Raw genomic sequence first — 71,314 nt, forward strand, 5'->3', positions numbered from 1 at the left:
TCTCTCGGAGGACCTGAGCCCTAGGACCATGCCTCAGGACTACCTGGCTTGATGACTCCTTGCTGTCCCCAGTTCACCTGGCCGTGCTGCTGCTCCAGTTCCAACTGTTCTGCCTGCAGCTATGGAACCCTGACCTGTTCGCCAGACGTGCTACCTGTCCCAGACCTGCTGTTTTCAACTCTCTAGAGACAGCAGGAGCGATTGAGATACTCTCAAAGATCGGCTATGAAAAAGCCAACTGACACTTACTCCTGTGTTACTGACTTGTTGCACCCTCGATAAATACTATGATTATTATATATAAATATAAATACATTTGATTTGATTTGATTTGGTCAGGACGTGACAACTATGCAAACAATTTGGAATTCCCAACACATTAATGTTTCTTAAAAACAAGACTCTCAACCAAGAGAGACTGGCATGCATAGTATTAATATTAGTGTTCTGATTACAATAAAGAGGAAGACGTGCTGCTCTGTTCTGGGCCAGCTGCAGCTTAACTATTTCTTTCTTCGCAGCACGGACAAGCAGAATATCTTTTTATTACAGACAGACTTTTCCCAATCTTTTCAACCATTGAATCTACAGTACCAGTCAAAAGTTTGGACACACCTACTCATTCAAGGGTTTTTCTGAATTTTTACTATTTTTGACATTGTACAATAATAGTAAAGACATCAAAACTATGAAATAACACATATGGAATCATGTAGTAGCCAAAAAAGTGTTAAACAAATCTAAATATATTTTAAATTTGAGATTCTTCAAATAGCCACCCTTTGCCTTGATGACAGCTTTGCACACTCTTGGCATTCTCTCAACCAGCTTCATCAGGAATGCTTTACCAACAGTCTTGAAGGAATTCCCACATATGCTGAGCACATGTTGGCTGCTTTTCCTTCACTCTGTGGTCCAACTTATCCCAAACCATCTCAATTGGGTTGAGGTCAGGTGATTGTGGAGGCCAGGTCATTTGAAGCAGCACTCCATCTTGGTCGAATAGCCCTTATACAGCCTGGAGGTGTATTGGGTCATAGTCCTGTTGAAAAACAAATGACTGTCCCACTAAGCGCAAAACAAATGGCGTTTCGCTGCAGAATGCTGTGGTAGCCATGCTGGTTAAGTGTGCCTTGAAATCTAAATAAATAACAGATAGTGTCACCAGCAAAGCACCCCCACACCATCACACCTCCTCCACCATGCTTCATGGTGGGAACCACACATGCGGAGATCATCCGTTCCCCTACTCTGTGTCTCACAAAGACACAGTGGTTGGAACCAAAACTCTCAAATTTAGACTCATCAGAACAAAGGACAGATTTCCACCGGTCTAATGTCCATTGCTCGTGTTTCTTGGCCAAAGCAAGTCTCTTCTTCATATTGGTGTTCTTTAGTAGTGGTTTCCTTGCAGCAATTTGACCATGAAGGCCTGATTCACGCAGTCTCCTCTGAACAGTTGATGTTGAGATGTGTCTGTCCCTTGAACTCTGTGAAGCATTTATTTTGCCTGCAATTTCTGAGGCTGGTAACTCTAATGAATTTTTCCTCTGCAGCAGAGGTAACTCTGGGTCTTCCTTTCCTGTGGGGATCCTCATGAGAGACAGTTTCATCATAGCACTTGATGGTTTTTGCGACTGCACTTGAAGAAACTCTCAAAGTTCTTGAAATGTTCCGCATTGACTGACCTTCATGTCTTAAAGTAGTTATGGACTGTCATTTCTCTTTGCTTATTTGAGCTGTTCTTGCCATAATATGGACCTGGTCTTTTACCAAATAGGGCTGTCTTCTGTATACCAACCCTACCTTGTCACAACACAACTGATTGGCTCAAATGCATTAAGAAGGAAAGAAATTCCACAAATGAACTTTTAACAAGGCACACCTGTTAATTGAAATGCATTCCAGGTGACTACCTCATGAAGCTGGTTGAGAGAATGCCAAGAGTGTGCAAAGCTGTCATCAAGGCAAAGGTTGGCTACTTTGAAGAATTAACATTTAACATTTACATTTAAGTCATTTAGCAGACGCTCTTATCCAGAGCGACTTACAAATTGGTGCATTCACCTTATGATATCCAGTGGAACAACCAATTTACAATAGTGCATCTAAATCTTTTAGGGGGGGGGGGGGGGGTTAGAAGGATTACTTTATCCTATCCCAGGTATTCCTTAAAGAGGTGGGGTTTCAGGTGTCTCCGGAAAGTGGTGATTGACTCCGCTGTCCTGGCGTCGTGAGGGAACTTGTTCCACCATAGGGGTGCCAGAGCAGCGAACAGTTTTGACTGGGCTGAGCGGGAACTGTGCTTCCTCAGAGGTAGGGGGGCCAGCAGGCCAGAGGTGGATGAGCGCAGTGCCCTCGTTTGGGTGTAGGGACTGATCAGAGCCTGAAGGTACGGAGGTGCCGTTCCCCTCACGGCTCCGTAGGCAAGCACCATGGTCTTGTAGCGGATGCAAGCTTCAACTGGAAGCCAGTGGAGAGAGCGGAGGAGCGGGGTGACGTGAGAGAACTTGGGAAGGTTGAACACCAGACGGGCTGCGGCGTTCTGGATGAGTTGTAGGGGTTTAATGGCACAGGCAGGGAGCCCAGCCAACAGCGAGTTGCAGTAATCCAGACGGGAGATGACAAGTGCCTGGATTAGGACCTGCGCCGCATCCTGTGTGAGACAGGGTTGTACTCTGCGAATGTTGTAGAGCATGAACCTACAGGATCGGGTCACCGCCTTGATGTTAGTGGAGAATGACAGGGTGTTGTCCAGGGTCACGCCAAGGTTCTTGGCACTCTGGGAGGAGGACACAATGGAGTTGTCAACCGTGATGGCGAGATCATGGAACGGGCAGTCCTTCTCCGGGAGGAAAAGAAGCTCCGTCTTGCCGAGGTTCAGCTTGAGGTGGTGATCCGTCATCCACACTGATATGTCTGCCAGACATGCAGAGATGCGATTCGCCACCTGGTTATCAGAAGGGGGAAAGGAGAAGATTAATTGAGTGTCGTCTGCATAGCAATGATAGGTGAGACCATGTGAGGATATGACAGAGCCAAGTGACTTGGTGTATAGCGAGAATAGGAGAGGGCCTAGAACAGAGCCCAGGGGGACACCAGTGGTGAGAGCACGTGGTGCGGAGACAGATTCTCGCCACGCCACCTGGTAGGAGCGACCTGTCAGGTAGGACGCAATCCAAGCGTGGGCCGCGCCGGAGATGCCCAACTCGGAGAGGGTGGAGAGGAGGATCTGGTGGTTCACAGTATCAAAGGCAGCAGATAGGTCTAGAAGGATGAGAGCAGAGGAGAGAGAGTTAGCTTTAGCAGTGCGGAGAGCCTCCGTGACACAGAGAAGAGCAGTCTCAGTTGAATGACCAGTCTTGAAACCTGAGTGATTTGGATCAAGAAGGTCATTCTGAGAGAGATAGCAAGAGAGCTGGCCAAGGACAGCACGTTCAAGAGTTTTGGAGAGAAAAGAAAGAAGGGATACTGGTCTGTAGTTGTTGACATCGGAGGGATCGAGTGTAGGTTTTTTCAGAAGGGGTGCAACTCTCGCTCTCTTGAAGATGGAAGGGACGTAGCCAGCGGTCAAGGATGAGTTGATGAGCGAGGTGAGGTAAGGGAGAAGGTCTCCGGAAATGGTCTGGAGAAGAGAGGAGGGGATAGGGTCAAGTGGGCAGGTTGTTGGGCAGCCGGCCGTCACAAGACGCGAGATTTCATCTGGAGAGAGAGGGGAGAAAGAGGTCAAAGCACAGGGTAGGGCAGTGTGAGCAGGACCAGCGGTGTCGTTTGACTTAACAAACGAGGATCGTATGTCATCGACCTTCTTTTCAAAATGGTTGACGAAGTCATCCGCAGAGAGGGAGGAGGGGGGGATGGGGAGGAGGATTCAGGAGGGAGGAGAAGGTGGCAAAGAGCTTCCTAGGGTTAGAGGCAGATGCTTGGAATTTAGAGTGGTAGAAAGTGGCTTTAGCAGAGAAAGTGGCTTTAACAGAAGAGGAAAATGTAGAGAGGAGGGAGTGAAAGGATGCCAGGTCCGCAGGGAGGCGAGTTTTCCTCCATTTCCGCTCGGCTGCCCGGAGCCCTGTTCTGTGAGCTCGTAATGAGTCGTTGAGCCACGGAGCAGGAGGGGAGGACCGAGCCGGCCTGGAGGATAGGGGACATAGAGAGTCAAAGGATGCAGAAAGGGAGGAAAGGAGGGTTGAGGAGAGGGAAGAGATGATAGGATGGAAGAGGAGAGAGTAGCGGGAGAGAGAGAGCGAAGGTTGCGATGGCGCAATACCATCCGAGTAGGGGCAGAGTGAGAAGTGTTGGAGGAGAGCGAGAGGGAAAAGGATACAAGGTAGTGGTTGGCGACTTGGAGGGGAGTTGCAATGAGATTAGTGGAAGAACAGCATCTAGTAAAGATGAGGTCAAGCGTATTGCCTGCCTTGTGAGTAGAGGGGGAAGGTGAGTGGGTGAGGTCAAAAGAGGAGAGGAGTGGAAAGAAGGAGGCAGAGAGGAATGAGTCAAAGGTAGACGTGGGGAGGTTAAAGTCACCCAGAACTGTGAGAGGTGATTTTTATAACACTTTTTTGGTTACTACATGATTCCATATGTGTTATTTCATAGTTTTGATGTCTTCACTATTATTCAACAATGTCAAAAATAGTAAAAATACAGAAAACCCTTGAATGAGTACGTGTCCAAACTTTTGACTGGTACTGTATATATTTTGACCATGAACTTTTACAATATAAGGTAACACAAGGTAATTTAGTGTCCTCAACATGTTCATTACCAGGTTTAGCTGAGGTGTAGAACTCAGGGAATGATTTGTACCGAATACAATGCTCTTAGTTTTAGAGATGTTCAGGACCAATTTATTATTGGCCACCTATTCCAAAATAGACTGCAACTCTTTAAGGGTTTCAGTGAATTCATTAGCTGTGGTTGCTGATGCATATATGGCTGAATAATCAGTATACATGGATACACATGCTTTGTTTAATGCCAGTGGCAGGTCAATGGTAAAAATAAAAGAGTAGAGGGCCCAGAGAGCTGCCCTGCGGTATGCCACACTTTACATGTTTTGACATTAGAGAAGCTTCCATTAAAGAAAACCCTCTGAGTTATATTATATAGATAGCCCTGAATTCATGATATGGCAGAGGTTGAAAAGCCATAACACACAAGCTCTCAACAACAGGTTATGGTCAATAAGATCAAAGGCTGTACTAAAATCTAACAGTACAGCTCCCACAATCTTCTTATTATCAATTTCTTTCAACCAATCATCAGTCATTTGTGTCAATGCAGTACATGTTTGGGGCCCTTCTTTGTAAGCATGCTGAAAGTCTGTTGTTAATTTGTTTACAGAGAAATAGCATTGTTTTTGGCCAAACACAGCTTTTTCCAACAGTTTGCTAAGAGCTGGCAACAAGCTGATAGGTCTGCTGTTAGAACTAGTAAAGACCACTTTACCACTCTTGGGTAACGGAAAGACTTTGGCTTCCCTCCAAGCCTGAGGACAAAAACTTTCCTCTAGTCTCAGATTGACAGATAGGAGATGCAAGACAGATAGGAGATGCAATAGACAGATAGGAGATGCAATAGATTCAGCTTCCATCCTCAGTAGCTTTCCATCTAAGTTATCAATGCCAGGAGGTTTGTCATTATTGATCTACAACAATCATCTTTTCTCTTCTACCACACTTCATATATTTTTTTTAATGCTTGAGTACGATGGTTCACTGTTCATTGTTGCCATTTCCTGCCTAAGTTTGCCACGTTGCCAATGAAGTAATGATTAAAATATTTGGCAACATCAAATGGTTTTGTGATGAATAACCCAACTGATTCGATGAAAGATGGAGTTGAATGTCTTTCTGCCCATAATTTTATTTAAAGTACTCCAAAGTGTTTTTTCCATCTTTCTATATATCATTGATCTAGGCTTCATAATACAGTTTCTTATTTTTGTTGAGTTTAGCCACATAATTTCTTAATTTGCAGTAAATCAGCCAGTCAGATGTGCAGCCAGACTTATTAGCCAATCCTTTTTCCCCATCTCTTTCAACCATACTGTTTTTTAATTCCTCATCAATCCATGGAGCCTTAAAACAGTTCTAACAGTGAGTTACTTAACAGGTGCATGTTTATAAATAATTGGAAGAAGCTATTTCATAAATTCATCAAGTGCAGTGTCTGGATGATCCTTATTAAATCAAACCAGATCAACAAATATTTGTAACATCATCCAAATAAGAGTCACAGCAAAATATTTTGTATGATCTCTTATACACTATTTAAGGCCCAGCTTTTGGAACTTTGGCTTTCCTGGATATAGCCACTATATTGTGATCACTGCATCCAATGGGTACGGATACAGCTTTGGAAGAAAGGTCTACGGTATTAGTAAAAATGTGATCAATACACGTGGATGATCTTGTTCTTGTAGTGTTTGTAAACAACCTGGCAGCTTGCCATATACTAAACTCAGCAAAAAAAGAAACGTCCCTTTTTCAGGACCCTGTCTTTCAAAGATAATTCATAAAAATCCAAATAACTTCACAGATCTTCATTGTAAAGGGTTTAAACACTGTTTCCCATGCTTGTTCAATGAACCATAAACAATTTATGAACATGTACCTGTGGAACGGTCATAAAGACACTAACAGCTTACAGACGGTAGGCAATTAAGGTCACAGTTATGAAAACTTAGGACACTAAAGAGGCCTTTCTACTGACTCTGAAAAACACCAAAAGAAAGTGTGAATGTGCCTTAGGCATGCTGCAAGGAGGCATGAGGACTGCAGATGTGGCCAGGGCAATAAATTGCAATGTCCGTACTGTGAGACGCCTAAGACAGCGCTACAGGGAGACAGGACGGACAGCTGATTGTTCTCGCAATGGCAGACCACGTGTAACAACACCTGCACAGGATCGGTACATCCGAACATCACACCTGCGGGACAGATACAGGATGGCAACAACAACTTCCCGAGTTACACCAGGAACATACAATCCCTCCATCAGTGCTCAGACTGTCCGCAATAGGGTGAGAGAGGCTGGACTGAGGGCTTGTAGGCCTGTTGTAAGGCAGGTCCTCACCAGACATCACCGGCAACAACATCGCCTATGGGCACAAACCCATCGTTGCTGGACCAGACAGGACTGGCAAAAAGTGCTCTTCACTGATGAGTCGCGGTTTTGTCTCACCAGGGGTGATGGTCGGATTCGTGTTTATCGTCGAAGGAATGAGCGTTACACCGAAGCCTGTACTCTGGAGCGGGATCGATTTGGAGTTGGAGGGTCCGCCATGGTCTTGGGGGGTCACAGCATCATCGGACTGAGCTTGTTGTCATTGCAGTTAATCTCAACACTGTGCGTTACAGGGAAGACATCCTCATCCTCATGTGGTACCCTTCCTGCAGGCTCATCCTGACATGACCCTCCAGCATGACAATGCCACCAGCCATACTGCTCGTCAATCCCTTTTAGCACGTCTGGGAACTGTTGGATTGGAGGGTGAGGGCTAGGTCCATTCCCCCCCAGAAATGTCCAGGAACTTGCAGGTGCCTTGGTGGAAGAGTGGGGTAACATCTCACAGCAAGAACTGACAAATCTGGTGCAGTCCATGAGGAGGATATGCACTGCAATACTTAATGCAGCTGGTGGCCACACCAGATACTGACAGTTTCTTTTCATTTTGACCCCCCCCCCCCCCCCCCCCCCCTTTGTTCAGGGACACATTATTCCATTTCTGTTAGTCACATGTCTGTGGAACTTGTTCAGTTTAAGTCTCAGTTGTTGAATGTTGTTATGTTCATACAAATATTTACACATGTTAAGTTTGCTGAAAATAAACACAGTTGACAGTGAGAGGATGTTTCTTTTTTTTGCTGAGTTTATAATGAGTTGCATATAAACAGCTCCTTCTTCAAAAGACGTTCTGTAAACCTTTCAAGCCCATAGGAGGCTGCTGAGGGGAGAACGGCACATAACAATGTCCAGAAAATAGCAAATGGAATGACATCAAACACCTGGAAACCATGTGGTTGATATATTTGACACAATTACACTGATTCCGCTCCAGTTATTACCATGAGCCCATTCTCCCCAATTAAGGAGCCACCAATCTCCTGTATCAAGCCCCCCTCTGTTTAGAGGCAGATCAGCACATTTACTTCAATAGAAAGATCTGTATCTATGTCATAATTACAATTTCAACAGTCTCACTCAGTTTCACTCATGTTGATCTTGGTTTATTATGAAAAGGACCAAGCTAAACTAGTAGAGAGATCTAACCTGTACATTTTGACGTTGGGATAAGCCTCACCGTCTCCTAGCATTAGATGAGATTCCACTCCATAAGACTGCATCTTGAGGGACCCTCCATATCTCTTGGGATTTCATACTGCATGTTGTGTCTTGTCTAATTAAACAAAATAAGCTCTGAAATGTCTTCATTTTGAAAAATGCTGTTCCATTTATATCCACCTTGAACTTTTCATAGATATCATCCATTAATAGTCCCCCTATTATTTTAGCCCACCGTGAAGCATCGCACAGTGTCAGAGACGCGAGAAAAAAGGTTATATTTAGAAGGAGGCAGTGCAGTAGGTGCGGTGTAACATATCTGAAAATGGAAACTGCTCCCATGGGGGACAGCGCTTATTCTCTGCTTTTATTATTTATTTCCCCTTTAATATTCTGCTGACGACAGCAGCGTTGGGGCAAAGACCATATGGAGACTGCTTATGTCCCTGTAGTTCCCATGTTAATGAACGTGCATCGACCGGTAAGCTTGGGGAATATGGCTTTGCCCTGTGTTCTGATCCCCACTCCATAATCTCCCTTCCTGGAGTGGCACCAGTGTGGATAGACTAGCCCAGGGGTTGGCAACCCCGTTCCTGGAGTGCTGCAGGTACAACATGATTTTGTTCAATCTAGGCACCACACCTGACCAAATTAGCTAATTGATCAGTTCAGTGACTGCTTAAATTCAACACACCTGGTCTTCGGCACTACCGGACCAGGGTTGTCTACTCCTGGACTAGCCTCACAATGATACAGACTGTCTTATTTCAGCCACAGGAGGTTAGTGGCACCTTAATTCGGTAGAACGGACTTGTGGTAATGACTAGAGCGGAATCAGTTGAATGGAATCAAATACGTACATCAAACACATGGTTTCCATCCGTTCTCCCCTCAGCAACCTCCTGTGATTTCAGCATCTACATTATTCCCAACATCATGGCATGTCATATACTACTGCCTATTCTTAATCAAACTGAAGCATTCAGTGTAACTGCAATCCAGCCAATAATTGTAAATATAACAACAATTTATAATTGAAATACAGTATGTGTCACGACTCCTGCCGAGGGTGACTCCTCTCCCTGTTCGGGTGGCGCTCGGCGGTCGTCGTCACCGGCCTACTAGCTGCCACCGATCCCTTTTTCATTTTCTGTTGGTTTTGTCTTTATTGGTTTCACCTGTGTCTCATTAGTGTTTAGTTGGGTATTTAAGCCCGTTTCCCCCCCTGTTCTGTGTGCGGGCTTATTTCTGTCGTTTCACTGTGTTTTGTGTAGTGGTACGTGTTTTTGGATCCTTGTGTTTTTTGATTACACCCTGTTGTTGTTCTTGGGTGTATATATTCTTTTGACGGTGCATTCATTAAAGCCCGATAGCAAACACTCTTGTTTCCTGCGCCTGACTCCACACCCACTACATCAAGCGTTACAGTATGTTGCACAATATCATATCCCAGGCCACTTGCTCAAGTAAACTGAGATAACACCTTATTAGAATTATAAATACAAATATGGAATAAGACAATGCATTCCTTACAGCATCCCTGTTCACACCCACCAACAAAGCTCATTTCTTGTTGCTTGACAACACAGGGTTGCAATCCATTATATTTTACCAAATGTTTACATCTCAGAGACCTACATCGAGACAATGCCATTCCCTTGGATTACCTCTCTGTGTTTAAGTGGTGTATGTACCAAAAACCATGTGGAATGTTCCTATACAGAAAAGCCAAACAGTCATAATGACTTTCTGTTAGTTCCTGGGATGAACACAACACATGGAAGTAGAGGATTCTCTGCTGTTCCATAAACCACCTCTCCCTTGTGCCTTCCTGGTAAATAACAACATTTCCCAGGAGTCTGCCAAATAATCACTAGTGGGGGGGGGGGGGGGTCCTTGAATGTTGAAGTCCTGCAACAGCAGAGTAGTGTTTGGGTGGGTATTAAAGTGATTAGTCCATCTCCTTTGAGGAGAGCTGCTGGGGTCATACGGGCTAATGATCAATGGGATTTGGGATTCTTTGTGCAAATGGAAAACATCATCAACAAATACATTTGGTTAAATGACTGAAGAGCCCTCCTGTTTCTTGGTGCAATGTTATTGTTCTGATTACCTGTTCCTTGCAAAGCTGAGAACTCCATCGCTCTCTGCTGTCTCATAGCAACCTAAAAATAGAAATGTCCCTTTTAGGTGGTATGGCTGTGATGGCTGGAACAAGTTTTGGCCTCTTTAATTGTGCTGTAAACATGTTCTGTTTTTAAGATTTTGCAATAGAATACATCCAAGAAATAAACATGAGTGTATTTGTTTTCGAGTTCAGGAGGGCCAAATATTGCAACCAATTGACAACTTTGATGTCTTGGGCATACGGGCACCCTCATATGATTAGGCTACACACTAAAAACAAACGATTCTATATAGTGCCAAATAAGGGTTCTTTGGCTTGTAACCATAGAGGAACCCTTTTAGGTGGTGCTATATTTTTTGTTTCAGCATGGCAATGCCCCCGTGCACAAAGCGAGGTCCATACAGAAATGGTTTGTCGAGATCGGTGTGGAAGAACTTGACTGGCCTGCACAGAGCCCTTACCTCAACCCCATTGAATACCTTTGGGATGAATTGGAACGATGACTGTGGGCCTAATTGCCCAACATCAGTTTCCGACCTCACGAATGCTCATGGCTGAATGGAAGCAAGTCCCCACAGCAAAATTCCAACATCTCGTGGAAAGGTGGAGGCTGTTATAGCAGAAAAGGGGGGACCAACTCCATATTAATGCCCATGATTTTTGAAGGAGTTTTTTGACGAGCAGGTGTCCACATACTTTTGGTTCAGTATTGTATATAGCACCAAAAAAGGGTTACGCTATGGTTACAAACTTTTTGAGGCTATATAGAACCCTTTATGGTGAATTGATCTTTAAAGAACCTTTATCTCAAACGGTTCTTTTAAGAACCATACAAGGTTTTTAATTCTGGTTTAATAGCATATTATTTTGTTAAAATTCCATAGATTTTATGATTGTGTTTATTAACAAGTTGAATCAGGTTTGTTACGTCTGGAACGGCTGGGGGTCCCTGAGGAGAGAATTGAGAACTACAGACTCAGTCAACAGCTCACAATTGACACAAGGCCATTCGTGAGTCTTACACAAGACACCATCACTGGCCATAGTCATATAACATATAATAGCATAACACAACAGATTAGATAAACTGGAATGACACTCTCACTGCATGGTTGCACAAAAAGAGCTGTGAACAAACCATGCCCCCAAATATTTGAATGAGCCACTTCCCCCACATTTTAATTATCACTAAAAGAGGAAAGAACCCTTTATTGAACTGCAAAGAACCATTGAAGCGATCAAAGGGACCTTTGGATCAGTATGGTTCCACATAGAACCAACACCCTTCCCAAAGAACCCTTGTGGAACCTTCATTTTTGTGTGAACTGACCCCAACATCAGCACACGATTTCTACTTCTGTCCATTTGGAGAGGTATAGCTAAGACATGTTCTTGAAACAGTGTTTAAAATGCACTGTAGTTGTAAGTGTACAAAAATATTTTCTGGGCACCTGAGAATATAAAGAAAAGTAAGACGGAGACAGGTGACAGCCACCTCTCTGGAGCAACATCTGTCGTGATAATGTGAATGATCATTTGAAACTGTAGGCTATAAACTTCCAGTGTACAAAAATATTCAATTATACTTTGATGAACTTTATATATACTGAATCTTGATTCTCCCTATCGTGTGGGAGTGGGATATAGGCTAAGTCATAAAAAAATGTCATTATAAACATGTTATGAAACATTCCATTTTATTGGAAGGTAGAACTGGTTTGTTTGTGTGCTGCAGACATGAAAAATGTGACAGGTTCTCACCAGAAGCAATCTTTATTTTTGTCGACTCTGACGTCAAGAAAATGCACGTTTCATTCACCAGGCAAAACAAAGTTATTTATACCTCCAGTAGCTTGAGGTTGTGATTCTTGCGCAGTGAAAGGAATGCCGCCTATTGGACTGATCTATTGCGTTTCCATAACAAAAGCGACCAGCATGATGCGCTATGGTGCAAGAGCTCTTAACGTAAACTAGGACAGTATTTGAGAACCTCCGAATAAATTCAGGGACTATAAGAAGAACCATTTGAAAACTTTTATTTTCATTATGTTTCAGGGTAGGTAATGACAAAACACTGGGTGCACCTTTGAACATGACAAGCCGGGATCAGGTAAGATACATAGTTGAATGACAGTTAAACCTTCTTGATATTTTGTATAAAACCATGTGGATGAAGGCAGATTGTTTCTTGCTAAAAACATACATAATCAACATTAATATACCATTCATGTAATTTCATACTAACATTGTATAGACCACACACTTTTTGAGAAGCCTACTATGATTCGATCATTTAAGATAGATTAGCTAATGAGAATATGAAACGTGAGGAGCATATAGCCAACACCTTAAATTGTGGTCCTTTTTAGGCTACTTCTGTTGATAATACTTTATTTTAATGACACACAGGGATCATAGTAGATTACAAGTGTATAAAAAAAATGTAGCCTACATTGTGCAACAGATTATTTTACATTTAGATTATGAATTGTGTAGATAAAACGTTTTCTACCAGACGCGCGTCTCTAACAAGTGATCCAAAATGAGGACCATGGACAGCGACGCGCTATAGACTATTCTAAGCGATCGCGCGAGGATGATGGTAACATCTATTCATTCGATCATGCACATTAGTTAGCCTACACTAAGACGCATCTTAGTTGTCATCGAGTCTTGTAAGAAAAAATTGCAAAGTAGATGTTTTTGCTGTAGGCATACTCTTTTATGCAATGCATAGGATGTTAACACTCATGGTGAGGCTGTTTTCTTATACAACCATATGATTTTCTCCATATAGTCATGTTTTATATTTTTGGTATTTTATTATCTAAAACTAGAACTAATTCATTTATAGTCTTGGATCTGGGATTAATTGGTCAATTACAGTGCAACAACAAAAAAAGTAAAAATACTAGGCTAATGTTGTCCATCTCCATCTAGCAAGCAATACATTCAAGATAAATGGCTTGATTTAAATACAGAACGTTTAGCCTACATATAGCCTATATCGCACATTCTTCCATCTAACTTATGTTTTATACAGGGAGATGGAAGCTTACAGAAGATACATGTGACAAGGTTAGGCCCCTAGAAAAAGAAAAGGAAGCCTCACACTAGGAGCTTAGATGCAATAATTGTATAACCAACGTTCCTGACAGCCAAGCCGTTTTCATCTCGGTATATATAAAGGTTAGGCTCCGATTCACGAAATTATATTTTTTCATTGCTACAATCAGTTTCATGTTTTGACAGTAACGCTCCCTAAATAGGTATAAAGTTTCGTCCACTATTGCCATACCTGTCCATGTCTTCAAAAGTGATTTTTACTGAACACAGACTGCCTCCTGGTGGTAGTCTTGAGAGGCTTGGAAATAATCCATTGTGATGACTCCGTATGTGATATTACTAGATGAATCATTAAGCAGACCTATAGATTGAACAAAATATAATGCAATAAATCAATACTTTGTTTGAAGGGTTGCAGGTTGTGACTGCCTTTCACCACTGAGGGAGGGCGCTATCTGTGGTTGTCTTGGCGATGATGGCAGACATACTGGAACTGCGGACAGATGGGAACTCGCTTCTGAAGGCGGTATGGCTCCGACGCCTGCGGCTCACTAGGCTCCTGCTTGAGGGGGGTGCCTATATCAATGAGAGCAACGAGCGAGGAGAGACACCGCTCATGGTGGCCTGCATGTCCAAACACAGCGACCCGCAGAGTGTCAGCAAGGCAAAGCTGGTCAAGTACCTGCTGGATAATAAGGCTGACCCCAACATCCAGGACAAAGCAGGCCGGACAGCCCTGATGCACGCCTGCAGCCAGAGGGCAGGGCATGAGGTGGTGTCCCACCTGTTGACCAATGGGGCTGACCCAAGTCTTGAAGACAGGAGCGGGGCTTCTGCTTTGGTCTATGCAGTCAATGCAGATGATAAGGAGACCCTAAAGGTTCTCCTAGATGCATGTAAAGCCAAGGGCAAAGAAGTAATCATTATCACCACAGACAAGTCACCCTCTGGCACCAAAACCACAAAGCAGTACCTGAATGTCCCCCCTTCCCCAGAGCTAGAGGATAGGTGCTCCCCTGCATTCTGCACCACTCCCTCTGACATTGAGCTCAACACCTCCTCCTCACCTAACTCAGCCGAGCAGCACAACACTATCTTCAGTTTCCAGACAAAGTTGAAAACATCGTCCAGCACAGCAGCAAAGCTTCCCAATGGGCCAACCTCTCCCACACGGCGACCAGCCAACCCCAAGCGTGCTCGTTTACCCCAGCTGAAGCGTCTGCAGTCAGAGCCGTGGGGGCTGATCGCTCCCTCCGTCCTGGCTGCAGCTGCGGCCCATGAGGAGAGTAAGAGAGCCACCTCTGATGAGGTTGTCACAGGCGTCAATGGACTTGCTCTGTCTAAGAGATCGACTATGTCTCGACAAAACAGTGTGGATGGCAAGGATGTGTTGTTCCCACAAATGTCATCCTCATTGTCTGTCCCTCTAACTTCCAAATCGGCCTATGAGAGGTCTCTGTGTCAGCACCAGCCCCTGGCCCGGCGTAGTACCGTCCCTGCAGACCAGGACAGTAGCAGCAACAGTGTGCCAGCCAGCTTGAGAGACCCAGTCTACAGGAGACGGCTGGGCACTGACCACTATGACTCAGACTCCCAGCTGTACTCAGACTCTGGCATGCTGGACTCTCCTAAGGTTCCTCTAGAGAGGAGGAAACTCAACACGTCTCCGTTAGCCATGCTGACCAGCTCCAGGGAGTCCCTAGACAGCAATGCCAGCACGTCATCTCCTAGCACAGCACGTCGCCGCGCACCAGGCCTCTTGGAGAGGCGAGGCTCGGGGACTCTGCTGCTGGACTACATTTCCCATACCCGGCCTGGCCATCTACCCCCACTGAACGTCAACCCCAACCCTCCTATCCCAGACATTGGAGCCAGCAGCAAGCCCTCGTCCCCTCTTGCCTCAGGTTTCATATCAATAGCTCCAGTAGCACCAAACTCACCAAAGAGAGGCCAGCTCAAGTCAAAAAAAAAACTTGTAAGGAGGCACTCTATGCAAGTGGAGCAAATGAAGCAGCTCTCTGCTTTTGAGGAGCTGTAGTGGACTCTTTGTTTGTAGATGTAGCAATGTTCACAACATAAAATATGGCTAACGTTTCTAAAGGAAATTTTGTTAAATGGAATTTCAACTTTTCCTCTTAGAAAACCAGTGGATCATGGATATAACTTGCTTACCAGTATAAAGTTGTAAATGTTATGGATGCTCTTAGAATATTAGCACCACCTATTAATAAACGTTACAGGTTAGACACTAGCAACATCTAAAGCATGGCTCCTCTAACCGTGTTCCTGAAGAGCTACCCTCCTGTAGGGTTTCGCTAAACTGATTCCGTGTATCAACCAGCTAATTATTAGAATCAGGTGCGCTAAATTAGAGTTAGAGCAAAAAGAACAGTAGCTCTCCAGGAACAGGGTTGGCTGAGAGATAAAAAAGTATTTGAAAATCATAAAAATTATTTGACTATAAGTATATGAAAAATAATCTTTGTCGGCACATCAAATCCTTTAGATGTGCAATCCTAAGAACACATACAGTAGGAGGGACATGTGTAGCCAACAAGTCATCTGGTTGTATAGAATGTTGTTATTAGTGCAACATGCAGATGGGGGGTATGTTGTAGCTTTAGTATTAAATTGAGGTTGATTGTTTTGTAGCAAACTTGTACACAGTGCCTTCCAGACAAATTATCAGAAAAGAGGGTGGATCAAAAAGTAATTTATCGTTCATAATGCAACCACAAGATGTTTTGTTTTAGTGCCGTTGGTTTAATGCCCAATATGAAAGGCTCAGAGTATAAACAAACCATGTATGACTTATATGCCTTAGCTAAGTACAATTTAAGAGATTACGTAAATCAGCACTTTATTATCGTAGGTTTTAAATTACCCAAGAGAAAAATGTATGTTGTTTCTCTAAATGTTTTGTAGATATAGCACATGTATTTTCATATATCAGTTCCATTACAAGACAACATTTAAATGTGTATACTACAAACGTACGTAAATAAAGACTTAGTGAACCTTGTCCCCTAGAATAGAATTTACACTTATAGCAATTGAAGTAAAAGTTCATACAGTTTCCATGTAACTTAACTATGAGACATTAATTCTGTTTAAAAGGCTCACGTTAACATATTTCGATGCATAGTATTTTTGTATGTAGTTTGCTGTGTATTCTAAATAAATGTCTCTAAAGCAAATGTTATTGAACAGTTTCTTACTGAATGCAATGAGGTTTGGATGCATTTCACAGTTCATCATCATCAGATGGTAATACAGTTGAAGTCGGTTTACATACACCTTAGCCAAATACATTTAAACTCAGTTTTTCACAATTCCTGACATTTAATCGAAGTAAAAATTCCCTGTTTTAGGTCAGTTAGGATCACCACTTTATTTTAAGAATGTGAATGTCAGAATAATAGTAGAGAGAATGATTTATTTCAGCTTTTATTTCTTTCATCACATTCCCAGTGGGTCAGAAGTTTACATACACTCAATTAGTATTTGGTAGCATTGCCTTTAAATTCTTTAATTTGGGTCAAACATTTTGGGTAGCCTTCCATAAGCTTCCCACAATAAGTTGGGTGAATTTTGGCACATTCCTCCTGACAGAGCTGGAGTAACTGAGTCAGGATTGTAGGCTTCCTTGCTCGCACGCACTTTTTCAGTTTTGCCAACAAATTTTCTATAGGATTGAGGTCAGGGCTTTGTGATGGCCACTGCAAAACCTTGACTTTGCTGTCCTTAAGCCATTTTGCCACAACTTTGGAAGTATGCTTGGGGTCATTGTCCATTTGGAAGACCCATTTGCGACCAAGCTTTAACTTCCTGACTGATGTCTTGAGATGTTGCTTCAATAAATCCACCTAATTTTCCATCCTCATGATGCCATCTATTTTGTGAAGTGCCCCAGTCCCCCCTGCAGCAAAGCACCCCCACAACATGATGATGCCACCCCCGTGCTTCACGGTTGGGATGGTGTTCTTCGGCTTGCAAGCCTCCCCCTTTTTCCTCCAAACATAACAATGGTCATTATGGCCAAACAGTTCTATTTTTGTTTCATCAGACCAGAGGACATTTCTCCAAAAAGTACGATCTTTGTCCCCATGTGCAGTTGCAAACCGTAGTCTGGCTTTTTTATGGCGGTTTTGGAGCAGTGGCTCCTTCCTTGCTAAGCGGCCTTTCAGGTTATGTCGATATAGGACTCGTTTTACTGTGGATATAGATACTTTTGTACCTGTTTCCTCCAGCATCTTCACAAGGTCCTTTGCTGTTGTTCTGGGATTGATCTGCACTTTTCGCACCAAAGTACATTCATCTCTAGGAGACAGAACGTGTCTCATTCCTGAGCGGTATGACGGCTGCGTGGTCCCATGGTGTTTATACTTGCGTACTATTGTTTGTACAGATGAACGTGTACCTTTAGGAGTTTGGAAATTGCTCCCAAGGATGAACCAGACTTGTGGAGGTGTACAATTTTTTTTCTGAGGTCTTGGCTGATTTCTTTTGATTTTCCCATGATGTCAAGCAAAGAGGCACTGAGTTTGAAGGTAGGCCTTGAAATACATCCACAGGGACACCTCCAATTAACTCAAATTATGCCAATTAGCCTGTCAGAAGCTTCTAAAGCCATGACATAATTTTCTGGAATTTTCCAAGCTGTTTAAAGGCACAGTCAACTTAGTGTATGTAAACTTCTGACCCACTGGAATTGTGTTACAGTGAATTATTAATGAAATAATCTGTCTGTAAACAATTGTTGGAAAAATGACTTGTGTCATGCACAAAGTAGATGTCCTAACCGACTTGCCAAAACTATAGTTTGTTAACAAGAATTTTGTGGAGTGGTTGAAAAACGAGTTTTAATGACTCCAACCTAAGTGTATGTAAACTTCTGACTTCAACTGTATGTCAACATTCTAAAGGCTAGGCCAGTCCTAGTGGTAACCAGGTCCATCATGCCAGACCAACCATGGAGGCACTCAGGTCCCACAGCTTCTTGGCAGATGCATCATCCTGGCCCTGAGGGGCCACAGTTTTTGGGGCGCAGTCACTGTAGCCAGGACAGAAAAAAAGATTCCAAACCCACACACAAAGTTAATGACACACATCGAATATATCTTACCTAGATCCATATTCTGTAAGCATGGAATGTAACACCCACCGTGAAAAGAAGCTAAGGTTGGACAAAAACAAGCTCTAATGGCATCTGACCTGTAGTAGAGTCCACTGACATCTGCCAGGCTTTCTTCTACAGCACAGTGGATGGTGGTCTGGGCTCCCTCTCTAGGGGACTTGAGCCAAAAACTAAGAGTCTTGAAGATGGCTCTTTTCCACAGGGGTATGGTGGGCCAGAAGTGCCGACCAAGCTCAGTCCGGATGACTCCAGGATGGAGGCTATATGTAGTTACTCCAGTTCCTACAGTCACAGAGAAACACACACAAACACAGGTAATGTCTTCTATCAGCCTAAATCAATGCAGTGAGTCTGCAGCCACTCTATTGAAGAGAGATGCAACACACCATTCCAAATGCATGCTGTAAAATGAAAAGATGTTATGCAGCAGAGTTGAATTACCTTGTAGTCGTGTTGCCAGCTCCCTAGTAAAGAGCACATTAGCTAGCTTACTTTGCCGGTAGCTTTTCCATGGACTGTAATCTTTATCTAAGTTTATGTCATCAAAATAGATCTTGCCTGTTGAAAAAAAGTATTATTATTAAAAGTGGAACATAGTAAGTCACATATGGATATAACGTCAAAACATGGTCTTACACGAAGCAATGAAAGGTACAGTGCCTTCAGAAAGTATTCATATCACTTGACTTTTTCCAAATGTTGTTGTGTTACAGCCTGAATTTAAAATGGTTTAAATTTAGATTTGTTGTCACTGGTCTACACACAATACCCCATAATGTCAAAGTGGAAATATGTTTTTCTAAATTATTACAAATTAATTAAAAACCAAAAGCTGAAATGAGTCAATAAGTAAGTATTCAACCCCTTTGTTATCGCAAGCCTAAATAAGTTCAGGAGTAAAATATTGCTGAACATGTCACATAATAAGTTGCATGGACTCTGTGTGCAATAATAGTTTTTAACATGATTTTTGAATGACTACATCTAATGGCATACTACAGGTCAGATGCCATTAGAGCTTGTACCCCACACATACAATTATCTGTAAGGTCCCTCAGTTGAGCAGTGAATTTCAAAAACAGATTCAACCACAAAGACCAAGGAGGTTTTCTGATGCTTTCCAAAGACGGGCACCTACTGTTAGATGGGTTAAAAAAAAAGTAGGCATTGAATATCCGTTCGAGCATGGTGAAGTTAATTACACTTTGGATGGTGTATCAATACACCCAGTCACTACAAAGATGCAGGCATCCTTCATAACTCAGTTGCTGGAGAGGAAGGAAACCGCTCAGGGATGTAACCATGAGGCCAATTGTGACTTTAAAACAGTTACAGGAGAAAGGAGAAAACTGAGGATGGATCAACAACATTGTAGCTACTCCACAACACTAACCTAATTGACAGAGTGAAAAGAAGAAAACCTTTACAGAATAAAAATATTCCAAAAACATGCATACTCTTTGCAACAAGGCACTAAAGTAATTAACTTTTAGTCCTGAATACAAAGTGTTATGTTTGGGGAAAATCCAATACAACCCATTACTGAGTACCACTCTCTATATTTTCAAGCATAGTGGTGGCTGCATCATGTTATGGACATGATTGTAATCATTAAGGACTGGGGAGGTTTTCAGGATAAAAATGTAACGGAATGGAACTAAGCACAGGCAAAATGCTAGAGGAAAACCTGGTTCAGTCTGCTTTCTACAAGACACTGGGAGATGAATTCACCTTACAGCAGGACAATAACCTAAAACACAAGGCCAAATCTACACTGGAGTTGCTAACCAAGAAGACAGTGAATGTTTCTGAGTGGCCAAGTTACAGTTTTTACTTAAATCTGCTTGAAAAGCTATGGTAAGACCTGAACATTATTGTCTAGAAATGATCAACAACCAATTTGACAGAGCTTGAAGAATTTTGAAAAGAATAATGGGCAAATGTTTTACAATCCTGGAGTGAAAAGCTCTTAGAGATGTACCCAGAAAGACTCACAGCTGTAATCGCTGCCAAAGGTGCTTCTACAAGGTATTGACTCAGGTGTGTGAATACTTTTGTAAATGAGATATTTCTGTGTTTCATTTTCAATACATTTGCTAAACTTAAAACATGTTTTCGATTTGTCATTATGGGGTGTTGTGTGCAAATGGATGAGAGAAATCTATTTAATCATTTTTGAATTAAGGCTGTAACACAACAAAATGTGGAATAAGTCAAGGGGTTTGAATATTTCTGAAGGCACTGTACATGAAAACAATTACAGGCTAAATCATGGATTTCGTTTGGGCAATCAGTCATAAATCCTATAAACACTGATCATTGTTTTATATGGTAAATGACAAAGACAAGATTATACCTTTTTCATGAGCTAAACTGGAGACGTTGACAATACGGCTTGGGACTGATTTCTTAAGGAGACCCAAAAGGCAATTTGTCAATAAAAAGTGGCCTAAGTGGTTGGTACCAAACTGCATCTCAAAGCCATCTTCAGTCTGCCATTTTGGACAGCTCATGATACCTATCAACAGACATAGAGAAGAAAAGTTAGTCTACTCCCTAAAATGTAGTTGATAACAAAGGTTCAATCAGTAAGGCTGGTCTGAATGGATAGCTCACTTAATTTAGTAAGCACAATATAATTCACATTGCTTCCTCTTCTATGGGCACAGAGGGAATTTATATCTAATGTTTACAATCTTCTCATCAACAGCACAGCATCATGTCACTCCTCCTCCTTTACTATAAATTAGCCACGTGCAGAATGTCAGTCACCTATTACCCTATTGCCAATGAGCACAGCTGAATAGTGCAACTTTACCACGCTTGCTAAGGGACAGATCGTAACTTACTGGGAGAGGGGTGGGTTGTTAAACTTGTATTTGTTGCTTTGGGGAGGGTTGTGTGTGTTTTTTATTGGGCACAGGGGAGGACAGTGTGATTTTTCCCCTGGTTTACATCCACTAGTTGCAGGTTTTACTATATAATTTCTTCCGTCCTAGCCACATTTCTTTATCTGCTCACATGTTTTTGTATTTCCTGTATGCTCTACGCTTTTCTGTGTGCTAACTGTTACTATACCACAGGTCAGTATAGTCTACCAGTCTAACCTTCTATCCTGCCCTCGATCCACCATTCATAGTGATAACAGTGGTAAGGGGATTGTTTGTCCAGATCTGCAATAGGCTAACTAGCAATCATACCACATTTAAAAACATTCAAAGCTGCATCAACATTTTATATGAATCAACCAGAACAAATAGGAATAGCTGATAGGCAGTGAAGAGGCCAGGTGCATCATTGCGCATGAATGAACAGTGAAGACATGACACACACAGATAAAAAAAATCTCCTCTCATGATCTTGTTAATGGACAATACAATTATCCTACCTAGACTAGCCTAGCCAAATAATTGCATTATTATTTTCAAGTGAGTACAACATTCTAGACTACTCTAGGCTGCAGTGAAAATGTCCTTTGTAAATAAAATAACGGCGCAAAAGCCCTGTGATTTGAATGTTTCATTTGATTTGGATCAGTTGTGGGTCTACTCGCTACAGTTTATAGAAAGACACAGAAAGGCACAGTAGCAGGCCAGTCTGGCTATATTTCTACTTCTGATACCGAACGCGCTGTCTGTTTTTAATCATCATGCTCCCAAGTCATATAATAATGTGAACACATACGCTACCGGCAGGCCCAGTTATTCAGGAAAGCTTAACACATGCTCTGCCTCCTCTCCAATCCGAGTGGCTATTCCTCACGCAACTAGAAGCTAACGCGTTTAATGTATTACTTTTTATATGTGGCACAATGTTTTAATCTGATGAATCTACTTCAAAACTTCTCCTGTAGGCATGGGCATCATCCAAAATATAATTCCAGCATCCTTGACATTAACCAGGTTTCCATCCAAACTTTTTATGGGAGTAAAGTAGCCTACATGTTTGATAAAACATTTCTCCACATCCTGGGAAAGCATGCAGTTTATTAGGCTACAGATTAAATAAATTAGGATGAACTTCACAGGGCGGTGTAAAAGTGCACAGTGATGAGGTCGATGCTCCTTCCAATAAATATTGAGGGTCTTATTCTGGTGACATGATGATCGATGCTTGCCATTTGACAAATAATAATAATAATCGCACACTATTGTCCATAATAATCTCATCATGTAGTAAGCTATACCTGCACTGTATCTGTTGGCTAGAGCTCACGTGCCAATACCATAGTGGGCACATTCGCTATACCTGTACCTACGCAACATTTTTTGTGACAAAACCATCAGTATGTCCATAGTTGAAAATGCAATGGAAACCCATTTAACTTACATTTTTTATTCGGCACATGGGAATTTAACCTCAGAAGGTATTTTTATGTGTGCTATGTATTTATGCAGACTTTAATCTGCAACAAGTGCATTTTATACTGGGTAAGCCTACAAGGTAGGGAGGGATGTGTTTTCTGTCGAGATTGACAGTCTATTTATTGTGGTGTTGAAAACGCAAACCATGTCGGTATGTTTTGTTTATTGTTGTGTGGTGATTTGGCACAGAAACCTGTTGGTTGAAAATACGTTGCATATACTGTACCATGCAAAAGTTTGGACACGCGTACTCATTCAAGGGTTTTTCTTTATTTTTACTATTTTCTACATTGTAGAATAATAGCGAAGACATCAAAACTATGAAATAAAACACTTGGAATCATGTAGCAACCAGAAGAGTGTTAAACAAATCAAAATATATTTGAGATTTGAGATTCTTCAAAGTAGCCACCCTTTGCCATGATGACAGCTTTTCACACTCTTGGCATTCTCTCAACCAGCTTCATTAGGTAGTCGCCTGGAATGCATTTCAATTAACAGGTGTGCATTGTTAAAAGTTCCTTTGTGGATTATTTTTCCTTCTAAATGGGTTTGAGCCAATCAGTTGTGTTGTGACAAGGTATACAGAAGACAGCCCTATTTGTTAAAAGACCAAGTCCATATTATGGCAAGAACAACTCAAATAAAGAAAGAGAAACGACAGTCCATCATTACTTTACGACATGAAGGTCAGTCAATCTGGAAAATGTAAAGAACTTTGGAAAAGTTTCTTCAAGTGCAGTCGCATATCCATCGAGTGCTATGAAGAAACTGGCTCTCATGAGGACCACCACAGGAAAGGAAGACCCAGAGTTATCTCTGCTGCAGAGGATACGTTTATTAGAGTTAACTGCAGCCAAACTAAATGCTTCACAGAGTTCAAGTATCGCACACATCTCAACATCAACTGTTCAGAGGAGACTGCGTAAATCAGGCATCATGGTTGAATTGCTGCAAGAAACCACTACTAAAAGACACCAATAAGAAGAAGAGGCTTGCTTGGACCAAGAAACACAAGCAATGGACATTAGACCAGTGGAAATCTGTCCTTTGGTCTGATGAGTCCAAATTTGAGATTTTTGGTTCCAACCGGCGTGACTTTGTGAGACGCAGAGTAGGTGAACGGATGATATCGCCTTCCCTTACGCCTTCCCTGTAGCTCAGTTGGTAGAGCATGGTGTTTGCAACGCATGGTGTTTGCAACGCCAGGGTTGTGGGTTCGATTCCCACGGGGGGCCAGCACAGAAAAAAAAAATGTATGAAATGTATGCATTCACTACTGTAAGTCGCTCTGGATAAGAGCGTCTGCTAAATGACTAAAATGTAAATGTATATCCGCACGTGTGGTTCCCACCGTGAAGCATGGAGGAGGAGGTGTGATGGTGCTTTGCTGGGGACTAGGGTTGCACATTTTGGGGAATATTCAGAGGTGGAAACTTTCCGTGGGAATTAACAGGAATATATGGGAATTAACGGGAATATATGGGAATTAATGGAAATATATCCAAATTAATATTAATACCATTTAAATGTAGATGTTTTTTTGCTTTGGATATATTTACCATATCATATGGTGAGAGAAACATAAACCTTTTACCGTATCATAAGTAGACATAATTGCAAATTATTAAATCCTTCCAACAGGAATAATCATTGTCTGCAACCGGCTCTGATCGTAAAGAAATTAAACAGGCAGGGAGAATGAGCTCCTCTGTGGTGGTCGGCGAACCCTCAACCTTCTGGCCCTTAGCCCTGTGTGGCATTGAATGTGCCGAAAACCAAAGTAGATATTCATGTTTATAAACACAGGGTCACTACAGTTATTGTTATTTATGGTCGGAAACATTATTTTGAGTTAATTATATGAGGGGGGAGAGTGTTCAATATATTTTACAGGGGAGGGTCATGTGAAAATATTTTTTACTTTGGGGAGGGGGTTGCATTTTTTCTTTTTTATGACACCTTGAGTTGTAACAGCCCCCCTCCCCCTCCAATTAACCAATGGGCATGCCTGTACAATAATCAAATTGCTCTTTTCTCACCAATGGGAATACATCTTGTGATGTATTTAAATTACGGCTTGCTCTTGTTCTCTCACTTACGTCTTGCAGCAAAAGCTACCTGCATCACAGCATCTGGCTCCAAGGATCACCCTTCAGAGACAAGGCTATTCCCCAAACAATTGTAATAGATGCTCATACCTGCATCTTGTCTCTGCTGTTCATTCAGTCAAGCCTGCCCTCGAATGAACATAAGTAGCCTTGCACAAGCCTTGGCTCAAAGGAGCTTATCTCCTGTTTCTGTAGCTTGAGGCAGCATGGTGTACAAGTACACTCCCTGGACAGGACTCTAGTCTATTGCAGGACCATGCAGGGACACTCTGAACATACACCATCGAAATTACTTCCTTTGCCTATTGACTATTTGTGCCATTGAACAGTTGGTGCATCATAACATACAAGTTTATCAATAGTCACACTGACCTAACCTACAGTGTGGTGGAGTGTCCCTCTACCAGACCTAACCAAGAGTGTTGTAGACCTAGCTAGCACCAGGGTTGGGGTCAATTCCGTTTTAATTCCAGTCAATTCAGGAAGTACACTGAAATTCTAATTCTGTTCATTGCTTTTCAGTGGGGAAAATGTGGAATTTCTGAATTGACTGGAATTTAAATGGAATTGACCCAAACCCAGGGTAGCACATTTGGTTCCTTGGAAGTTGTGAGAACGTATATTTTTGGTTTCACATTGTTTGTGGGCCATACAATTCCTGAGCGGTAAAACTGAACCTTTGATTAACTTAGCCTGTTCTGGGAACGTTTACTTTTAGGTTGCAGGGACGTTCTGAGAGCGTTTTACTCTAGTTCCTTTAAAGTTTTCCTGGGAGGTTTTATTAAAACTCTGAGAACAGAAATTAAATGTATTGTGACACAGCATCAGTGAGATTCAAACCTATAATATTCTGTTCTCTATGCATGGAATTAGTCCACTGAGCCACCAGGATGGAGCAAGTATGCCATGGTTTTTTTAAGCCTACAAAGCTGTTAATTCTTGTCTATTCAAACAGGCCCCATTTGAAAGGAAACAATCACTCATTAAGATCAGGTGTGGCCAATTAGTGGGTGCGGCTAAAACACCTGAATACACTTAACCTGTTAGGGCTAGGGGGCAGTATTGACACGGCTGGATAAAAAACGTACCCGATTTAATCTGGTTACTACTCCTGCCCAGTAACTAGAATATGCATATAATTATTGGCTTTGGATAGAAAACACCCTAAAGTTTCTAAAACTGTTTGAATGGTGTCTGTGAGTATAACAGAACTCATATGGCAGGCAAAAACCTGAGAAGATTTCATGCAGGAAGTGGCCTGTCTGACAAGGTGTCGTTCTTCTTGTCTCTGTTTATTGAAGAGTGAGGATCTTAGCTGTACCGTGACACTTCCTACGGCTGCCATAGGCTCTCAGAAGGCGGCAAAATGCTGAATCGTGGCTTTGCAGGCTCTGGCTGAAACAAAGTAGCGCGTTTGGGTAGTGGCTGGTTACAGTACTGTGAGACTCAGGCGCGTGCCCGCGTCGACCGAAAGCTTTGTTTTCTTTCCTCTGTTTAGCTAAATGGAGATTCCCGGTTGGAATATTATCGCTTTTTTACGAGAAAAATTGCATAAAAATGGATTTTAAACAGCGGTTGACATGCTTCGAAGTACGGTAATGGAATATTTAGATTTTTTTTGTCACGAATTGCGCCATGTGCGCGACCCTGATTTACCATTTCGGATAGTTTCTGGAACGCACGAACAAAATGCCGCTATTCGGATATAACGATGGATTATTTGGGACCAAACCAACATTTGTTATTGAAGTAGCAGTCCTGGGAGTGCATTCTGACGAAGACAACAAAAGGTAATTAAACTTTTGTAATAGTAAATCTGATATTGGTGAGTGCTAAACTTGCCGGGTGTCTAAATAGCTAGCCCGTGATGGCTGGGCTATGTACTTAGAATATTGCAAAATGTGCTTTCACCAAAAAGCTATTTTAAAATCGGACATATCGAGTGCATAGAGGAGTTCTGTATCTATAATTCTTAAAATAATTGTTATGCTTTTTGTGAACGTTTATCGTGAGTAATTTAGTAAATTGTTAGTAAATTCCCTGGAAGTTTGCGGGGGGTATGCTAGTTCTGAACGTCACATGCCAATGTAAAAAGCTGGTTTTTGATATAAATATGAACTTGATTGAACAAAACATGCATGTATTGTATAACATAATGTCCTAGGGTTGTCATCTGATGAAGATCATCAAAGGTTAGTGCTGCATTTAGCTGTCTTCTGGGTTTTTGTGACATTATATGCTAGCTTGAAAAATGGGTGTCTGATTATTTCTGGCTTGGTACTCCGCTGACATAATCTAATGTTTTGCTTTTGTTGTAAAGCCTTTTTGAAATCGGACAGTGTGGTTAGATTAACGAGAGTCTTGTCTTTAAATAGCTGTAAAATAGTCATATGTTTGAGAAATTGAAGTAATAGCATTTCTAAGGTATTTGAAAATCGCGCCACTGGATTAGACTGGCTGTTGCGTAGGTGGGACGAATTCGTCCCGCCTGCCCTAGAGAGGTTAACAAGATAGAGGATAGAGAGAGTTGTGTTGATGCTGATGTCATGACGTTGGCCTCTTTTGGTACAGGGAGGACAGTTGACCCCCTCCCTTTTGCACCATCCCCCAACCTATCTTCCCCCACCCAGTCCCTGTGTGAAGGAGTGGTAAAATTCCAGGAGAGTCTCTGGCCACATGGCCCATAGAGAGACACAGGAAATTCTTCCAACTCACAGAATTGGGGAAGCAAGCGACATTTGTGTTCTGGAGAAGGTATGGAAGATTGGTGAAGAATCCATCTACGAACTGGTCCGCTTGGTACAATTTTGTGATACTCAGAAGAGACAATATAGCCATATTACCATAAAACGGTTTATATAATAGCCTCAGCTTGAGACTTGCATCATAATGGTTGTATAAAATGTATTAATAAGGATAAAGCTATTTGTAATACATTGAGATGCTATGTACTGATGTTAATGTGATAGAATTGGATTTCTGTACCAAACTTCACTCAGCCATCGGCACGCCCCCAAGGGACACAGACAGGACCAGGCGTCATTTGACAAGCCTGTTCAAGGGTCACTATAAAACTATACCCTGAGCTACATTTCTCCAGACCAGGCCTCCACTCCATGGCCAATAGGTTTTACCATCCAATTCCTCTACTGAAAGTGAACTATACCACGTGGTTAACTTTTAGACTATTGATACCGACAGAATAAGAACAAGTCTTTGATATTAATTATTAGTCTGCAGCTAAATAAATTATATCATCGAACGCGAAGACCAACGAAACATCCATTCTATAACGACATTAATGAATGTCGCTTTGAAAGATCCATTCTAACCGAGAGAGAGAGAGAGAGAGAGAGAGAGAGAGAGAGAGAGAGAGAGAGAGAGAGAGAGAACTCTCCATCAGAACGACGCTCGAACAAGGATCCCGACGACACAGGAGCGTAAATATATATTGATTGCAATTGTTCCCGAATGAGCGAGCCTTCAATTGTCAATTGTTAATATTAATGAACTCTGTGTACCTTCTCAGCTGACCGTTTATGACCCATTGTCTAACAGACCAGCCATGCCTGTTAGCCATTAGGGCACATTACTATACCAATCCTTTGTGACGATAATTACTGTTTGTATGTTTTCTGTTAATTACTTAGTGTAGTAAATAAATGATTTTAAGACAATTGATGTGTGGATGATTTTAGTAAAGACTGGGTTCGTGCAGATACAACAATTTACGACGTTTGGAATGAGACTGGACTAGAGGTAAAATACACCATTTAAACCAGAAGATAATCGGCCTATATTATCATATAGGAAAGTTATATTAGGAAAATTATAACTTTGTAATCTGAATATTCTCCTTGGTGCCCCGATCTCCTAGTTAATTACAATTAAACGATTAATCAATTTAATCGCGTGATAATAATTACAGGGAGTTAATTGATAAACATGTCTTCAGTTTAATGGTACCCCAAAGACACGACACTGACAACGGAATGCATATGTTTTGAAATAACATTATTCTCTGAACGTTACTAAAGTTTTTTTGTGATTTTTATCGAAGGTTTTCTTAACGTTCTCAGAACATTTTGAGAACATGACTTTAAATAGAACAATGAAGAAACCTGTAGTAAATGTTATGCTGATGTACTGAAATTCCAACAGAAGAACGTTGTTTCTTAATGTTCTCTGGACTATTTGAGAACCATCCCAATGTAAAACCAGTTGGAGAATGTTCCTAGAAAATTACCAAAAGAAAATTTAAATGTAACCATGTTTGAACGTTTAGGAAACTTTCTGTTAACTCTGAAGGATCCGCCCCTTTTTTTCAATTTTCGCCTAAAATGACATACCCAAATCTAACTGCCTGTAGCTCAGGACCTGAAGCAAGGATGTGCATATTCTTGATACCATTTGAAAGGAAACACTTTGAAGTTTGTTGAAAGGTGAAAGGAATGTAGGAGAATATAACACATTATATCTGGTAAAAGATAATACAAACAAAAAAAAGTTGGGGTATTTTTTTGTACCATCATCTTTGAAATATAAGAGAAAGGCCATAATGTATTATTCCAGTCCAGGCACAATTTAGATTTTGGCCACTAGATGGCAGCAGTGTATGTGCAAAGTTTTAGACTGATCCAATGAACCATTGCATTTCTGTTCAAGATTTTGTGTCAAGACTACCCAAATGTGCCTAATTGGTTTATTAAGAACTTTTCAAGTTCAAAACTGTGCACTCTCCTCAAACAATAGCATGGTATTATTTCACTGTAATAGCTACTGTAAATTGGACAGTGCAGTTAGATTAACAAGAATTGAAGCTTTCTGCCAATATCAGATATGTCTATGTCCTGGGAAATGTTCTTCTAACTTACAACCTCATGCTAATCGCATTAGCCTACATTAGCTCGACCGTCCCGCAGAGGACCCACCGATCCTGTAGAGGTTTAAGCAACTATTCTACACCATTCCCAGAAAGTTGTGGGAAGGTTGTATGCAAAATAACTATAGGACAACCACGCTCTCACCAAGCTATAATAAACATATAGTGCTCATAACGTTATGTGCTAGCTGAAAAGTGTCCCTCTACCTGCATTATTAATAAGGATGTCCAGTCTCTCTTCACTTTCCAGGATCTCCTTGGCTAGCTGTCGCACCGACTGTAGGGATGCCAAGTCCAACTTTTTGACAATCACATTCCCATTGCCACTCCTCTTCCTGATGCCCTCTGCAGCTTGATTGGCTCTTGTCATGTCCCTGCAGGCCAGAATAACCCTTGCCCCTGTGGCCAAACACAGAACAGACATTACACTGTGAGCTCATCAAATCAACTGCCCAACTACAATGAACAGAGAAGAAGTTGAATACTTGTTGCTCACCCCTGCTAGCCATGTCAACTGCAGTCTCTTTCCCAATCCCAGTGTTGGCTCCGGTGATAAGGACAGTCTTCCCGTCCAGCCGGGCTTTGCTCGTACACACCCCTCCAGCCAGCCATTTACGGAGAGCAAAGAGCCCCACTCCTGTCACAATATTATGGTAACACCTTACATTGAGGTACACTTTATAATTTATTTGTAAATGGTTTATAAGTATTTTAAAGTAACTTATAGATAGTTAAAGTAATACATTTTTATGATTAATCATCATTGAGTAACTTTACAAGTAAATCCGATTAATTTGGTCAAACAATTATTCAAAGAAATGGGTAGCATATAAAGATTTTATCCAATACTTTAAATTCATTTTTCACATGAAATTAAGCTTTAAAAGCTCAATCTGACAATATTGGTGATCTTGATGATAGGTTTCAGAAGTCCCATTCTAAAGATGCAACATCCGCCCTCTTAGCACACCAGGTGAACAAAATACATCCAGTATCTAGTCAGACGAAATGTTGACATCACAAGGCCAGACGGAATATGATGTGATGACATCACAACACAGTAACGCTAGACATAATTTCTAGGGGTAGAATTGTAAACCCAGTTTCATAGGACCTCTATGTTAAAACCTGTTGGGGATAGGGGGCAGTATTTGCACGGCCGGATAAAAAACGTACCCGATTTAATCTGGTTACTACTCCTGCCCAGTAACTAGAATATGCATATAATTGTTTGATTTGGATAGAAAACACCCTAAAGTTTCTAAAACTGTTTGAATGGTGTCTGTGAGTATAACAGGCAGGCCAAAACCTGAGAAGATTCCAAACAGGAAGCGCTCTCTCTGACTATTTCTTGGCCTTCTTGATCATCTCTAACCAAAACAGGGGATCTCTGGCATAACGTGACATTTTCTAACACTCCCATAGGCTCTCAGAAGGCGCCAGAACGATGAATGGTGACTTTGCAGGCCATGGCTGAAAAACAGTAGCGCATTTGGATAGTGGTCGATCTGAGAACAATGAGACTGGGGAGCGTGCACGAGCCGACACCATGTTTTTATTTTTTCGTCTTTGAACGAAAACAGGGTTTCCCGGTCGGAATATTATCGCTTTTTTACGAGAAAAATCGCATAAAAATTGATTTTAAACAGCGTTTGACATGCTTCGAAGTACGGTAATGGAATATTTTGACATTTTTTGTCACGAAACGCGCGGGCGCGCACCCCTTTACCCTTCGGATAGTGTCTTGAACGCATGAACAAAACGCCGCTATTTGGATATAACTATGGATTATTTGGAACCAAACCAACATTTGTTATTGAAGTAGAAGTCCTGGGAGTGCATTCTGATGAAGAACAGCAAAGGTAATCCAATTTTTCTAATAGTAATTCTGAGTTTGGTGAGTACCACACTTGGTGGGTGTCAAATTAGCTAGCCTGTGATGGCCGGGCTATCTACTCAGAATATTGCAAAATGTGCTTTCACCGAAAAGCTATTTTAAAATCAGACATAGCGATTGCATAAAGGAGTTCTGTATCTATAATTCTTTAAATAATTGTTATGTTTTTTGTGAACGTTTATCGTGAGTAATTTAGTAAATTCACCGGAAGTGTTCGGTGGGAATGCTAGTCACATGCTAGTGACATGCTAATGTAAAAAGCTGTTTTTTTATATAAATATGAACTTGATTGAACAAAACATGCATGTATTGTATAACATAATGTCCTAGGAGTGTCATCTGATGAAGATCATCAAAGGTTAGTGCTGCATTTATAGCTGTGGTTTTGGTTTTTGTGACATTATATGCTAGCTTGAAAAATGGGTGTCTGATTATTTCTGGCTGGGTACTCTGCTGACATAATCTAATGTTTTGCTTTCGTTGTAAACGCCTTTTTGAAATCGGACAGTGTGGTTAGATTAACGAGAGTCTTGTCTTTAAAATGGTGTAAAATAGTCATATGTTTGAGAAATTGAAGTAATAGCATTTCTAAGGTATTTGAATATCGCACCACGGGTTAAAACCTCTGATGTGATGACATCACAACAAGGCCACACAGATTCTGATTTGATGACATCACAACAGGGCCAGATGGAATCTGATGGGATGACATCAGAATAAGGTGAGACAGAAATCTGATTTGATGACATCAGAATAGGGCCAGTCAGAATCTGATTTGATTACATTACAATAGGGAAAGAGGGTGCCAGACTGCCCTGCATTATGCACTACTGCCACCATGATTATGCAAATCTGCCTTCCCTCGTCATCCGCTTCAGCGATTCATTGGACTCACCTGGACTCAGTCTGGGTTTCTGTACAGCACTTTGAGATATCAGCTGATCTAAGAAGAGCTATAAAAAATAAATTTGATTTGATCACCTGTTTATTACCTCCCCTATATGTGTCTGTTCCCCAGCTCCGTTCCCCGCTTCTGCATTAATTGTCTTACGTCTGTGTATTACACGGTTCTGACGCTGTTCCTGTCCTGTTTTCATGTCCGTTCCAATTAAATGTTGACTCCCCGTACCTGCTTCTCTTCTCCAGCATCAGTCCTGACAGTTCCATGAAAAGAGTGCCTTTTGCATCCCTTTACATTTTTAGGTATAAATTGTGGACCAATATTGCATTTTCAAAGCATGTTATATTCATTGTTTTAAATTATATGTTTTAATGTATATATATTTTTATCCCCAAAAGAAAACTAATAGTAATCATAGTGTAAAAGCAGGTTAACTGTTTTTACTCTTTTTGGACATTTTCTGGTGTTTTGTTGTGGAGTTCGAGCATAACCCTGTTGTTACCTATAGATAGACAGGCTATAAATGTTTTAACAATAACAAACGTTTTGTGAAACTCGCATTCAATTGCCCCTCCCTGTTGCACCCAACAAGCTTCCATTCCCCCTGTCACAAGCTGATTTATGGCTTATTTAAAGATGAAATCGTCAATATTGTTATGGTCAACCTTGCTACTTTATTTGGCATTTAATAGGCTCTTACTATATAAGAGCCTATTAAAATATATATATATATATAAACCTATTGAGACAGGTAAAATAGTTTTTTATTAAGTTGAACATGTGCTTTTTGACTGAATGTTACGTTACTTACGTTGTTGTTACATTTCATAAAGGACCTGTGATAATTAAAACAATAATGTTTGTTTTTTTTACCTGTGACTGTGATAAGAGCGATCCCCGTCGGATATTGTCCCAAAAAAGTATTTATTGCTTTACCGTAGTTCTGCATGTTATCAGTACTTTAACTGCTACTGACTGTAGAAGTAACCTCTCATTCAATGTTGTTATTCAGCGAAAAGAACCAGGAGAACCTCTAGTTAATTCAACTCAAATATATCATAATCTCATACATATCAACTTCGTCGAAATAAAACAGTTTATCAATGTGACGTAATGTGCAATCAGGAAGTACTGGAAGGTCAAAGAAACAACGTGTTACAGAACGGGGGAATCCTATTGGTACATCCATTGGACCAATCATATGCTGGGTTGCCTATTGTTTAATCTACAATATTCCTCCAGCAGAGGTCACTCCACGTCCACTTATTATATCCAAAGTCATTAGTATTATTCCAGCAGGTGAAGGTGATAGAACAAACAGTGTCAAATTATTGTTCTTAGGCCGACCAACCAGTGCAGGAAGTCAATTAAACCCATAAACCTGATTGATCAAACCATAGACTGTATACAAAACACCACTGAGAAGATAACATCTTTCTTAGGCCACTTTTAGGCAATGCCAATGCCAGTGATTGGGGACACTGCCCTTTGTAGGGTGCTGTCTTTCGGATGGGACGTTAAACGGGTGTCCTGACTCTCTGTGGTCACTAAAGATCCCATGGCACTTATCGTAAGAGTCGGGGTGTAACACCGGTGTCCTGGCTAAATTCCCAATCTGGTCTTCATACTGTACCATCATGGCCACCTAATCATCCCCAGCTTACAATTGGTTGATTCATCCGCCCTCCTCTTCCCTGTAACTATTCCCCAGGTCGTTGGTGTAAATGAGAACGTGTTCTCAGTCAACTTACCCGGTAAAATAAATACAATAAAAAAAGAAATGCAATTAATTATATAATGCCTATTGGATGACTTATACTGGGTGACTTATACCTCTTTGATATGGAGGAACTGATCCTATATGTGTAGAATGTCCAGATTTGTTCTCTCTCACTGGTTTCTAAGTGATACTGTCACACCCTGATCTGTTTCACTTGTTCCTGTGATTGTCTCCTCCCCCTCCAGGTGTTGCTTATTTTCCCCAGTGTATTTATCCCTGTGTTTCCTGTCTCTCTGTGCCAGTTCACCTTGTATGTTAGTCAAGTCAACCAGCACGGTTTCCCCATATGCCTTTTTTTTGCTATCCTCTTTTTGATAGTCTTCCTGGTTTTGACACCTGTCTGACTCTGGACTACTATCCTGCCTGCCCTGACATTGATTCTGCCTGTCCTTCGTTTCCTTTTGGACTCTGAACTGGTTTTGACCCTTTTGCCTGTCCACGACCATTCTCTTGCCTTACCCTATTGGATTAATAAATATTGTAAGACTCCAACCATCTCCCTCCTGTGTCTGCATCTGGGTCTCGCCTTGTGTCATGATAGATACAGTATGTTATGCCAGATTTAGATCATCACTAGGGTAAGGTGTACTAAAGAGATGTGAGTAAACTGGACATTGTGTTCTCTGAAACCAGAACCTAATCTTGCGTGGACTGGCAATCTGTCACAAGACGATAGACTACTGTGTGTGACTTCCAGAATGGAAAGTGCCCTAAAGATATGTACATAACATTTGTACCTTAGGGCCTTTTCAGTTTGTTGGGTAATATTTGATATGTTACTAATAGGTTGAACTGCATTCCAGACTGCCTGGAAGATAAAATCCATTCTAAGGTACAAAAGAGTAGGTTCTCACTCAAGTCATATGTCATAGCACTGTCTCTCCTCTGATTGACCTTTCATCTAGATCACTGTAGGAGTGAAAATAAATTAGATGAAAACATCTTGTCCAGGGATCTAGTGGATAACCAACCACAAGCCTGTCTATTCAGGAAAAAAAGATAACAAATGCATATATTTGAGTTCCAAAGTATTACTAATGTCATATAAACGGACGAATCAAAATTTTTTGTGGAGGAAAATAAGTAGTTAATTTGTGGCGTGTGTGTAAAACGTGTTCAAACACATAATTTCATTAAAATGTCCTCTCAGAGTGTCTTTGTCCTTTAATGCCCTCCCTCCTCTGACTTTATGAAGACTTGGGAGGTGACCTGCCTGGTCTGAACTGAGGGACTGGATCACCTCCAAGCTTTGAGTCTCACATGACTGTGCACTTCCCATTCTTTCTCCCAGTATGGTAACCCTCCACAGCTAAAAATAGAGCCCTTCACAGAGGAGACGGAATGTGAGAGGATTGTGTTGGCTCCATGTCCCAGTCCATACACAACCCATCTGGGCCTATCAAACCACAGAATATATTAACTACACTGTGAATTTGGACAACCAGCATAGAATGTCTTTGCTCTAACTGCTGCTGAGAGTCAATTATGCCTACCTAAAACATTATTATATTCAAATGAATCATGGCTGCGTCTCATTCTGTGTATATCATCATAGCTGCGGGAAGTAGTTTGGGGGAGGGCATGCTGAGTTTTTTTCGCTGACTGGGGATGGAAGGATAAAAATGTCGCCCAGACATTATCACCCCAATATTAGGTTTATTAGGTTTATAGGTCTGTAGAATGGTGTGTACAATGTACTGCTCAACCTCATACATAGGCTGCATTGACTTATTTAGGCTACTTGTGGAACAGTGCATACAGTGCAACATGAAATAGATGCATAATGCACACTATCAAGGCCAACTTCAAATACCGACATCAATGTGAAAGTAGCCGGAGCATAAAACAGCTGACTGCGAATGCAAATGCAAACTATGTCAGATAAATCCTACACGTGCATTGAAATAAAAGGAATACTTCAAAGGAATCGCTTAAGGCCACAATCGACAAGGATGCATAAAGACAAACAAACTCGACTAAGGAATGAAAAAAAATCTACACATTAAGTCTGCACCCATGATTTAGCACCGCTGCCCGCCTGGTACAGGTAGGCATAGTTCAGCTCCTTGTGGTGTGGCTGAATGGACCGTGTCTCTGTCTAGTAGCCAGCTAGAATTAGGCTATTCAATTTGTGGGCAGTTAGACATTTTCTGGGGAATGCCTACAATGCTTATATGAAAGTCATAACTGGTACGCAGATTTTTTTAAATTGCAGGATCAATTGTAAATTGTCACTCATATGAAAAAGGTTGCAGACCCCCTGCTATAGGCTATATGAAACCATCCTTGTGTGAAACATTTTGTATCAGCAAGACTACTCAGAGAATATTAATATTGCACAATAGTAGCCGATGCGGAGGCGGCCCCGAAAAACAGTTTGTCTCTATCTGAAATCATTGTGTTGCCTATGCAGCATCTGGTTGCTCATTATATACAAAAGAACAGCCCTACATCCACACTATAGCTAAATAACTTAGTAATATTTAATGACATTTTTCCATCAATATTTATCTGTTAGAATATCTCATTTTAATTCAGGAAGATGGACAAGCAAGACTGATAGAGTAAGAGAAGGAAGAGGCAGGTAGGCTACAGGTAGGGATGCAGGCAGAGGATGATGATGTAGGCCTAAAGCAAAAAGTTACAACCGTTAGCCCAACTAGGTAATCATTCATTATTTGCATTATCTCAATTATCATTATGTCACTGCATGACAATGCACATTTGTTATAGTCTACAATTGCTTTTTATCTTTGAAGCCAAAAACAAGACATGTCTTTTGGGGAAATTATCTAAATAGCAAGTTGTTTAGTTGTTTATTTTCATACCAATAGGCCTACATGAAACCAACATTGCACTAGCCTACTGGGCGAATAAATGAAAGTAGCAATTAGGCTTACAGCTATCACAACCTATATTTTAATAGCGATAAAATAGCTTTTGGTTTTGAATGGTCACCGAAAAAGAGGGATCCCCACCTCCCAATTAAATTAACCCTTGGCTATCAGACTACAACAAGGTTAACAAGTAATGTTCTCTCTAACGCCTCGATCACACAAACAGTGTTTTTATTTGGTACCCCAGAAGTACATTATTTTCCAATGGAACACTGCGTTTGCCTTGCAGCATTGCATTGTTGAGGCAATTGCAGTGCGTTCTGCGTGGTGTGTACATTGGAATTTATTCCACATTTTTTTAACCTTTATTTAATTAGGCAAGTCAGTTAAGAACAAATTCTTATTTACAATGACGGCCTACCCCGGCCAAACTCTCCCCTAACCCGGACAACGCTGAGCCAATTGTGCGCCGCCCTATGGGACTCCCGATCACGGCCAGTTGTGATACAGCCCGGGATTGAACCAGGGTCTGTAGTGACACCTCTAGCACTGAGATGTAGTGCCTTAGACCGCTACACCACACTGGAGCGAATGTATGCATCAAACTGTAGGGTAAGTGTAGACGGCTTGACAGAAATGGTAGCAGAAGGTGAATGTTGTTCTTTTGTTGCACACTTATCCAGATGATGTTGTGTACCATTTTGCATAATAACCCTATTGGTGTGTTCAAGACGTAAACTGCACAGCTCCTCCAGCACTGCCACACCAGGCCGCACAGAAAGGCAAGAGACTGAACTTCACTGAGTTCACCCCATTAGTTTTCACTATATAGATCAACGTTTTTTCTATGATCGAATCAACATTACATTGTATCAGCCCCTTTTTAATGCAACAAACCAAAACGAATCTAGTTTTGCATTATTGAATCTGTAATTTTGTTGTGGACAGAGCCAGAGCGCAACAGTGTAGATTTCTATTGGTAGGTAGCCCAGGAGGGGTCTTTCAATCACCCCAGAGTGAATGAATGCGCTTTTCAGATCAAAGCCACAAGTGTGAACATTTGTTGATATCCTTTGCTAGTTAGAACGTTATTAGCCCAGTTATAGATAAGTATAGGTCAGCAATGGGGAGTTACTGCTTCCTTCAAGAGCACAAAACATGTAGGCTACTTTCAAGCTTTCTTTGAAAGGAGTCAGGTAAAAAGCTTATGTCTTCATTAAAGGGGCAGTGTTTTATTTTAAGGTAGGCTTGAATATGCAAATTAGCCAACAGTCAGAGGTGTAGCCTACATTGTCTAATTCTCTGTATGGCAATAATAATACATTTTATTTTATAAAGTGGTTTCTTGCATCATACAACATAATACAATGCACTTTACAGTCAGCTATATGGCCCATGGTGTTACAGACCAAGTAAAAAATAATGAACTAATGTCAGCCTTTCATAATGTAAAAACATTTTTAAAACTCTAATGCAATGTAGGCCTGCATTGAACACATATAGGCTGTAGGCTATTTCATAGAAATCAAAAGCTATTTACATGTGAAAATGTAATGGGATACGCTCTATTGGTTTTGTTGGTAGGCCTGCATTAGGCTCAAATAGCCACAAAACCCTATTGGCTACTGTCAAAAACTGTAAGAGTACAGCCTCAATGTACAAGTTTCCTTTCACAAGACCTAAAATGTGTTCAGTGCCCCCCCAATTTTTTTTTGGAGGGCACATTGTTTACAAATTCAAATTCAAAGCAATCAGCGCACTGCCTTGACAGCTGACTGGTAAAGCAAATGGCAGTCTGCCATCTGCTTTGTAAAAGAGACAGAAAAGGCTGGCATCTGCTCTCCGAGCAATGCTTTGCATGGTCCTAGAGCCAGAATTTACAGAATAGAGCTATAGCATTTTAATCGGGATTGGAATGCTTTAAGTGTACTTTTTTATATCAAAGGCTAATACAGGACTGGTAAAGGTCCAGTGCACAATTTGTGATTAAAAAAAAATATATATATATTTTTTAATTGTATTTCAAAAAAAAAATCTGGTCAGATTTTTCAGGGGGTGCTGAATAAAACTGAGAGTTAACTGGCTCTTGTCTAGAGTCTAGACAGCAGAACGGATGGCTGCGCAGACAACCAAGTCTCCCAGGCTATACCTCTCCTCTCTCAGATTGGGTTGGCGCAGAATGAAAATCATAAATCCCCAATGTGGATTGGAACGGTTAGTTAGAAGTCCCTCCCTCCTCTTTTGTCTTTGACTGTGTGACGTAGCGTCAAGCGTGGGTGGGGGTGCTGACTATATTGCAGTGAGCGGGGTTCATTTCGGCCCTTCTTTGCTCGGAGTTTCTCGGTTATTAGCTGCAAGTAATTTGGGCAAATCATGGCTGGATACTTGAAGGTCCTCCGCTCTCTCTCTAGGTCGGCGACCACTCTCTCCAAAAACCCCGCTGTGCTCGCGCCAGCTGCAACCTCCCAGAGTTTGCAACAGAGGAATTGTGAGTTTTGAGCCAAATAGTGGCCATTTGTCATAGTTACATTATATTTTACAGAATCATACAGAAAATAATTTTATAAGGCACACCGCAATGCCCGGCAAAGTAACGTTAGCCTGCCTATCCAGTGTTGCTTTCTCGCCGTTACTTTAGCTAGGTAAGGTAGCTAGCTGTCTCTTGTGCCCCATTTGGCCAGTTTTAGATGTTTGTTTATTTTGGTTGATGAGTAAGTAACTATTACTACTAATATGAAAAATTATTCAATTAGCCAATTTATTCCACAAATGTACATAGTACAACATTTGCTCGGTGAATGGCTAACGTTAGCTGTCAGTGCATAAAATTGACTTGTTTTACCAGGCCAGACCTAGAAACCGGTAGTGAGGGGAAGAGGGTCGAGGGAGATTTGTCTGTCACTTTGTTGTCTATAAAAAGTAAAATAAAAATGCATTTCACCTTTGGCCTAAAGTAGAGTGCATCACAACGAATTAGGCTAAATAAAGTTCTCGATATTAGATTAATGTATTCTAAATATTGAAATATCAAATCTGGCCATTACCATTTACCAGGCGAGCAACGTTTGTGAACGTATTTATTTAATTATTTTAGCTGTGGGAAAAATCTATAGTGTCAGTATGAAATACAGAATATACATTAATACAATTATGTTTAATAACTGTCACAATGTTTACACCTCCATTGTTTGGCTCTAGCCACTTTTTGTTGTTGTTGCTAAGAGACCTTTACCAAGGTCAGCCTATTGTGGGACAAGGCTCTGCAACAGGGAAATGTGTTTACGTCCAACCAGCAGCACAACTGAACCATGTCGCAACTGTGGAGTCTATCAAGAAAGCTGTTTGACGGGCACTAATTAAAAAATCATCTTGACCTCCCTAATAACTTTACAGATGCCCTATAACCTTCCAGATTAACTTTCAAATTAGAAAATCCAAAATATGGATGGTATTTAAGATAGTATTATTTTGTTAGTAGCTAGCTGTAATGCCCTGCCGCTTCTGTTCTTTGACTTTGAAGCACTGTATAAAGTAGCAGGTCAGTTGAAGGGTAGCTTGTTTCCCCCTCTATCTGCACACATGTAGGCTTTACACTCAGTTGTCTCTGAATCCTAATCTTGATATTTATGTGTTGGAAGAAGTGACCTAGCTTGCTGCCACTGATGTGTTTGTCTAGTATGGGGTTTTGTGAGGATTGACTCCAATGAAGGGGCTCTAGATAGATTACAGGCTTTGGTCCTGTTAAAACAACCCACTATCCATCCAGTCATACCCTTGTTGTGGTTGTAAGGACAGACGTAAAAAGATTAGGCTGATTTTAAAGCAATCACAGGCAACACTTCTGTTACAGTATTACAATGATCATGGATGGAAACTTTCAAACTATGGTGGATGGTTTTGGTGTGACATTTGACCTTTTCTTAACCAAAAACATATCATTAGTCGGAGTTTGTATTGCTTTGATTCAATTAAACATGTTCATAAAGGTATTGGCAAACTGTTCCGTTTTTATTATTACAGTCACAAGATGGACTTTGTCTGCCAGGAGCATTTTATTGCTTGTAACTGGAGCTTTGAATTTTGCTAAGTGGAAGAATTTTTAAATACAGGCATGAATAGGTATGGGACCATGTGCTATTTCTAAAATATAGCAATTCGTTCTGTCAATGACACACTTGCCTTCCCACTGCCCTACCCTTCAAGTATGGGTCATAATTCAGTGGTCTACTTTTGTCATTTTATTTGGTATAACATACTTATAGTAGAGTGATATACAGAAAATTGAGTTATATAAATCCACGTTATAACCCACAAATGTTTTGGTCGTCTGTTTGTACCATACACAAACACACTTCGTTCAACGCGTATGCAGAAACAAATTACTACTTTCATTTGCTCATCTCATGCTTCTTGAAGAGTAGCCAAGTTCAGTTTTAAATGGATGACCTGAAATGTAGCCTAGACCTTATGTATGTTTAAAAAAATTACCTTAAACACACTTGACTGAGATTTTAGTTAGCAGGATAAGCATAGCCATGATCTGACCTTCAAGAGTTAAGCGCATGCAGATATTTTGGTTTGCATTGTCCTTGACTACTCAAATAGGTGCATGTCATATGGATATGAAAGGCCTGTATCACACAAAACAAGCTATCTTTCAGATAAGACCTCCAGTTGCAAGTGACTGTTTGCTCATGTGTCCCTGTTGGCCTCCTACTGATATTTTGCATACGTTAATGACTAATGTATAAACATGTTTTGTGAAAGCTTAGAAGCCGGATGTGGAGGTCCTAGGCTGGCGTGGTTACACGTTGTGAGGCTGGTGGACGTACTGTCAAATTCTCTAAAACGGAGGTGGCTTATGGTAGAGAAATGAACATGAACATCTGGCAACAGCTCTGGTGGCCATTCCTGCAGTCAGCATTCCAATTGCACACTCCCTCAACTTGAGACGTGACAACTGCACATTTTAGTGGCCTTTTATTGTCCCAGGACATGTGTAATGATCAAGCTGTTTAATCCGCTTCTTGATATGCCACACCTGTCATGTGGATGGATTATCTAGGGCGAAGGAGAAATGGTCACTAACAGGGATGTAAACAAATTTGTGCGCAAAATGAGAAGCTTTTTTTGCCTATGGAAAATATTGGATCTTTTATTCAGCTCATGAAACATGACCAACACTTTACATTGCCTTTTTCTTTTCTTTTTTTAAACAAATGTTTGGGTGGGGGGGTGATGAATCTTTCATTCAGAGTTCACCCCAGTGTCAGTAAGCTTTTAACACCTGCCAACATTTTTGCTCAAAACACATCTGATTTCTGCTAAATGTTCTCCACAGTATTCAAAAGTGAAGGATGGCCTAATTGTTGCCAGTTGTGATGGCAAGTCAACCAAAGTCAACTATTGGCTCTCAAAGGATTAAGTCCTTTATGACTGAATGAGTCTTCCTTTGATTGCATGCAGTAAACTAGATAACCCAATCTCCCTTTTACTGTATGCGACTACTGCCGAACATCTTTATTGGATCATGGCCAAGGAATGTGGACCTAAATGAAGACTTGCGGCAGAGATGAGTAAGCGAAGCAGTCCATATATATCTCACCGTATTTATTAGGGATCCTCATTAGCTGTTGCAAAGGCAGCAGCTACTCTTCCTGGGGTCCAAACACATTAAGGCACTTACATTACACATAAAACAAAATATCTCTTTGCTTGCGGGCAAAGTTATGGGCCTTATTTTATACCTTGTTGAGAGGGTTTGTGAATGTCCAACAGAGTTTCTGGAGTAGGCTGTTTTGAGAGGTGCATAGTTGCACTAAAGGTCACATGTTGTGTATACTTAATATAAAGGTTGTCGTACAGCATAGGTCCATGTGGCGGTCTTATTTGATCATTCTACTGAATACCGCCATTTTGTTTCTCTACACTTCTTGGATGTCCTGGGGAGCAGTAGAAATATAGACTTGGCAGGAACATCAGAAAGTCACTTGATTCCCTGCACCTCCCCCTTTCCACTCCCTCTCCACTGCATGGTCTATCTGGAAGAGTGGGCGAGGGCCTGCCTTCTGCCAGGGCCTTTTAAAAGGCAGAGTCGTGTGGGAGCAGAGCCTTGTTTTGTAATAGATAATTGGACTACTTGTCTGGGTGAATCAGAGGGCAAGATGCATTGCAGCTACAGATGAAGAAAAATGGAAATGTCTTGCTGTCAACATTCTTTAGTTATGGGCATTAAGAGAGCTGAATATCTAACTGTTCATGGAGATATGAAACCATGAAGTGCAAATGACAGTGCCGTGTCTTGTAGGATGAGGTGACTTCGATCTCACAACTCTCCTAATTGAGAACCAATAGTTTCTAGAACCCTCCCAAGCAGCATGAGTCTGTTCAGGAAATCTTTTCTGAGACTTTTAGAATGTTCAGACTTTCAAAGAAAATATTCCAGTACATGTTGTAGTATTGGTTGTCATTGGTTTTTGGGTGGGCATGTTGCAATCAAACATGAAGTTATCATAAAAAAAAATATATTGTAATAATAAATGTGTGTGTGTGTGTGTGTGTGTGTGTGTGTGTGTGTGGTAATGAGCTATAATGACAGACTTTGGTTGCTGTGCAGTTTTTGTACTTAAACTAGGCCAACATTGGTGCTCCTCACTACTAGGTGTAGGTCAAGATTGGGACAAAGGCTGCCAGTTTCCATTAATGCACTCTTCTATTTTGGACAGATGGGGACAAACGTATCAAGGTGTCCCAGCCTGTGGTGGAGATGGACGGAGATGAGATGACCAGGATTATCTGGGAGTTCATCAAAGAGAAGGTGCTGAACTGGGACCACTGGAGGAGGGTAGAGGGATGACACAGTGGTGTCTGTCAGACCCAGGGGAGGATTTGCTCTCTGACTAGTCTATTTTTACACAACTGACTGACCCACCGATTGCGAGTGTTTATGTGTCTGAGTGCTGGGAGATTGCCTGTATGCTGTGGGGGAGGGTTTTTCTCTTGCATTGGCTGCTCGCCTCCTGGAGATAGCAGATGGTGTGTTGGATCAGTCTGAACATAAATATTAATGGAAGAAAAACATGACCCATTTTCTGACTAAACATGTTTAATGCGTATTGTTCCACGTAAAACAATATGGGATCACACCACATGAATGAGGATACAATTATTACATCTACCATGTTGATGCCATGTTGTGTTGCTACCATGCTGTGTTTTCATGTTGCTGTCATGCTATGTTGTTGTCTTAGGTCTCTCTTTATGTAGTGTTGCGGTGTCTCTTGTCGTGATGTGTGTTTTTGTCCTATATTTTTTTATTTATTTTTATCCAAGGCCCCGCAGGAGGCCTTTTGGTAGGCAGTCATTGTAAATAAGAATTTGTTCTTATCTGACTTGCCTAGTTAAATAAAAAAAACAATGAGTGGTATCTAAATGGCATTCATTGTATTTTTTAAAGATTTCATGTCAATATTGAATTGACTATCTTACTGTTATTTTGACCCTTATGTGCTTGGACTGTGTTGTGGACATTGATTAAAGCCATAGAGTCATAGCTCACTGAGACAATGTCTGGAATCCTCTTGTCCTCTGAATAGATTATACCAAAGATCTATTATGTTGACAAGATGGTCGAGTGACTGCTCCAACAATGGAAATAAATGTCCTCCAAGTCCGATGGGACCATTCTAGCAATGAGGTCAGATATGCGTGACTGGCACAACTAAGTTGTTTTTCTCAGTTGCCGGAATGCCACGTGCATCCACTTGGATCTGTACATTTGTAACAGCCTAAACATGACAAAACGTATATTTTTATCAAATACGCCTCACGTAATTCAACACTGTCACAAACCTCAGACTCTCACCTGGACAGATTATGGGCGCCGTAAATCCTCTCGCTTTGCCTCTTCCTTTCTGTTTATACGTAAGGTCAATTTTTTTTGTCTGTGACAGCCTGCAGCTGGACATAGTTTGAGTTCTGATTCCTCTGTCAATGTGTTCTACTCCTCCAGCTTATCCTCTCCAATGTGGCTGTGGAGCTGAAGTACTACGACCTGGGTCTGCCATACCGTGACCAGACTGATGACCAGGTCACCATCGACTCTGCCATCGCCACCCAGAAGTACCATGTCGCTGTTAAATGTGCCACCATCACTCCCGATGAACAAAGAGTAGAAGGTATTTGAATAGCATTTAAGTATTTTATAGTTTTACTGTAAAGGTTTCATCCCTTCTCCAAATGCCCCCCCCCCCCCCCCCCCAAGGGTCACTGCTTTACATTTTTGTTGTTGTTGCAATAATGGGAACCTACGGCTGATAGTTTAAATGTTGCCATATTACTGTTACGTGAGAACTGTGGTTTTCCATCAGAGTTCAAACTGAAGAAGATGTGGAAGAGCCCCAACGGAACCATCAGGAACATCCTGGGGGGCACAGTCTTCCGTGAGCCAATCATCTGCAAGAACATTCCCAGGCTAGTTCCAGGTTGGACCCAGCCCATCACCATTGGCAGACATGCCTTTGGTGACCAGGTAAGTTCCTTCTAAATGAAAGAAATTGTATTATTTTTGTCTTCAGTATATGTGATTGTAACCTATCCATTGTTTTTACAGTACAGAGCTACAGACTTTGTTATCAGCCAGCCAGGCACGTTCAAGATGGTCTTCTCTCCTACTGATGGGAGCAAAGGCCAGGAGTGGGAGGTCTACAAGTTTCCTGGAGGTGGCTGTGGAATGGGCATGTACAACACAGATGAGGCGAGTTCAGCACGTCATTCACTTCTTAACCTGTCTGGGAACGTGGGCCACCCTAGTCAACAGCCAGTGGAATCGCGTCGCGCGAAATACAAAACCTCATAAATGCTATAACTTCAATTTCTCAAACATATGAATATTTTACACTATTTTATAGATACACCTCTCCTGAATCGAACCACGTTGTCCGATTTCAAAAAGGCTTTACAGCAAAAGCAAAACATTAGATTATGTTAGGAAAGTACCCTGCCAAAAAAAATCACACTGCCATTTTCAAAGCAACTAGATGCATCACAAATACCCAAAACACAGCTAAATGCAGCACTAACCTTTGACAATCTTCATCAGATGACACTCCTAGGACATCATGTGACACAATACATGCATTTTTTGTTCGATAAAGTTCATATTTATATATAAAAACAGCATTTTACATCGGCATGTGACGTTCACAAAATATTTTCCCTCAAATGCTTCCGGTGAAGCAGCGCTACAATTTACAAAATTACTATTCGAAAACATTGTTAAAATGTAATATTGTCATTCAAAGAATTATAGATTAACATCTCGTGAATGCAACCGCATTGCCAGATTTAAAAATAACTTTACTGGGAAATCACACTTTGCAATAAACGACGTGGTATGCTCAGAAAAAATAGGCTAGGCGATACGTGTTAGCGCCATCTTGGAACCATCTAAAATCAAATATACTATTGTAAATATTCCCTTACCTTTGATTATCTTCATCAGAAGGCACTTCCAGGAATCCCAGGTCCACAACAAATGTAGTTTTGTTCGAAAAAGTTAATAATTTATGTCCCAATAGTTCCTTCTTGTTAGCGCGTTCCGAAGGCAACTCATAATGTACTGAAGCGCACGGGACTTGTCGTCACGAATGTGCAAAAAAAATATATTTACGTTCGTTCAAACGTCAAACGTTGTATAACATAAATCTTTAGGGCCTTTTTCAACCAGAGCTTCAATAATATTCAAGGCGGACGATTGCATTGTCTTACTAAACGTTTCGGAACAAAAGGGTTCCCATGGGCGCCCGCGTCATAGTAGTAATGGCCCTCCCCCTGTGACCAACTTCCCAAGCCTCTCTTTGGGTCAGTTTCTACCATAGACTCAAACCACTTCATAAACACTGTTGACATCTAGTGGAAGCCTTAGGAAGTGCTAAATGATTAATAAGTCCCTGTGTGTTTCAATGGCAAAGGCTTGAAGTGATTCCACAAATCAGATTTCCACTTCCTGTTAGGATTTGTCTCAGGGTTTTAACTGCCATATGAGTTCTGTTATACTCACAGACACCATTCAAACAGTTTTAGAAACTTTAGAGTGTTTTCTATCCAAATCTACTAATTATATGCATATTCTAGTTACTGGGCAGGAGTAGTAACCAGATTAAATCGGGTACGTTTTTTATCCGGCCGTGCAAATACTGCCCCCTATCCCCAACAGGTTTTAAGATTACTTTATTTTGTCAACTGTTTATTTTTTATTTTTTTCCCAGACATTATTTTCTCCTATGTTTTTTTTCTCCTATGAGATTCAAGCGGTAGTGTATGGAGTGAGTTCACCTCCTGTAAACCTGCCTTACATGTTTGTTTACCATCATGAGCAGGAGTGTTTGATTTGACAATATCAGAGGTCATGTGGCCGACTTTCAATTTGTCTAGTGGAAATAGAAGTGTGAAGTGCGGACTAATCGGGGGGTTAATAGCCAGAAGGATGTTAACCTCTGTACTGCTGCTTTTGACCTACACTTGGGGTGACCCATGTTCTTTCTATTCCACCACAGTCTATTTCAGGCTTTGCGCACAGCTGCTTTCAGTACGCCATTGGCAAGAAGTGGCCCCTCTACCTGAGTACCAAGAACACCATTCTCAAAGCCTATGACGGTAGATTCAAGGACATCTTTGAGGAAATCTACCAGGCGTTAGTATTTGTTGCTTTTTATGACCTCTTTAGCCTTAACCTGTTATGGAGTAAAATATTGGTTGTTTCTTCCTGGTTCATGGGGTTCCTTGCATAGGTTATATTGTGTAATGCACTGCACTCTAGGATTGTGACAAATGTACCATTTCTCTTAATGTTTAAACTGCACTTTTTAAAAATCATTTTAAACCTTGTTAAATCATAAAATTACGCGAATTCACAATTCAGATGTGGTTCTGTGTATGACCGCTGGTGGGGCAATGCACGTCACTCTACCGCAGTCCTGGCTACCTACATACCGGTCGTCACTAGGTACCAAAGTCATAAAGCCGACCTATTTCTACAAATTATCTTCTTAACGTGATTTTAATCCTAACCTCAACTACACTGCTAACCTTATGCCTAACCTTTAAATTAAGGCCCCAAAAAATAGTTTTTTTTTTTTTAGCATGAATTTTTACAATAGAGTTTTGACTTTGTGGCAGTGGTAACTAGTGAAAACCCTACTTGTACTTGCAGAGCAATCATTGTACAATTTCTCCATCAGGGCCATCACGGTTTTTAGACATAGCATTTGTAGTCTTGTTTTCGATATGCCGTTAAAGTATTGAAGCTGACATCCTCTACCATTGACAATGGCTGCATATCAACGGCAATCATTTCTGTAATCAGCGCTGTGATTTTCTCACTGTCTCTTATCACACTGCTACCAGCAACTGGTTGGGTTGTCCTTCAGCATTGCAACTGTAGCTCAATTCCACCTTGCAAAGTTTGCATTTCATCACCTCTTAACGTCTCAAAATATTGCCATACAGGACTTCTCTCCTGTCACTTCGCTTTATATCCGTGTCAAATAATTTGAAAGATTCATATCTCCTAACGTTACAGCGTTGTTGCATAAGGTATTTGTAACAAAAAAATATTGGGGTCTGTTAGTGGTAGTTTTGTGATAACTGGACTGGGATTATAATTTTGTAAAAAAAAAAGTTTTCGGTTAGGGATTGTTCTAAATGTTATCGATCCCAATGTCGTTTAAACTTTCACAACCCTGCTGCACTCACTACCATATTGTTTGTGTCCATAGGAATTACAAGCCAGAGTTTGACAAGCTGAAGATCTGGTACGAGCACAGGCTCATTGATGACATGGTTGCCCAAGTGCTGAAGTCCGATGGTGCCTTCGTGTGGGCCTGCAAGAACTACGATGGAGATGTACAGTCTGACATCTTGGCTCAGGGTGAGGAATTAGGAAATTTACACCTCACTTCAAATGAAATGAGTTTGGATTAAAATAGTCCTGTAACAGGTTTGATTATGGGTGACTGACATACTGTATGGGTTCTCCACAGGTTTCGGCTCTCTGGGTCTGATGACGTCAGTGCTGGTGTGTCCCGATGGCAAGACCATTGAGGCAGAGGCAGCCCACGGCACAGTGACCAGGCACTACCGCGAGCACCAGAAGGTTAGTCACTCTAGTACTAACCGCCTCCATTACAACCCTAGATCCATATTTAGAGAAGCATAAATCATGGCGGATGCAACAGTGGTATGGGAGGAGTAAAATTAGTGTCTCTGTTTTTAATGTCTGCCTGGTTGATTTGTGTATGAACAGTGCCGTCTAGTGGTGGGAAATATGCTGCCAAAATGACTTCATAGGCTGAAAAAAATTATCCATCACCATGGGATTGTTGTAGCCATATTTTGTACCTGCTTTTACATGATCAGTAAAGTATCAGTATTTCCATGGTTAAACTGTGACCTTTGTCCACCTTTAGGGAAACCCAACAAGCACCAACCCCATTGCCAGCATCTTTGCTTGGACCAGAGGGCTTGAGCACCGGGGTAAACTTGATGGCAACCCTGACCTGATCAAGTAAGAAATTAATTGAGCTAGTCTTTTAAATAATTGTTTTAACAGTTTGTCACTAGATATGATCATTTACTGATCACATTTGGCTTTAACTTAAGTCTTCATATACTGTACCATGAAGGGAATTAATTATCATACAACAAGCAGTTGTGCTGTAAAAGTCCCACTGTCCTATTCCGTTAGTGTTTGCCAGGCAAATGGCAGTGTTTTAGATTCATAGGTCAGCTGTTGTGACTATTACTGAAATCTTGTCTGTTTGACCTGTAGGTTCGCTCTGACTCTGGAGCGGGTGTGTGTGGAGACCGTTGAGAGTGGTGTTATGACTAAGGACCTTGCCGGCTGCATTCATGGCCTTTCCAAGTGAGCTCATTACTATTGCATTTACTAAATTATTGATCTGCCTAACATGTTTATTAATGCATGGATCATTGTCATGTTTTTGTATTATAATAATGGGGGGAAAGAATCATTAGATTTTTACCTGTTATTGAAGTGTGCATGACTCTCTCAGGGACAGGGCCTTGACTGAGTAACTTGTGTGCTGATCTGTCCTTTCGTTGCAGATGCAAGCTGAATGAGCACTACGTCAACACTGAGGACTTCCTGGACGCCATCAAGAATAACCTGGACAAAGCCCTGGGCAAGTGAAGGACTGAAGAGTGCAGCTAGCCTGAAAGTGACATTGTCCTGTTTTTGTACCTCATTTTTAACTTAGGTCAGATAGCCACATGCATATTGTCTGATGAAGTAATATGTAGTGTGTGAAATTAGGTGATTGTACTGTTGATTTGTTCCATCTAGCACTCCTGTCCCTATTTCCAGGGTTCTATTTTTGTAATGAAGTACTGTATTCCGATACTGTATTATGCCTTTAAAGAAACATGAAGGCCATGTCAAGAATATTTGCTAATACATCTTGTTTGATCCTATGCTTGTGTTCTGCCTCATTTTAATATTCTATGATAAAAGAAGCACACTGATTTTAAAGGTAAATAAATTTATTATTTTACAGTATTGTCTGGTACACATTTTACATAGTTCTAGCAACAGGATATTTCCACACCAATGTGTAACACAGAAAGCCATTCAAGTTTCAGATATTTATTTCCCACTCTAAATAGTTTTCTCAAATTTGCATTTTGTTTATTAAACGCACATCAACATTGTGTATTGATACCTAGGTGATGTCTAAAATTAAGCAGGGAAAAAATATAGTGAATTTCTCAAGTTTTCAGCTGGGTCTGGCCCTGTCATGTTGGGAGTTGTCGTTCATCACTTTAGACCAGTGTGCAGCATGATGGATAGCACACTCCAGGGCAATTCATTTCTGTCCAAAGTTTTAGGACCGTTCCTGTTGAGACTCCGCCCTGAACCAAAACCACCATGCGCATGCAGGGGCTGCATTTGCTTTTGAGATCTGTCCCATAAAGGCCTGCATGGGGCATAAATTGTGACACATCCTGAAAAATGAAACTGCACTAGTGTGTTCATGGTAATCTTTTTAAATCTACTTTGGGGAGGATAAAGCCCCAAAAGTCTATTGGGCAACATGAAATCAAGCTCCACAATGCAGAGAAAGGGTGTCACTAGACTGCTATTGCCTTTAGCTGCAGGGTTTGGCAATATGGCCCAGAATTGGTAAGATTCTTTGGTAAATGGTGGCTGCAATGGGGGGGAAATAATTTATTTAGCTTTTAGCACACCAAGATGTGGTCTGCAACAATATCATTATTTGACTGGGGACAAAAGTGACAATGCAGGAACTTCAAATCAAGCTGGTCACATGGGGCTATAAAGTGATGTCGTGAGCAATATCAGCAGTCTGTCACTGGGTGAATTATTTATTTCTGCACATTGCAAATATAACAATGAAATTAAAATCATAGAACTGTAGTTGAAACTACTCACAGTATAAAATGTTAACCCGGGAAGTAAAAACAAATAATGGTTGGTTCACATGAACTGCTTGAACGGTATCAGCGTTGGTAAGGGACATGAACAGACGACATTTATTTGACTGGCCTGTATGCATTTCTATACATGTTAATAAAAGCAATAATACTCAGCTGTATTCTGACTTATCCGCACACTTGCTGGGGATTGTCTGAGTAAGTGCATTTCACTATCATGTATTTGTTTCCCTAAAAAGTGTGCTTACAGAGTTAGGCCACCCCTGGGGATGTATGTTGAGTAGGACTCTCCCAGGAGGTTAGATTATTTATTTTCAGATATGACCTTTTTCACGTGAACACATCAATCACAATGTTGTGGCACCTGGAGGTGAACTCACGTTTCAATACAAAACAAGGTGCCGATGAGAAATGTACAATCCCAAATGACCTGTCTCACTCCCATTGAATATCAGAGCAAGAAAAGCGAGATTCCAGTGCATATGAATGGGCAGATTCCACCACTTTAAACTGCTAGCGGCACTACCTCCCTTTATTAGTTTACACTTCTACTCAATATGGGGTCTTTTCTCATCATTCATGCAGTGTTGTAGCGCCCTGCACCCTTGGTGTAGCTGCTATAATACTCCAATTCAGACAGTTTAGTGATGTCTGGTGTGTTGATACTGGCCAGGTTCTCTCGTTCGCTGAATTCAAGGTTCTCTTCATCGTATTCCTCCTGGTTCTCTATGTCAGGGGGGGCTTCTGAGGAAGGAAATGCACAGACACTCATGAGCCCATCTTGTCCTCTCTCTCTCTCTCTCTCTCTCTCTCTCTCTCTCTCTCTCTCTCTCTCTTTCTCTTTCTCTCTCTCACACACACACACCAACTCCCAGCCTCAGAGGACACTACAGTCCTCCCCTTCCCCTGCCTCCCTATCACTCTCCACTGATAGAGACAGGAATGTCTAATCCAAGAACTTCTATATTTACAAAACACAGAGGGAGAAGAGCGGCAGAAAAGCACCAAAACACTTGGCCAGTAGATTACAGTACATGCTGAGTCAAAGTGCATTAAGGGCAGACTGACTGACAACAACGCAACATGACGCCCATTGAAATTTCAAGTGTATCTAAGAAATTAACATTATGTAAAAAATTCACGACCAAATCATAACTGCCATTAGGTGCATAACTGACATAAGGTACAAACTGATGGATGGTACTGATATTAGTCACCTTGTCCGTCTGGTGAAGCATCCAGGATGCCGTGTTTGACCTTCATGTGTCGGCTCAGATTGCCCTTCAGGTTGAACTTGCTGGAGCAGTAAGGACACTTGAAGGGCTTGCTGCCAGCGTGGAGGTGCATGTGGCCCAGGAGGTTGTACATTCTGTTGAAAGATTTGCCACACACCTGGAACACAATAGAATAATAATACTCTCAACACTCTTGGAACTGTGGAACTCAACCCATGCTGTCTATTGAGAACTACTCCTCTTACCTTGCACTTGAAAGGTTTGACAGGCAGGTGGACGATCATGTGTGTTTTGAGGGTCTGTTTCTGGATGAAGGTCTTGAAGCAGACGTGACACTGGAAGGGCCTGATGCTGGCGTGGATCAGCATGTGCCTCTTGAGGTTAGCAGAGAGGGTGAACTCCCGGGCACACACCTCACATTTGAATTCTTTCATACCCTGGGAAAATAACGAGGGTTGGCAATTTAATTAATTAGATCATTTTCTTGTTGATAAACAGCAAGCTATGGTTTTACAGAGACATTGAAATTAACATAAATATTGGTTGTTATTATAGAGAAGAATACACACAAACACAGAGAAATCATAGGTCAGCACAGGATGTGTAATTGCTGTACGGTAGACGTGAAATCCTTGCTTAATGGCCGCAACTTGATGCATACACATTAGCTCCACCAAGTGTTGGCTCTGAGCCTGTGATGCTCTCACAATATGGAAAGGTGCATGTTTAGTATTGAAAAGCGTGTTAAAACATTAACATGAATGTTTGGATACGCCTAGATTTTGATGAACACTAAAAACAAGTGTAATTATTCGTAACATTATTTGTAAGTCAATATTTGAGTAAATACTTTGTTAATGTGACACTATAATTACTAAGAGCGAGGCTCTAGGTCTAGGATGAATCATGGTAGAGATCAGAGCATAGACTGTAGGATCAGGCATACAAAGAGGTATGACTTGGTATGACACACCTCACAGCACATACAGGAAGAGGTCAGGCCAAATACAATGAACCAAGCACTTTGAAGGCTATGTTTACACTGCAACTGGTTGGGGCAATAGGAATAACAGCCTTTAGATATTTTGATATACCTCTGAGTTCACCTAACCCCATCTGTCTCTGCCTCTTAAAGTCTGAATTTATGGGAATATTGAGCAACACACTACAGCCCTTATCTTAGTGTTTATCGCATTAATCAAGGGGTTTGTGATTCATTAGAAGCAGACTATTTGATGACCTAGAGCATAGTGTAATATATGGACCATCAAAAGTCAGTGGAGTTTCAGTACCTGGTCAGTGAGGGCTTGCGGTATTAGTACCTTATGAGTGAGGGCATGCTGCTTGAGGTGATGGATCTGGACAAACTCCATGCCACACTCTGGGCAGACGTAGGGCCTTACGTTCTGGTGCTTCATGAGGTGGTTCTGCAGCTGGCTGCGGTAGGCAAAGGACTTGTTGCACTCGGTGCACTGGTAAGTGGTGGGGCCCTGGTGGCTGGTCTGGTGGCGCTTCAGGTGGGCGTGGGTGGGGAACTCCATACCACACTGGGAACACAAGTGACAGTGGCCGTTCTCGTGCTTGGTCTCGTGGGACCGGAGCTCGCTGGGGTAGGCGAAGCCTCGCCCACAGAAGCGGCAGCTGTAAGGCTTGATGTCGGAGTGCTGCAGCATGTGCCTCTTCAGGTGGCTGGTCTGGGTGAAGGCCTTCTTACACACGGTGCACTTGTGTGGCCGGGTGCCCTGGTGGGTGAGCAGGTGGGTCTGGAGGTGGCTGGGCTGCTTGAACAGCTTGCCACAGTGCAGACACTCGTGGGGCTTGATGCCGTTGTGGCCCAGGATGTGGGTGACCAGGTTGTACTTGGAGGTGTACGACTTCTCACACATGCGGCACTTCCATCTCTTCAGGCCCTCTCCCACATCCACGCAGTAGGACTCATCTATCTGGACGTTGATGTCCAGCCGGTCGATCTGCATGCGCCTGGCTATCCCCTCAGCGTCTGCAGCCCACAGCATGCCCTGGCTGCTCTCATCATAGTCCCCCACGGCCACGTCAGCAGACTCATAGGCCACCTCGCTGGACTCAAAGTAGTGGTTCATGATGGGATTGGGACTGTCTCCCCTATCTCCTCCAGTCTTGAGGTTCAACACTCCGTCCTCCTCAGCTAACTCCTCTTCTTGCCCCTCTCCTCCTCTCCCTCTCCTCTCCTCTGGCCGAGTGTCTGTCTTGGTCTGACTGGACGTCTCTCTCACACACACAGCACAGTTACCACAGCTCTGCTCCTCCTTCAGAGGTCCTCTGTGAGTGGCTGGCTCCTCCATCTTGCCTGGGCTGCTAGGGCTTTTCGCCATGTGAATGCAGGACGGAGGGGTTTCAGACTCTCCCCTCTCCCCTTTGACCTGAGTCTGTACGCTGGGGACTTTGTGAGGCTCCCCTGGCGCTCCTCCTTCATTCCTGGGCCCCCTGGTTCTCCCTCTGGGCCCGGGGCGCCTCCTCTCATTCCTGTGGGGCTCCGACTCCCCTACAGGCTCAGCCAGGTAGTCCCCGTTTGCCCCAATCAGCTGGTCAGCGTACTCATACTCCATGCCCTCTGGAGGAGGAGGGGTCCTGCCATACTCCTTGGGCTCGCCCATGTAGAAGCCATTGGGGGCGATGGTGGCTCCAAAGATCTCATTCTGGGAGATGAGGCCCAGGACAGCAGCCTGGGCTAGAGACAGCACCACCACGGGATCTGTCTGTGTTCCTGCATCCACCTGGCCTTCCATCACCTTGGGGTAGCATCGCACCAGACGGCCACTCTCCTCCTCCTGACAGAGAACACACACACAGCACTGATCAGGTCAGCACACAGCAGCAGCCCACATCACACAAGGACATGTATTCAGCATTGTGAGATTGCTTTATAACATAAGACACGTTGCTTACACATATTGCTTAACTACAAGGACTGACCAACAGATCTCTCTAAGTGATATGGATTCCTAAGAAATCAATGGTAGGTGTGTGTGGTGGGAATAATGATTAAGGATAGCCCTTAAGATCCCTGAAGTGGTCTGACATTTGTTTGTTATGCAACGCTCCTTCCCTACAACTCCAATGTTACAAGAATGTTTTCCAGACAGTGTTAGCCTGCTAGAGACAGTCAGCCACATTCTGACAATGCCGGGCTTCTTTGCTCTGAATCCAGTAGAGAACATTAGATGGAGGAGATAAGGCCGATCTGTGCCTGAGCCCCGCTTCCTTCCTTGACACCCTTTAAAATAATAAGGAACAGAAATGGGATGCAGGTCCAACCAGGAAGTGGACTTCCGTGGCCTGTCCACAGAGCTTCCTGTGGAGTCCAGAGTGGCCCTGGCCAGGCTGAACATGCTGGGTTCATCATCACTGGGCTGAAGGTTGGGGCTATCTATCAGTCCCATTCATGAGGAGCAAGCCTAGCTGTCTGCCTTGCACACATGACAGACTCAGTTATAACCATGACAGAAATATGATTGAGAGGAGAACTCTCAAATCTTTCGGTATTCAAGACTTATACATAAGAGTAATGTTGTGGTTTAAACTGAAATGCAGCATGATAAACTACAAATGATTGTGTTTGCCCTCTAGATGTTTGAAAAGGTAAAACAGAGTGGAACTAGAAGAAAGCTGAATGCTGGCATGACCAAGCCTCAGCTCCATGATACATGACAAGTCACTAGTGTACCCCGATACTTTCAGTTGTTTCCTACAAACCTGGTGTAGTGATGGGAAAATGAATGAGAAAGACCTGTCTCTTTATAGGCCTACACCTTAGTCTAGGTCATACACTACCACACATCATGAGCTGCTACCTTTCATAATACAATACTGAAGAAAGAGACAGAGGATGGAGAGATGGGGAAAAAAGAAAGAAAGAGAGAGAGAGAGAGAGAGAGAGAGAGAGAGAGAGAGAGAGCACGCGCACGCGAGAGAGAGAGAAAGAAAGAGTTGGTAGACCTGGATGCCCTGATAACCACGTCATTTATAATTACTGCTTTTAAAGTAGTCAGACAAGGACAAACTGTGTGTTTGTGAAAGAGGAACAGAGTGAGTGAGGTGTGTATCTCTCTCTCTCTCTCTCTGTGTTTGTGTGTGTGGCTCTGTGTGTGAGATAGAAAGAAGAAGAGGGAGGAAGAGAGAGGGAGATGTGGGCGGGGGAGGAGTGGTGGGAGGGAGCGAGGGAGGGAGGGAGGGAGGGGAGAGAAATGAGATGGAGGGGCTGAAAGATAAAGAAAGAGAAGGGAGGGAGGGAAGAGGAGGGAGGGGAAGGGAGAGATTGAGTGAGCATGTGAGAGAGAAGGGGAGAGGGAGAGAAAGGAAAAGGAGAGGGAGGGGTGTGGGGTGTGGGGGGAGTGAAAGAGACAGATAGAGACAGAGTGAGTGAGTGAGAGAAAGAGAGAAAGGAGGGGAGGTAGAGAGGGGGAAGGAAGGAGAAAAACACGACAAAATGAAAGGCAGGAGAAATGAAAGACAAATAACAGAGAAACAGAAAGGCAAGATAGTAATTGCAAGAATCCATAGTTATACATTTTAAGTTGTATGTAAGGTTTAAGTCAAAATGTCAAACAATGAGAACCAAATTATTAACAATAGCCTAGAAAATGTGTGAGAGACAGAGAATAGTTAGTAGTCTAGTCTTATCTGTAAAATATGTTCTTGCTGCAGTACTCTATGTAGAAAAGTAATCACCTTTGACTTAGAAAGACACAGTGTAACCACCTTTATAACAACCCCACTATCTGAACTAGTATTGTAATCACGGTCTCAGAGGATAGGTTAACAACTCACCACATTGTTCCTGGTGTGATGTTTGAGGTGTTTCAGGGATCTCATCCTTCAGGAGAACTGAGTGGAGTAAAAAAATCCAGCTCCTATTTATATCTGTGGGAGAGTGGGGCGGACCCACGACTCATCCTCCTCCTACTGTTGCTGTTATCAGAACTGACTGTGCCGGCCCCGCCTCTCCTGCCCCCTCCACACACACACACACACACACACACACACACACACACACACACACACACACACACACACACACACACACACACACACACACACACACACACACACACACACACACACACACACACACACACACACACACACAATCACCCCATTTCTTTCTTTCTCTCCCTCCCTACCCCTTCCTTCCTACATCTCACTTCTCTTTCTCTCTCCCCCTCTCCTTTTTCATTCTCTCTCTTTCTCTTTCCCCCCTCACTCACTCACACACACACACACACACACCACACCGACAAACACACATACATACAGCACACACATTTTCTCTCTCTTTCTCACCACACACAATTCAGCATGACCCTTCAACACACATTTGTCTTTAAGGCACACAGAAACCCTAGCTTCTCTTATCACACTTATACTTTGCATTTCCTTTTGTAAGCATACTCCAACACACAAACAATTATAACATCTAATCAGTTGCTCCTCCGCGCGCGCGCGCGCCCACACACACACACACACACACACACACACACACACACACACACACACACACACACACACACACACACACACACACACCACACACACACACCACACACACACCACACACACACACACACACACACACAGCATGGGTGTAGGTGTGTCTGTCAGTGGCTAACTGTCACAAAAATAGTGACTGAGATATGCAAAAATATTTACTTTCTAGAGAACATGTAGTTTGTTGGCTTTATTTCTTAAATGAAATGTATTAAAAGTGAGACAGTTTTAAGTGTACCATGTCTGACATTCAGTAGAAAAATGAGTGACAAACGAAAGAGGAGAAAGGAGAGAAAAGCAGTCAGGAAAGAGAGGGAGGGAGTGAGACAGACATGGGGGAGATAGAATAAGGAAGAAAGAGGGAGAGGGAGTGAGGCAGAGAGGAGGGAGGAAGGGGGGTTAGAGAGAGAAAGAAAAAGAGAGAGGAAAGAGAGATGGGGGAGGGGGAGGGAAGAACAGAATGCAGCAAAAAAGGAGGAAGAAGGGATAGGAGAGACTGGGGGAGGGAGAGCAAAGCATAAGAAAGGATGTGGTAAAAGAAAGAGAAAGAAAGAATGAAAGAGAAAAGAAAATAGAGGAGGGAGGGGGAGTGTTCGAGAGGGGGTGGGGATGGGGAAGAGAGATAGAGAGAGGGAGGGCTGAAAGAAAATGCAGTGAAAGAAAGAGAAGGGGGAGGGAGGGCTAGAGGAAAGAAGAAGAGAAAAATAAGAAAAAAGGGGGATGGTGGAGTGTGAAAATAAAAAGAAGAGTCCATCAGCAAGAGAGAGAGAGAGGGGGAGTGCAGAATGAAGGAGAGTGAGGGGGGTGAGAGCGAGGGGAATGAAGAGAAAGGAAAGAAGATAGGGAGAGAGAGGGAGCGAGCGAGCGAGCGAGCGAGAGAGAGAGCGAGAGAGAGAGCGAGAGAGAGAGAGAGAGAGAGAGAGAGAGAGAGAGGAAAAGGAAAAACAGCAAGGGAAGACATTAACTATTGAACTTCCAGATTTATTTCAGTCTGTATTCAGAAACAGTGCGGCAAAGTACCTGCGGGCTGAGCTTAGGTAGTCAGTGTGTGCTTAGGTGTGTGCTTAGGTAGTCAGTGGTCCGACTCCGGATGATCTTAGTAATGAGCCAGGTACGCTTATATGACCATGCTTCTCTTTAAGTCAGAAACAACAGATCAATATCCCTGACAGAGTACTACTGTCACAACACACACTAGTGATAGATCAGTGATAGTCTGATTTGATAACATTTCCTCAGTGAGAGAGAGACTCAGCTACCAGGGGTCAACTTTACCCTGTGAGGAGGGGACATCTACTAGTAGTGACATGGAATTATGCTGTGGGACACGTACTGACTGTACATACAACATACTGTATCATACTGTGTGTCTTTGTTACACACACACACACACACACACACACACACACACACACACACACACACACACACACACACACACACACACACACACACACACACACACACACACACACACACACACACACACACACACTATATGAACACATGCCAATCCTAATTGTATAGAGCATAATATTCTCCCCTAAATAACAGGAAAGGGCAAACCTTGAAAACCTTGATCAATCATCAGCAGTTGGGAATGCTGTGAGAATGAGAGAGAGATAGAGAGAGGAGGGGAGAAGAAGATAGGGAGTGAGAGCGAGGGAGAGAAAGATTGAGTGAGGGTGTGCGTGAGGGGGAGCGATAGCAGGAAGTCGAGAGAATGGGAAAGAAAATAGAAGGAGAGCAAGGGAAGAAACAAAGAGATAAGAGGCTGAAAGACAAAGAAATCACATGGAGGAAACAACAAGGGCCACGTACATTAAACAACACAGAACTAGCCTATGGGGAAAATGAAAAAGACAGACAACAAAAGTTTGGGGAAGGAACACACTGGCTCCGTTCCAGGCCCACATCTTCACAACACAGAACCTGTCCAGTTGCCCATCTGCCTATACATCTGGGGCTGCTGCTGGAAACCAGCACTAATATGAGAAAGAGAGAGAGAAACATACAATGAATAATGAGAGCCTGCTCATGTCACCGCTCTGTGTGTTTCCACAGGCTTCCACATGCATCCGTACTGAGAGAAACAGAGGGAAGTGAGCCATGGCCCAGCTCTCACTAGTGTAGCTACTAATAGTGTTTCCACTGTGTGTATGTGTGTATGCCTGGGAAGTGGAACAGGCACACACTGACACCAACACACACTTTCAGTTCCCTCCACCACCCTGGAGCTCTAAAACAACACACTTATGAAATGGGTGTCTGTGTGAGTTACTGTAATACGTTTCTCTTTACATTTCCTCACAGACTGGTTCTTTACATGCTATGATCTGGAAGAGAGGAACCATAATATATCCAACAGTATCATATCTCAGTGAGTCAGATGTGATAACATTTCCTCGGGGAGAGAGAGAGAGAGAGAGAGAGAGAGAGAGAGAGAGAGACTCAGCTGCCAGAGGTCAGCCTTACCCTGTGAAGAGGGACTTCAACTAATAGTGACATGGAATTATGCTGTGGGACACATATTGATTGTACATAAAAAATATCTTACTGTGTGTCTTTGTTAAAACACACAAACAAACACAAACACACACACACACCCACCCTCCTTCTCCATATGTTCCCCTGACTCCCTTGTGTATTGAGCTCACATAGCCAGTGTTTCAGAGACATCTTCATTCATCATAGTGACAGAGTGGGGAGAATGGAATCAGATCTTATGGTAGCTCAGGGTAACGCTACGCTTTGGACATCGAGTCTGCACCTCCATTAGACCTACTAGTAACCATCTGCAAAAAAACAACTAAAGACTTCAAGATATACACTGAGTGTACAAAACATTAGGAACGTCCTAATATTGAGTTGCACCCCCTTTAGCCCTCATAGCAGCCTCAATTCGTCAGGGCATGGACTCTACAAGGTGTCGAACGCATCCACAGGGATGCTGGTCCATGTTGACTCCAATGCTTCCCACAGTTGTGTCAAGTTGGCTGGATGTCCTTTGGGAGGTGGACCATTCTTGATACACACGGGAAACTGTTGAGTGTGAAAAACACAGCAGAGTTGCAGTTCTTGGCACAAACCGGTGTGCCTGGCACCTACCTAACCCGTTCAAAGGCACTTCAATCTTTTGTCTTGCACATTCACCCTCTGAATGGCACACATACACAATCCATGTCTCAATTGTCTCAAAGGCTTAAACTCCTTATTTAAACTGTCTCCTCCCCTTCATCTACACTGATTGAAGTGGATTTAACTGACATCAATAAGGGATCATAACTTTCCCCTGGATTCACCTGGTCAGTCTGTCATGGAGCGAGCAGCATGTTTTGTACACTTAGTGTATATTCACATTTCAAGTGGGGTAGAGAAAGAGTGTCTCTGACCAGTGTCTTTCCAGTTAACCCCCTCACATTCTCTACACCCTGGGAAACAACGATGTGAAAAAAAACTTACAAAGAAATCACTTTCCTCTGGTTTTGAACCTGGGCTTGTGATCAGTCCTGTGGGTTAATGTTGTTTGTGGTCTAGTAGCCTATCTGACCTCCCATCTCAGGCATGTATCAGGAAGCAGCCAGGCCCAGAGTCAAAGCCACACCAGCCTCACCTCACCTCTGCATGGCACACTGATATAATGCTGTGCCTCAAGCATGATTAGCCAGTGTAATTAAGCTTCTCCCCAAAAAACAGCAGGCTTTTTCATAAGCACAGACAATTGCACAATTTGAATGTGAGTGTTGCAGATGGAATATTGCAATGGGTATAAAAGCTGCCCCACCCTGCCTGCATCTGTCCAGCTCTCTGCTAAGTTGGCCTGTAAATGACTTACACAGACAACACTTACTGAAGCAAACAAACACGCATCTGCAGCATTACTGATTGAACAATACAGATTTCTGAAGTCTTTTTTTTTCTCTTTTAGTAACTAGCAACTAGCATGCCCTGCCCACCGGCAGCGTAGCCTAGTGGTTAGAGCGTTGGACTTGTAACCGAAAGGTTGCAAGATCGATTCCCCAAGCTGACAAGGTACAAATCTGTCCTTCTGCCCCTGAACAAGGCAGTTAACCCACTGTTCCTAGGCCTTCATTGAAAATAAGAATTTGTTCTTAACTGACTTGCCAAGTTAAATAAAGGTAAAAAATAAATAAAACCTGAGGATCTGTCTTTTTCAGTCATCTATTTCCTGTGTTTGAAGGAGCAAAATCCACTTGTGTCACTCAAATTCTCGCTGGATTGATTGCTTTCATTTTACTCCTGCGACTCTTTCATACTCTTGCTTGTGCCGGTCGTTTTTTCCAGTTAACTTTACGACTGCGGAAATGTTTGTAATGACCTGTCAAACACACCACAGTAATGGCTGAAATGGGCTCAATGGAATGCATTGTCTTTCCGTTGCATCTATAAGAACGCTAAAGCTTTGTCTGGGATTTAACATATCGTCTCGACACTTACATCACAAGAAAGAGAAGAAAGGTAATTAATGAGGCAGTCTAGACAACTCAGGTGAGTGCAGGTAGGGTGGACAGAGCAGGTAGGGTACACAGAGCAGGTAGGGTGGACAGAGCAGGTAGGGTAGACAGAGGAGGTAGGGTGGACAGAGGAGGTAGGGTGGACAGAGCAGGTAGTGTAGACAGAGCAGGTAGTGTAGACAGTGCAGGTAGGGTAGACAGAGCAGGTAGGGTAGACAGAGCAGGTAGGGTAGACAAAGCAGGTAGGGTAGAAAGAGCAGGTAGTGTGTGGACAGAGCAGGTAGTGTGTGGACAGAGCAGGTAGTGTAGACAGAGCAGGTAGTGTAGACAGAGCAGGTAGTGTAGACAGAGCAGGTAGGGTAGACAGAGCAGGTAGTGTAGACAAAGCAGGTAGTGTAGACAAAGCAGGTAGTGTAGACAGAGCAGGTAGTGTAGACAGTGCAGGTAGGGTAGACAGAGCAGGTAGGGTGGACAGAGCAGGTAGGGTAGACAGAGCAGGTAGGGTAGACAGAGAAGGTAGTGTGTGGACAGAGCAGGTAGTGTAGACAGAGCAGGTAGTGTAGACAGAGCAGGTAGGGTAGACAGAGCAGGTAGGGTGGACAGAGCAGGTAGTGTAGACAGAGCAGGTAGTGTAGACAGAGCAGGTAGTGTAGACCGTGCAGGTAGGGTAGACAGAGCAGGTAGGGTAGACAGAGCAGGTAGTGTGTGGACAGAGCAGGTAGGGTAGACAGAGCAGGTAGGGTAGACAGAGCAGGTAGGGTGGACAGAGCAGGTAGGGTGGGCAGAGCAGGTAGGGTAGGCAGAGCAGGTAAAGTTAACAGAGCAGGTAGGGTTGTCAGAGCAGATAGGGTAGACAGAGGAGGTAGGGTCAAGAGCAGGTAGTGTAGACAGAGCAGGTAGGGTAATCAGAGCAGGTAGGGTAGTCAGAGCAGGTAGGATTGACAGAGCAGGTAGGGTAAACAGAGCAGGTAGGGTAGACAGAGCAGGTAGGGTGAACAGAACAGGTAGGGTTGACAGAGCAGGTAGGGTAGACAGAGCAGGTAGGGTAGAACAGAGCAGGTAGGGTAGAGAGCAGGTAGGGTAGACAAAGCAGGTAGTGTAGACAGAGCAGGTAGTGTAGACAGAGCAGGTAGTGTAGACAGTGCAGGTAGGGTAGACAGAGCAGGTAGGGTAGACAGAGCAGGTAGTGTGTGGACAGAGCAGGTAGGGTAGACAGAGCAGGTAGTGTAGACAGAGCAGGTAGTGTAGACAGTGCAGGTAGGGTAGACAGAGCAGGTAGGGTAAACAGAGCAGGTAGTGTATGGACAGAGCAGGTAGGGTGGGCAGAGCAGGTAGGGTAGGCAGAGCAGGTAGGGTAGGCAGAGCAGGTAAAGTTAACAGAGCAGGTAGGGTTGTCAGAGCAGATAGGGTAGACAGAGGAGGTAGGGTAAAGAGCAGGTAGTGTAGACAGAGCAGGTAGGGTGACAGAGCAGGTAGGGTAGACAGAGCAGGTAGGATTGACAGAGCAGGTAGGGTAAACAGAGCAGGTAGGGTAGACAGAGCAGTTAGGGTGAACAGAACAGGTAGGGTTGACAGAGCAGGTAGGGTAGACAGAGCAGGTAGGGTAACAGAGCAGGTAGGGTAGAGAGCAGGTAGGGTAGACAAAGCAGGTAGGGTAACAGAGCAGGTAGGGTGAACAGAGCAGGTAGGGTGGACAGAGCAGGTAGGGTAGACAGTGCAGGTAGGGTAAACAGAGCAGGTAGGGTAGACAGAGCAGGTAGGGTAGACAGAGCAGGTAGGGTTGACAGAGCAGGTAGGGAACAGTGCAGGTAGGGTAAATAGAGCATGGAGGGTAGACAGAGCAGGTAGGGTCAACAGAGCGGGTAGGGTTGACAGAGCAGGTAGGGTAGACAGTGCAGGTAGGGTGAACAGTGCAGGTAGGGTGAACAGTGCAGGTAGGGTAGGACAGTGCAGGTAGGGTAGACAGAGCAGGTAGGGTAGGACAGTGCAGGTAGGGTAGACAGAGCAGGTAGGGTTAACAGAGCAGGTAGGTGGACCAGAGCAGGTAGGGAAGGACAGTGCAGGTAGGGTAGACAGAGCAGGTAGGGTAGACAGAGCAGGTAGGGTAGACATAGCAGGTAGGGTAGATAGTGCAGGTAGGGTAGGACAGTGCAGGTAGGGTAGATAGAGCAGGTAGGGTAGACAGAGCAGGTAGGGTAGACAGAGCAGGTAGGGTACACAGAGCAGGTAGGGTAGACAAAGGAGGTAGGGTGACCAGAGCAGGTAGGATTGACAGAGCAGGTAGGGTAGACAGAGCAGGTAGGGTACACAGTGCAGGTAGGGTAGACAGTGCAGGTAGGGTAGACAGAGCAGGTAGGGTAGACAGAGCAGGTAGGGTGGACAGAGCAGGTAGTGTAGACAAAGCAGGTAGTGTAGACAAAGCAGGTAGTGTAGACAGAGCAGGTAGTGTAGACAGAGCAGGTAGTGTAGACAGTGCAGGTAGGGTAGACAGAGCAGGTAGGGTAGACAGAGCAGGTAGTGTGTGGACAGAGCAGGTAGGGTGGGCAGACCAGGTAGGGTAGACAGAGCAGGTAGGGTAGGCAGAGCAGGTAGGGTTAACAGAGCAGGTAGGGTTAACAGAGCAGATAGGGTAGACAGAGGAGGTAGGGTAAAGAGCAGGTAGTGTAGACAGAGCAGGTAGGGTAAACAGAGCAGGTAGGGTAGACAGAGCAGGTAGGGTGAACAGAACAGGTAGGGTTGACAGAGCAGGTAGGGTAGACAGAGCAGGTAGGGTAAACAGAGCAGGTAGGGTAGAGAGCAGGTAGGGTAGACAAAGCAGGTAGGGTAGACAGAGCAGGTAGGGTGGACAGAGCAGGTAGGGTGGACAGAGCAGGTAGGGTAGACAGTGCAGGTAGGGTAAACAGAGCAGGTAGGGTAGACAGAGCAGGTCGGGTAGACAGAGCAGGTAGGGTTGGACAGAGCAGGTAGGGAGAACAGTGCATGGAGGGTAGACAGAGCAGGTAGGGTAGGCAGAGCAGGTAGAGGTAGACAGAGCAGGTAGGGTTGACAGAGCAGGTAGGGTAGACAGAGCAGGTAGGGTTGACAGAGCAGGTAGGGTAGACAGAGCAGGTAGGGGTGACAGAGCAGGTAGGGTGAGACAGAGCAGGTAGGGTAGGACAGAGCAGGTAGGGTAGACAGAGCAGGTAGGGTAGGACAGAGCAGGTAGGGAGGACAGAGCAGGTAGGGTTAACAGAGCAGGTAGGGTGGACCAGAGCAGGTAGGGTAGGACAGTGCAGGTAGGGTAGACAGAGCAGGTAGGGTAGACAGAGCAGGTAGGGTAGACAGAGCAGGTAGGATTGACAGAGCATGTAGGGTAGACAGAGCAGGTAGGGTAGACAGTGCAGGTAGAGTTGACAGAGCAGGTAGGGTAGACAGAGCAGGTAGGGTAGACAGAGCAGGTAGGGTGGACAGAGCAGGTAGTGTAGACAAAGCAGGTAGTGTAGACAGAGCAGGTAGTGTAGACAGAGCAGGTAGTGTAGACAGTGCAGGTAGGGTACACAGAGCAGGTAGGGTAGACAGAGCAGGTAGTGTGTGGACAGAGCAGGTAGGGTGGGCAGAGGAGGTAGGGTGAACAGAGCAGGTAGGGTGGACAGAGCAGTTAGTGTTACAGGGCAGATAGGGTAGACAGAGCAGGTAGGGTAGACAGAGCAGGTAGGGTAAACAGAGCAGGTAGGGTAGAGAGCAGGTAGGGTAGACAAAGCAGGTAGGGTAGACAGAGCAGGTAGGGTAGACAGAGCAGGTAGGGTGGACAGAGCAGGTAGGGTAGACAGTGCAGGTAGGGTAAACAGAGTAGGTAGGGTAGACAGAGCAGGTAGGGTAGACAGAGCAGGTAGGGTTGACAGAGCAGGTAGGGAAACATTGCAGGTAGGGTACACAGAGCATGGAGGGTAGACAGAGCAGGTAGGGTGAACAGAGCAGGTAGGGTAGACAGAGCAGGTAGGGTTGCCAGAGCAGGTAGTGTTGACAGAGCAGGTAGCGATGACAGAGCAGGTAGGGTAGACAGAGCAGGTAGGGTAGACAGAGGAGGTAGGGTGACCAGAGCAGGTAGGGTAGACAGAGCAGGTAGGATTGACAGAGCAGGTAGGGTAGACAGAGCAGGTAGGGTAGACAGTGCAGGTAGAGTTGACAGAGCTGGTAGGATAGACAGAGCAGGTCGGGTAGACAGAGCAGGTAGGGTGGACAGAGCAGGTAGGGTGAACAGAGCTGGTAGGGTAAACAGAGCAGGTAGGGTAGACAGAGCAGGTAGGGTTGACAGAGCAGGTAAGGTGACAGAGCAGGTAGGGTTGACAGAGCAGGTAGGGTAGACAGTGCAGGTAGGGTTAACAGAGCAGGTAGGGTAGACAGAGCAGGTAGGGTGGACAGAGCAGGTAGGGTTGACACATGAAGGTTAGGGTAGAAAGCATGGAAAGTGTAGACAAAGCAGGTAGGGTAGACAGAGCAGGTAGGGTGGACAGAGCAGGTAGGGTAGACAGAGCAGGTAGGGTGGACAGAGCAGGTAGTGTAGACAGAGCAGGTAGTGTAGACAGAGCAGGTAGTGTAGACCGTGCAGGTAGGGTAGACAGAGCAGGTAGTGTGTGGACAGAGCAGGTAGGGTAGACAGAGCAGGTAGGGTAGACAGAGCAGGTAGGGTGGACAGAGCAGGTAGGGTAGGCAGAGCAGGTAGGGTAGGCAGAGCAGGTAAAGTTAACAGAGCAGGTAGGGTTGTCAGAGCAGATAGGGTAGACAGAGGAGGTAGGGTCAAGAGCAGGTAGTGTAGACAGAGCAGGTAGGGTAAACAGAGCAGGTAGGGTAGTCAGAGCAGGTAGGATTGACAGAGCAGGTAGGGTAAACAGAGCAGGTAGGGTAGACAGAGCAGGTAGGGTGAACAGAACAGGTAGGGTTGACAGAGCAGGTAGGGTAGACAGAGCAGGTAGGGTAGAACAGAGCAGGTAGGGTAGAGAGCGGGTAGGGTAGACAAAGCAGGTAGTGTAGACAGAGCAGGTAGTGTAGACAGAGCAGGTAGTGTAGACAGTGCAGGTAGGGTAGACAGAGCAGGTAGGGTAGACAGAGCAGGTAGTGTGTGGACAGAGCAGGTAGGGTAGACAGAGCAGGTAGTGTAGACAGAGCAGGTAGTGTAGACAGTGCAGGTAGAGTGAGACAGAGCAGGTAGGGTAAACAGAGCAGGTAGTGTATGGACAGAGCAGGTAGGGTGGGCAGAGCAGGTAGGGTAGGCAGAGCAGGTAGGGTAGGCAGAGCAGGTAAAGTTAACAGAGCAGGTAGGGTTGTCAGAGCAGATAGGGTAGACAGAGGAGGTAGGGTAAAGAGCAGGTAGTGTAGACAGAGCAGGTAGGGTGACAGAGCAGGTAGGGTAGACAGAGCAGGTAGGATTGACAGAGCAGGTAGGGTAAACAGAGCAGGTAGGGTAGACAGAGCAGTTAGGGTGAACAGAACAGGTAGGGTTGACAGAGCAGTTAGGGTAGACAGAGCAGGTAGGGTAACAGAGCAGGTAGGGTGAGAGAGCAGGTAGGGTAGACAAAGCAGGTAGGGTAGACAGAGCAGGTAGGGTGAACAGAGCAGGTAGGGTGGACAGAGCAGGTAGGGTAGACAGTGCAGGTAGGGTAAACAGAGCAGGTAGGGTAGACAGAGCAGGTAGGGTAGACAGAGCAGGTAGGGTTGACAGAGCAGGTAGGGAAACAGTGCAGGTAGGGTAAATAGAGCATGGAGGGTAGACAGAGCAGGTAGGGTCAACAGAGCGGGTAGGGTTGACAGAGCAGGTAGGGTAGAAAGTGCAGGTAGGGTGAACAGTGCAGGTAGGGTGAACAGTGCAGGTAGGGTAGGACAGTGCAGGTAGGGTGGACAGAGCAGGTAGGGTAGGACAGTGCAGGTAGGGTAGACAGAGCAGGTAGGGTTAACAGAGCAGGTAGGTGGACCAGAGCAGGTAGGGAAGGACAGTGCAGGTAGGGTAGACAGAGCAGGTAGGGTAGACAGAGCAGGTAGGGTAGACATAGCAGTAGGGTAGATAGTGCAGGTAGGGTAGGACAGTGCAGGTAGGGTAGACAGAGCAGGTAGGGTGGACAGAGCAGGTAGGGTACACAGAGCAGGTAGGGTACACAGAGCAGGTAGGGTAGACAAAGGAGGTAGGGTGACCAGAGCAGGTAGGGTAGACAGAGCAGGTAGGATTGACAGAGCAGGTAGGGTAGACAGAGCAGGTAGGGTAGACAGTGCAGGTAGAGTTGACAGAGCAGGTAGGGTAGACAGAGCAGGCAGGGTAGACAGAGCAGGTAGGGTGGACAGAGCAGGTAGTGTAGACAAAGCAGGTAGTGTAGACAGAGCAGGTAGTGTAGACAGAGCAGGTAGTGTAGACAGTGCAGGTAGGGTAGACAGAGCAGGTAGGGTAGACAGAGCAGGTAGTGTGTGGACAGAGCAGGTAGGGTGGGCAGACCAGGTAGGGTAGACAGAGCAGGTAGGGTAGGCAGAGCAGGTAGGGTTAACAGAGCAGGTAGGGTTAACAGAGCAGATAGGGTAGACATAGGAGGTAGGGTAAAGAGCAGGTAGTGTAGACAGAGCAGGTAGGGTAAATAGAGCAGGTAGGGTAGACAGAGCAGGTAGGGTGAACAGAACAGGTAGGGTTGACAGAGCAGGTAGGGTAGACAGAGCAGGTAGGGTAAACAGAGCAGGTAGGGTAGAGAGCAGGTAGGGTAGACAAAGCAGGTAGGGTAGACAGAGCAGGTAGGGTGGACAGAGCAGGTAGGGTGGACAGAGCAGGTAGGGTAGACAGTGCAGGTAGGGTAAACAGAGCAGGTAGGGTAGACAGAGCAGGTCGGGTAGACAGAGCAGGTAGGGTTGACAGAGCAGGTAGGGAAACAGTGCATGGAGGGTAGACAGAGCAGGTAGGGTAAACAGAGCAGGTAGGGTAGAGAGAGCAGGTAGGGTTGACAGAGCAGGTAGTGTTGACAGAGCAGGTAGGGTTGACAGAGCAGGTAGGGTAGACAGTGCAGGTAGGGGTACAGTGCAGGTAGGGTGAACAGTGCAGGTAGGGTAGGACAGTGCAGGTAGGGTAGACAGAGCAGGTAGGGTAGGACAGTGCAGGTAGGGTAGACAGAGCAGGTAGGGTTAACAGAGCAGGTAGGTGGACCAGAGCAGGTAGGGTAGGACAGTGCAGGTAGGGTAGACAGAGCAGGTAGGGTAGACAGAGCAGGTAGGGTACCCAGAGCAGGTAGGATTGACAGAGCATGTAGGGTAGACAGAGCAGGTAGGGTAACAGTGCAGGTAGAGTTGACAGAGCAGGTAGGGTAACAGAGCAGGTAGGGTAGACAGAGCAGGTAGGGTGGACAGAGCAGGTAGTGTAGACAAAGCAGGTAGTGTAGACAGAGCAGGTAGTGTAGACAGAGCAGGTAGTGTAGACAGTGCAGGTAGGGTACACAGAGCAGGTAGGGTAGACAGAGCAGGTAGTGTGTGGACAGAGCAGGTAGGGTGGGCAGAGGAGGTAGGGTGAACAGAGCAGGTAGGGTGGACAGAGCAGGTAGTGTTACAGGGCAGATAGGGTAGACAGAGCAGGTAGGGTTGACAGAGCAGGTAGGGTAAACAGAGCAGGTAGGGTAGAGAGCAGGTAGGGTAGACAAAGCAGGTAGGGTAGACAGAGCAGGTAGGGTGGACAGAGCAGGTAGGGTGGACAGAGCAGGTAGGGTAGACAGTGCAGGTAGGGTAAACAGAGCAGGTAGGGTAGACAGAGCAGGTAGGGTAGACAGAGCAGGTAGGGTTGACAGAGCAGGTAGGGAAACATTGCAGGTAGGGTACACAGAGCATGGAGGGTAGACAGAGCAGGTAGGGTAAACAGAGCAGGTAGGGTAGACAGAGCAGGTAGGGTTGCCAGAGCAGGTAGTGTTGACAGAGCAGGTAGCGATGACAGAGCAGGTAGGGTAGACAGAGCAGGTAGGGTAGACAGAGGAGGTAGGGTGACCAGAGCAGGTAGGGTAGACAGAGCAGGTAGGATTGACAGAGCAGGTAGGGTAGACAGAGCAGGTAGGGTAGACAGTGCAGGTAGAGTTGACAGAGCTGGTAGGATAGACAGAGCAGGTCGGGTAGACAGAGCAGGTAGGGTGGACAGAGCAGGTAGGGTGAACAGAGCTGGTAGGGTAAACAGAGCAGGTAGGGTAGACAGAGCAGGTAGGGTAGACAGAGCAGGTAGGGTAGACAGAGGAGGTA

General features: G+C 43.5%; 4 protein-coding genes across 6 annotated transcripts; 2 read left to right on the top strand and 2 right to left on the bottom strand.

Annotated features, from left to right (window-relative positions):
* The first annotated feature begins 13,891 nt into the window (after positions 1–13,891).
* ankrd34c (ankyrin repeat domain 34C) lies at positions 13,892–16,023 on the top strand. Its single transcript, XM_014124847.3, has one exon. It carries the CDS (start codon positions 13,950–13,952, stop codon positions 15,513–15,515), a length of 1,566 nt encoding a protein of 521 aa, XP_013980322.1. The 5' UTR covers positions 13,892–13,949; the 3' UTR covers positions 15,516–16,023.
* A 152-nt stretch (positions 16,024–16,175) lies between these two features.
* si:ch211-107o10.3 (retinol dehydrogenase 12) lies at positions 16,176–33,905 on the bottom strand. Its single transcript, XM_014124848.3, has 7 exons — positions 33,643–33,905; positions 30,468–30,608; positions 30,179–30,370; positions 20,971–21,132; positions 19,056–19,172; positions 18,692–18,896; positions 16,176–18,530 (listed from the first exon to the last, which is right to left on the bottom strand). Exons 1-7 carry the CDS (start codon positions 33,716–33,718, stop codon positions 18,434–18,436), a joined length of 990 nt encoding a protein of 329 aa, XP_013980323.1. The 5' UTR covers positions 33,719–33,905; the 3' UTR covers positions 16,176–18,433.
* A 5,746-nt stretch (positions 33,906–39,651) lies between these two features.
* On the top strand, positions 39,652–50,962 carry LOC100194640 (isocitrate dehydrogenase 2-2 (NADP+), mitochondrial). Its single transcript, NM_001139725.1, has 11 exons — positions 39,652–39,874; positions 44,112–44,203; positions 45,398–45,563; positions 45,756–45,916; positions 45,998–46,141; positions 47,943–48,079; positions 49,164–49,315; positions 49,428–49,540; positions 49,854–49,951; positions 50,216–50,308; positions 50,512–50,962. The coding sequence occupies exons 1-11, from the start codon at positions 39,760–39,762 to the stop codon at positions 50,594–50,596; spliced, it is 1,356 nt and encodes a 451-aa protein (NP_001133197.1). The 5' UTR covers positions 39,652–39,759; the 3' UTR covers positions 50,597–50,962.
* On the bottom strand, positions 50,929–58,053 carry znf710a (zinc finger protein 710a). Of its 3 annotated transcripts, none has more exons than XM_014124779.3 (5): positions 57,900–58,053; positions 54,416–55,900; positions 53,339–53,530; positions 53,076–53,250; positions 50,929–52,602 (listed from the first exon to the last, which is right to left on the bottom strand). In XM_014124779.3, exons 1-5 carry the CDS (start codon positions 57,942–57,944, stop codon positions 52,436–52,438), a joined length of 2,064 nt encoding a protein of 687 aa, XP_013980254.1. In that variant the 5' UTR covers positions 57,945–58,053; the 3' UTR covers positions 50,929–52,435.
* Between the last annotated feature and the right edge of the window lie 13,261 nt (positions 58,054–71,314).

Source organism: Salmo salar, chromosome 10, assembly GCF_965601325.2.
Source record: "Salmo salar chromosome 10, fSalSal1, whole genome shotgun sequence".
Lineage (NCBI taxonomy): Eukaryota > Metazoa > Chordata > Actinopteri > Salmoniformes > Salmonidae > Salmo > Salmo salar.

Bases quoted from the DNA above. Each gene is read 5' to 3' on its own strand.
- znf710a (XM_014124779.3), bottom strand. From the start codon at position 57,944: ATGAGATCCCTGAAACACCTCAAACATCACACCAGGAACAATGTG. The intron at 55,901-57,899 runs GTGAGTTGTTAA...GTTCTCTGTCAG, and splicing joins ATCACACCAGGAACAATGTG to GAGGAGGAGAGTGGCCGTCT. The intron at 53,251-53,338 runs GTAAGAGGAGTA...ATTGTGTTCCAG, and splicing joins TCAAACCTTTCAAGTGCAAG to GTGTGTGGCAAATCTTTCAA.
- LOC100194640 (NM_001139725.1), top strand. From the start codon at position 39,760: ATGGCTGGATACTTGAAGGTCCTCCGCTCTCTCTCTAGGTCGGCGACC. The intron at 49,952-50,215 runs GTAAGAAATTAA...TTTGACCTGTAG, and splicing joins GGCAACCCTGACCTGATCAA to GTTCGCTCTGACTCTGGAGC. The intron at 50,309-50,511 runs GTGAGCTCATTA...CTTTCGTTGCAG, and splicing joins TGCATTCATGGCCTTTCCAA to ATGCAAGCTGAATGAGCACT.
- si:ch211-107o10.3 (XM_014124848.3), bottom strand. From the start codon at position 33,718: ATGCAGAACTACGGTAAAGCAATAAATACTTTTTTGGGACAATATCCG. The intron at 30,371-30,467 runs GTGAGCAACAAG...GTTTGGCCACAG, and splicing joins AGTTGACATGGCTAGCAGGG to GGGCAAGGGTTATTCTGGCC. The intron at 18,897-19,055 runs GTAATTCAACTC...CTGTGACTGTAG, and splicing joins GCTGGCAACACGACTACAAG to GAACTGGAGTAACTACATAT.
- ankrd34c (XM_014124847.3), top strand. From the start codon at position 13,950: ATGATGGCAGACATACTGGAACTGCGGACAGATGGGAACTCGCTTCTG.